This window comes from Xenopus laevis, chromosome 3L (genome assembly GCF_017654675.1).
Source record: "Xenopus laevis strain J_2021 chromosome 3L, Xenopus_laevis_v10.1, whole genome shotgun sequence".
Lineage (NCBI taxonomy): Eukaryota > Metazoa > Chordata > Amphibia > Anura > Pipidae > Xenopus > Xenopus laevis.
The window spans coordinates 95,942,942-96,015,030 of NC_054375.1; the positions used below are offsets into that span (position 1 = coordinate 95,942,942).

Consider the following 72,089-nt stretch of genomic DNA (forward strand, 5'->3'; position numbering starts at 1 on the left):
TATACTCTATTTTTCCAACTATTTAGCCTCTTTGCTCTCATAAAAATAGGCAATGGCCATGAAATAGGTCAAATGTTTAGCAGCATGAGGGTCCACTGACACCTGGGCCCACCGGGACTTTTCCTGGTATCCCGGTGGGCCAGTCCGACACTGTGATAAAGACAATGTCATGTACTAATTGTTCCTTGAGCTTTATTAGAGTTGTGAGGATTATGTGCTAGTGTTTCCCTGGATGAGTTGAATGTGTACATGCTGTCAGGACACCTAGCAAGCCCCATACAGTGTAATCTTCAAATCACACGACTCCCTGTGCTTTCATTTAGTGTAAATCATAATAGGTACATGATTGAGGGGAAGAAGCTTTATATTTTTCTTTTTTCCATCAAGGAAGATACATGAGCACAGACTGTCATTCTCATGATAACAGGACACCTGCTTCTATGCTCTGTGGGATTATCAAATAGCTAATTATGGACAGACTTTCATTAATGTGATTATGGATTGAATATAAATCTGATTTGGGATTGATCTAGACATTTTCAGTCTGCTCCCTGCATTTAATTGGATTGAAGGTCATGCAGACAGCTTGTCCAAGCATTTAGCAGCTTAATTGTGTGATCTTAGTTCTTCTCAATCTATAAGTTAAATATCCAGGACTAATTAGATGTATATATAACAGGGGTGGTCTGCAGGCCTTTAGCTATTGTTGAACTAAAACTTCCAGACAAGTTGGTGGATGCTGGAATCTATAGTTCAGAAATTACTGGAGGGTTGTAGCATGACCTTCCTTGATGTATAAGAATTCCAGTGATCATAGCATCCTGCAATAGCAGAAAACATACAGAATTACACACAGTTTGCACTTCTGTTTGTTTTTTATTTTCCGTTTCTTACTGTACATTCACTCAGAGAGGAAAATCCAATAAACTGTATTGGATGGTTAAAGGACCACTAAAGTCAAATTCAATGAGAAGGGATAGTCACCCCGAGTGCATGAAATCTGTTATTTTTCTCCTCAGCAGAAGAAGCTTTAGGGGTTTGAGTATATATTAAAATGTAAATAAAATTCCCCCCATCCACTGTTAGACACCTAAGCGGAGCAGAGGGGGTACCCCTCCTCTACAAATAGGCATGTGCAGACTGTACTGTGCCTACTGGGGGTGTCTATCAAACAACTAATTCACTCCTTACACATTGATTAAAACTAGTTTAACATTTTGGAATGTTTACATGACAATCAACAGAAAAAGTTAGGTTGAGGAAATAAAAAAAAACAAATGTTTTAAAACGATAACAAAATATGCATTTATTAATTAACCACTGCATATTGAGGTCGCATGTTTATAACTGTAACAGTTTCCCTTTAATTGTACCTTGTACTGTTCTCTGTCTTTATTCCTCTGAAGTTTGACAATTAGCCCATGTAACAGTGCATGCCCCTCAAGCAGCTGAGTGCTTACAGAGCTTGGGGCTTGTCTGGAAGAATTGATTTACCCTGTGAATTCATTAGTTTTTTTTCCCTTTCAACAGCAAAGCAAAAAACCATCATATAAAATATTCACATGTGGAAAACATTGTAACTGTCAGAACAACATACATAATTGATACATCCATTAAGATTTTTGCTCTGTCCAATAAACACACATAACATAATTCTGCTCCAAAAGAAATAATAAAGGAATTGCTTGAGAGATTTTAAATACTGTATTCCATTGCAGGGATTATAATAATACAATGGATTTTACCCCCATATTAATAAACCGCATGCGACTACTGAAAAATGTTTTAAAAAAGCAGCAGAAACTGGGATTTGAGATAACCTGTTACAGGTGTACTGTGTTTGTCCCTTCTGTTGCTGAGTCCATGTTCATGTCAAACAGATTCTACGTTGTTGTTGGGCCTCTTTGTAGCTTTACCTTGGGGTAAAATAATTAGTTCATATTCTGGGATTATTTGCTATTTTACTTTTTTTTCACATCAAGCTGACGCTATTACACAGGTGTAATTAAAACCAGGAGAATGTTGGGGTCAAACGCCTTTGCCAGCTTGAAAACTTTTCTTGGGTTTAGGGCCATTTTTATGAATGATAAAGGTCACTGAGCAGCTTAACTGACCATTCCCAACCCCTGCCAAAAAAAATGTCGGTTTTATTCGGTCACTGGAAAACATGGCTCAAAATAGAATAACTTAAATAATTGAATTTGTATTACTCAAGATTTCTGATTGAACATTTTTGGTAGGATTTGCATCCATTCACTGGGTTCAGGCCTGGCTGCTCATTGGCACTGGTGTTAGTTGGATTCACCTGACGAAGGGGCGTGCCCCCGAAACATTGTGCAAACTATGACACAATAAACACTTAGGGGTTTACCCCATGTTGCAATTGTACCTGTGTGCCGATCTCTCCTTGTTCTGCGTTAGTTGGATTGAAGTCAAGGATCTTTGCAGGCCAGTCAAGTTCCTCAAATTCCATCTCAGCAAGCCTATTTTATACACCTATTGTGCATAGAGACATTATTGTGCTAAATCAAAACAGGACCTTTCCTAAACTGACACAGTAGAAAGAACAGAAATGTCACTGTATACTTATTCCTCCTCCACCAAATATTACTGTCTGCATTATGAATTCAGACACAGAGCGGAATATGCATTTTTTTGCTGAAATGCGATCCGTGTATCTGTATCCAGGTTGACGCTGTGCCTGTAGGTGCTGCTACATCACGGAGCAGACTTGAGCAAATCAGCTGTTTCTTGGCCTGCTTTTAGGATGGGTCCCATTGATCCCAAATAATACAAAGCTATAACTTCCGACAAAAAAAAAAAAAGCTATTAAAAGAAGAGGCGTAACGGATTCTAAACCACCGAATATGTAAAAATTGCAATGTAAAATTAAAACAAAAATTACTAAACTGTAACTATACATCTAGTTTGTTGTTGTACAAATGTAAAATGCCTAGGTCCTGACTATGACAAGTAAGTGAAGCATTGGTGGAATAAGCCTGGGAAGCATTACAGAGACCTGTTTTAGCAGAGGCTGTCAGGCAGTACATGGATTGTCTGAGTATCAAGTCTGAAAATCAGAAAGGCATAAAAATGACATAAGTCTGAAAAACAGAAGGGAATTAAAAAAAACACGCACACATGCTTATTTGGCCAGAAGATAACGCCAGTTCCACTTTGGGGGCTCTCTGAGTTTCTGGGACACTTTATAGGTTCAACACAATGGGTGTTTCACAAGTAGAAATCAGGCAGCAGTCACTTTATGCACTTTTTATCAAGGGGTGCTCATCTTCCAGGGTCCTTCCACTCCTGGATCAACTTGTACTCCAACGATTATAGGCAGCACCCCATCTTTATAAATAAAAAGTTTCACATCAAGGGCTACAGCAACATTTCAAGCCTAAAATGGTTCTTCATCAAGCTAATAATCAAGTGTATTTGACCAATTTATATCCCCTTTGGGAATAGCACCTTCTAGTGCCCAACCCATATTCAGTTCAATAACATGTGCAAAGATACATTCAGCACCAACAAAAAATCATTAGCTTCACTTAACTATATCAGAAACAAAGTCTCAATTCAAGTGATGTGTAAAGTTGTAGAAAAAACAAGCAACATAAAAACCTACTAAAATACAATCATTTATCTAAAAATAGGGGACAAATCATACTTCATGTTTAAACCATTGAGGGCAAGAATGTGAAGTTTTCTCATCCACCAGGCTTCTCTATACAGATTTTTTTTTATCCTATCTCCTCCCAGTCTCGTCATAAGGATCATATCAATAATCTGATATTTCAATTGATGTATCAAATGGCTCATCTCCACAAAATGTCTAGCTACTGGTTGATCCATTGTCTTAGGGTAGGGACACACTGGGCGATTTGGGGAGATTTAGTCGCCTGGCGACTAATCGCAGAGACTTTTCTCCCCGAATGCCTCCCCTCACTCTGCGCCTGGATAAAATGAAAAGTCGCCGGCGCTAATCACACACGGCGATTCGTTTTCCGAAATCGCCCGAAGTTGCCTCACGAGGAAACTTCGGGCGACTTCGGAAAACGAATCGCCGCGTGTGATTAGCACAGGCGATTTTTCATTTTAGCCAGGCGCAGAGCGAGGGGAGGCATTCGGGGAAGATTGGTCGTGGAAAGTCGCGGCGATTAGTCCCTACCCTTACATTTAATGGACGATTTATGTTCCCTAATCCTGTCTCTGGCCATTCAGGGGGTCTGTCCTACATAAATTAAGCCACAAGGGCATTTGATTGCATAAATCACATACTTTGTAGTACATGTAAAATGGCCAGAGATAGGAAGAGGGATTCCATTCCTAGGATGAAATATCACTTCACCTTTTTGTACATTTGAGCAACAATTACATGCACAGCATTGTACAGATCCCATAAGTGCATTAAACATGTTATGGGTGGGTTAATCCATATATGAATGTGTCACAGTCTCATAACCATAGCATATATTAAACAATGTGCATGTTGACAAATGTTAAATGCTTTCCCAGCACTCTCTGCATGTCTCTTTGAACAGCCTGGGTTAGTAAAGAGGATATGAAGGAAAATAGAGATGTGCACTACACTTATTTTACTACATCATTCCACTTCTGGCATTAGTTAAAGATGGCAACCCTACATGTAACAAAACAAAAGACAACTAAAAGAATTAGATATATATTTTTTTCAGGAGCATTTCAAATCATTGGCTGCTTCTACTATAGAATTTTACATTAGCCCAATGCTTGTGTGGATCCAAAAAGGTATCAGAAGCACAATTCATAAAATAGTTAAGTTTTTCCTCAAAGATTTAGGGTAGGCTGACCATAATGTACATACACAGGCTTACTGGAATGGCATCACGTGCAGAGGGACTTGGTTGATCAAACATTGGCGAATTTGCACCCTCATTGAGCTGCCATAATGGAAAAGCACTAAGATTCCTCTCTCTACTATACTGATATACATTTGCTGGAACGCCAGCACATTATGACCACATGTTTGCCACTGCAATGTGGTTACATTCTGTGGTACCTACCAGTAAAACTGACATTCTGCATATGAATGGCACCATACAAACTATATGATAGATGAGTACTTCTATGAAGGCATTCTATGAAGGCATGCACCACAACACACAATTACAAGTGCTGGTTTAGTTAATGAATATTGGCTGTAATGTGGAATGAAAGCACTTTTGGCCAGTAGAGGGCTCTCTTCAGCTACATGTAACACGGCCTTGAAGACAGAAGGAGAAATATGAATGGGCAATTGTACATTTGTATGGGGGGAGATTCGTTGTTTTCTCAGATGCACTAAACTTATTGAGATTCATAGAGACAATAATATATGGGCCAAAAGGAGAAAGTGAGTGGGGGATTAGTAGCGCTGCGTTCCCATTTGGGCAAACAAAGTAATAGGAGAAAACTCTAGGGAGGGGATTCTTCATCTAAGGGACCCCATAATATTTAGGGTGGGGCACCCATTATAGTATAATTACCCCTATTATAGCTAATACAGATTTAAATAATGTTCATAATTCATTCCAACGCAAATTCAATTAGTGGGTCGGGACTCGGGAAGATGACTCTCAGGTTTGTTCAGGGTAAGAAATAGCAGAAAATTCAGACCATTTGTTACTGAATTGGGGGCTGTCAGACAGCGCATACACTCTATTATAAATGGTAACATTAAACATATTGAGTTGGTTATTTGCCATTGAAGCGTTTTATAGCGAAGTGTGGATGGCACTCATGGCAGCATTGGTATAACCAGTAGAACTACCCGTTGGCTTGATTGTAGCATTCCATGCAGGCCCCGGACTGGCAATCTGTGATTTCTGGCAAATGCCAGAAGGGCTGCTGTAAAATGCCATTATAGACAATTACTGTGGAGTGGACGGCTTGGGCCTCTGTATACTTGAAATGCCAGAGCCTATTTTGACTCCCAGTCCAGACGTGGTTCAGTGTGGCTGGTACAGAAGGTGCAGCGCTGCTCAGTGCACACACACACACACAGGGGAATCAGTTGGCGCCTGCGCTTGTGCCGGAATCAAAGATGTAAGTTATTAGGTGCTGCTTGCACGTTCTGCAATTAGGTGCTGTTGCACGTTCTGAGGCAAAGGAGCTGTGCAGTACCAACTAGAAAGGGCAGAGCTTTCAAACTGGCCAACTGCCACATTGAGCTAAAAGTGAGGGTAGGGGGTGCGGGTCTGAATGACAAACTGGACAAACTACTTTTAATATATTAGTAACCTGCCTGGGAAATAGTAAGGGCGTCATCCAAAATATTAGACCATAAAGGGGAACCTGTAGACCTCTTGCCACGAAGTTAGACAAGATGTAGATCACAAACATATGGATATATGTTGAGGAAGCTCAATACATAGACTGCTCCTCCACACGGGCTCTCTCTGTTGTGAAGCAGCGCCACAGCCTGGGCCCTCTCCTGACTGTCCATTTAAACTCTTGCCCAATGGGCTTGTCACGGTGTTGGCCCCGCCCTCTCCTGAGTTCCAGGGAAGCCCAAGGCTGTGCGCGGTGACATCATGCGGCGCTTGGGTTAGTGCAGTGTCCCGCCCGGGCTCCAGTGCTGGAAGTGCTCCCTGATCGGACCCCGGCATCTGACTGCAGCTCTATATGGTGGATCTCATCGTGCCCTGCTCGCTCTTGGCTGCTATGGGAGAGCATCCCAAAAGTAAGTCCTGCTGCCGCCTGCCTGGAGTTGTGCCCTACACTACCTCTACCTGCTGCTGGGGTATCTGCACTGTGCGCCTCAACTTTCTGCTACCCGCCTGTCATCTCTCTCCTGCGCTACTGCTGCTGCTAATACCGGCGCAAAGGAGAATACGGGATGTTTCATAGATCCTTTAACTGGATGATGAACTATGACTGTAGGGATGCTGAATGCTAGTCTCATAGAGATACATGATACACAGACAGATAGATGGTTAGATAGATAGTCCAATAGATTAGAGATAGATGATGATGATGATAGATAGCGAGACAGAGAGAGAGAGAGAGAGCGAGCGAGAGATGATAGATAGATGATAGATAGATGAGAGAGAGAGAGAGAGAGAGAGAGAGAGAGAGAGAGAGAGGTGTAGCCAGTTTGAATAAAAGAGCATATGTGTAATAGTGGTGCTATAACTGTACAAGGACCTGTGCCACAGACACGGGCTGGAGCTGTGCTTGTTGGTATTAACAAGAGCTGTGGGCAGAGGGGTAGTAGCTGTTGGTAGTGATAGTGGCACAGACATGGGGTCTGTAGATGTGGTTATTGGAAGTGACAGTGGCACAGGCAGAGGGACAGTATGGTGGGTATTTAGTGACAGTGCCCCAGACCGAGAAACAGTGGCACAGACAAAAGGCCAGTAGTTGTGGTACTTGGCAGTGACAGTGGTACAGAGGTGTCAGTAGCTGTTGTTACTAGTAGTGCCAGTGGCACGAGGGGGGCTTGGGTTTATGGAAGTTGCTTTAGTACTACAGATTATAGGAGAGAAATGGTTTGTGTGTGTGCCAGGGAGACGGCAGCTTCTGGTAACTGCTAATAACAGAGATTTGCCCATTGCTAACGATGTACTTGCACATTGAATGTGCTGTGTCTGACTGTGCCAAACAAATTCATCCTGTGCCACTGCCACAGAGTCTAAGCAATGTGACAACTTGGAATGGCTTTGCTGAGGGTATGAGAGGCACTGATTGGTAGTAATTAGTGTGTCAGATCACAATAGTATAGCATGGTTATGGTTATGTTGTTACAGACAAGATATCAGTTTGACACGCGGTTCCACTTGTAGTGGCTCAGCCATTCTTGGCTCCCTAAAGGTTAGTAAGTCACACTGGGCTCTATCTACAATAGGCTCTGAAGATGTACTCGTGATGTACTTATGCTAGTGCTACAGGCCGACTATTCCAATAAAAAAAGCCCTAGATGCATGTGCCACTGTCTGTGGGAGCTTCTAACGTAAGTACAGACCGCCTAACGGTGTGCTCCTCTCCCCGCCAGAGAAGGCAGGTGTGGCCGTGTGTGTGGGCTGTGGGAGCCACATCCTCGATCAGTACATCCTCAGAGTGGCCCCCGACCTGGAGTGGCACGCGGCCTGTCTCAAGTGCGCAGAGTGCAGTCAGTACCTGGATGAGAACTGCACGTGCTTCGTGCGAGACGGCAAGACTTACTGCAAGAGGGACTATATCAGGTGAGACTGCCCACAGATACATTTTATATCTGCTCATCACTTGTCATCTCATTATTTATTCTGTTTATCACTGCTGTGCACTGTAATACATCTACCTACTGTGCAGGCTGTATTCGTGTTACTATAGGCTGTCGTTAGAAACATCCATTAGAATTCAGAAAAAAACCAGTGTGAGACAGAACACAAGAGAAAATCCGTTTAGCTCTGTTTGCATATTCAGAGCCCAACAAGGACCCAGAAATAGCGCAATAAATGGGCGCAGCGCCGAAGCAGCAAAGCGCGAATGAGATTTCGTTTGGCTAAAGGCACTGATCACATTGCGTCTGAAATGCACAAGTCTTCGTCTTGCTTTTGTACCGTATATACAACTGTACATGATTCAGTGCTATGAGCTGCAATAATGCCAAACCATGATATGAGATATGATATGATACAGAATGAGAAGTAGAATTCCCAAAGATCTGCTCCTGGGCTTGTTCTGCTCTTGTCAGGCGCTGCCAATCTCTGCAACGGAGAAAGACAATATTTAGTAAGGAAATAATAATCCCCTATACTTGTGATTAGCGCTCCAACTGGAGACTTGATCATAAATCACATATGGCCGAACAACTGCGCTACTGATTTGTCACATTTTAAATTCACGGGCAATTCGATTAGCCCCCACAGTGCTACTTTATAACCTAAAGCCGGGTCTGGGTACAAAATCGCTCCTAGTGTTTGAGTTGCGCTTTTTGTAGCTCGTAGCTATTCAGACATTTGGGAATATTAATTATACGAGTTACTGGTCACTATCCTTGTATTTAAATGGAATTGTTTTTAATTGTAATTGCAGTCCCCCCGTGTTCGTTCTCCTTCTGTGTTATCTCTGTGTCTGAGAATCAAAATAGGCCCTGGCATTTCAGGCACACAGAGGCCTAAACAGCCCCATCAGCCCAATAAATCCCTAGCCAAGGCCGACCAAAAGGCAACTGCCAGTCTGCCACCTATCCCGCTAAATGGCAACTGGAGGAGAAATAAAGCAGTGTCTATTATCTGCCCTATAAACTGCTATTATTGGATAGTAAGACAATTCTGTTATATTTTTCCGATTGGTTTTCTGTGTTTTAATAAATATATACATAGCTAGGTAATATTGTGTTCTTTTTATCAGCTGCTGTAGTATGTACATAGGCAACTGCATCAAACTATGGGAAATAATGGGAAAGCGACACAGACCCATTTGCCTATTTTTAGGCAATTTGGTTATACGTTGTGGGCATACGTACCATCTTTTTCTTTTCTAATAATCGGACGCGTGCAGTGATTTGGCATATGATTGTCACGATTTATATAAATCGATTAGCAGCCCAGTTAACCGTAACCTTGTCCCATATCCGGATGCCCCGAACAGTTTGTTTTCCTTCTCTGGAGCCCAAAGTTCGTTTCATTGCTGCTCTGAGCCTCCACTCAAGCAATCACTGTGTCCCATTAGAATCTCTGTCTAGGCTTTATTATCTAAGCTCATACTATCCTGCTGTATGGGGAGCTGCTATATACAGTCACGTGCTGCTCAGAGTTTCTGGATTATATTATTCGTTTTTGTAAAGAACACACTAGACATCTGTCTGTGCCCATGATATTGCGGGCGGCTGTAATTATGATAAGAAGAGGTGCAAGACAGGGAAGGGGTAACGAGAACTGGAATGTAGGGAACGGAAAGCTAACGAAAATGTGACCTGCCACTGCTCCAAATAATAGTTCTACCACGTTCTTGTGTTCTGTTAATCCGTGGCCAAGGCTGTTACCCAGTATAAAATAAATAAATATATATATGCTATGCCTTACATATGAGCTTATCAGCTATACTATATATATATATATATATATATATATATATATATATATATATATATATATATATATATATATATATATATTCAAACACATGTACAGTTTGTGCGACCGGGTTTTGTTTATGAGCTTCCATTTGTAACTATTTGATGCACAGAATTATTCCTTCTGTTATTATCGCAGCCCTGGCTGCTACTTCGTCTGTGCTTTCTCACTACTCTGCCTCCAGTTGTGTAGGCTGATTTTGGGACCGACATTTTTACCATAACTGTTTTCTTTTCTTTTTAATTAAATTTAATATTTTTAAAACAATCATCATTTTACGTTTTTCTTGGGATAGCCGGGTAATTATATCGTTGGTCGTTAAATAATAACGGAATGGTTGTATGTTTCTGATTTCTGAAGTCATTGGAGGAAGAGTCCTGCTTCCTTTTTGTATTCTAATCAAATGATGCGTTTCTTGCTCTTTGGGATACGCAATTAAGCGTTTTTACTATTATATCAGCTTCTGCTTACTGTTACAGGGCATAAGAAGTGCTATAAAGGTGACTGTTATTATCAGCTAGTATTAGTGCTAGTGCTGGTCAATACTATTTTACGAAAAACGTGATAACAGTTCACACACACACTGGTACAGACTGAATTGTGAGCTGCTCCTTATCTCAGTTGTACAGTAGCCGTATTTTAGTGAACGTTCATTGTTACCAGTCTGTGCTGAATGAAGGCCACGTGTATAATCACAAATATAAATATTCTGCATTTGTAAAATACTGTAGGAAGCGTTCTGCTGGATTTGACTGCAATAATCAGTGCAACACATTCGCAAACCTGTGTATACAAACTGGATTCCCCTTTCCTACAGTGTCTCCCGTTTGTATACACTAACAATCACAGCTCTGCTCAATTACTTTTGCCAATCACGGTTTCGTTAGCTGCGCTGTAACTTCTGACCTTATTGTTCAGTCTCACAAGCAAACGAAATATTTTTTAGTGCTGAAAAAAACGCACATTGCAACATATCTGTGTGTCGGTGTTTTACATTGTAACACTGTAACACGAACGCACCACAATGACAGAGTGTGTCAGGAAGAACATAGAAATCTATTTACATTTCAGTCCAAGTCACTTGGGCCCAATATGAGAGGCACCCACAAAAGAGAAGTCCTTTTATTGTCTCCTACAATCTGTAGCTAGTATGTCTGACACATATGGGCTATCAGCATTGCGCAGATATATACATTGCACCTATAATGTCCAAGCAGCACAATCACAGGTTACATCGAGAGAGTTAAACATGCAGACCCACAATATGTGCTGAATTTAACACGTGTCCAATAGCAGAGATGTGACAGCATAATTGCAAAAGACATGTACCTCCATTTATACTGTGTGTGTAATGATGAGCCCTGTATTCAACTGTGTGCTGGGAGTGCAGCATAATGTGCCACGAGTTTAGCCTGCCCATGGTACCGACCCTAACTCTAACTGCAGCCCTACATAGTCCTATAAATCTAAACAAATATATATTACATGTATGTGCAGAGAATATACAAGGCATCTGTATATTTGTAAACTGCAGCATGAAAAAGGTCGTTTATATTTGCTGGTAATTACACGAATTATCTATATATCATCTATTATATATCTCTATCTATTTATCTGTCTCTATTTATCTCTCTCTCTCTCTCTCTCTCTCTCTCTCTTTCTATCTATCATATATCTCTCTCTCTATCATCTATCTCTCTCTCTCTCTCTCATATCTCTCTCTCTATTCATCTTTTTCTATCATATATTTCTTTATCTATCTATCTATCTATCTATCTATCTATCTATCTATCTATCTATCTATCTATCTATCTATCTATCATATCTCTCTCTGTCTATATTCATCTCTCTCTCTCTCTCTCTCTCTCTCTCTCTCTCTATTTATCTCTCTCTCTCTCTCTATTTATTTGTCTCTCTCTCTGTCATATCTCTCTATCTATAATATCTATGTATCTATCTATGTATCTATCTATCTATCATCTATCTATCTATCTATCTATCTATCTATCTATCTATCTATCTATCATCTATCTATCCACCTATCTCTCTCTATTAATCTCTTTCTATCTATCATATAATTCTCTCTCTATCAATCATTTCTCTCTCTCTATCATATCTCTTATTTCTCTCTCTCTCTCTCTCTCTCTCTTTCTCTCTCTCTCTATCATATCTCTCTATCTATATCTCTCTCTATCTCTCTATCGATCTATCGATCTATCTATCTATCTATCGATCTATCGATCTATCTATCTATCGATCTATCTATCTATCATCTATCATATCTCTTTCTGTCTATATTCATCTATCTCTCTCTATCTATTTATCTCTCTCTCTCTATTTATCTCTCTCTATTTCTCTCTCTCTCTCTCTCTCTCTCTCTCTCTCTCTCTCTCTCTCTCTATATCATATCTCTCTCTCTCTCTCTCTCTCTCTCTCTCTCTCTTATCTATCATCTATCTTTGTAACGTCCCAGAACTACGTGGTGATAGTCATACCCTTATATTATTTATTTATTATTTATTTATTATTATTTGCACACACACACACACACATATTTCTCTCTGCGATCAGGCCATGATAATAAGCGATATCACATCATTTTGCTCTAGTCACAAGACACTCTTGCTCTATATGATTACACATACTGCTCAGCTTTAAATGACTTAGCTCAGTGTGTACATTCCGCCCTCAGGTTATTCAGTACCCGGTGCCCCCGATGTCAGGGGACTGTGCCTCGCTCGGAGCTGGTGATGAGAGTGGGGGAGAGGGTGTATCACACAGATTGTTTCAGATGCTCAGTCTGCAGCCGCCGCCTCCTGCCGGGGGAAGAGATCAGCCTGAGGGACCAAGATCTCTTGTGTGGGGCAGAGCACAACCTCCCAGGTAGGTACCTACTCTAGCATAATACTATAGAAAGATTCGCTGAATATAATGGCAGCAGCCAAACAAGCGCAAGATCGCACCAGTGCTGCTACTTGTAGCAATCGATTAGGATACGTTCCTTAAATTCATGGGCTGAGTGTATTTGTTTAGGAAGGGTTGACATTGATGGATTATTTACTGCATAATTCAATAAAATGCCACTGTGAAATGTGCCTTACCTTCTCTAGGTTACTGCTTTCACATGGTTGCTCCTGATTTTAGCTAATGCCCAAGCCCTACATCTTATTCTAATCAGCTTTTTATAATAATAGCACAGTAAAGGCTATAACTGAAGTTTAATACATATTACATGGTTATACCATAAAGCCAATTGTAATTTTAGTGTTTAAGGGGAGCTCCAATCAAAAACGTATTTTTTGTCTAATGAAGCTAAAGTTAAACATTACACCCATTATAAATGGGTGTATACAATGAACATACAGATGACATACAGCAGCAAAAAAACAAAAAACAAAACCAGATACAATTACATTTCAGTGGTTTTATTTATTTCTAAATGTAACTGCTACTAAAAGCACTACTTCTTGCACGTTTCTGGTTCATGCTCTTGAAACTATGTAGCATAAGCTGGCTCTCCTTCATGTCTGTTAATTAGCTGGCTTTTGCTATATTGTTTCAGGAGTCAAAACCAACAGTGTAGAGAAAGTAAACAACCAGAGAGATACTGCTGCCAGTTCTAATTGTATAATTTGTCAGGTATAATTTACATGCAACATAAACACCATTTCAGTGCATTCTGTAAAGTTGCATAGTAGAAGTATTTTCGAATACTATGTAAAAACATGGTTTCAATGAAATATAATCAAATCATGCTCTCAGTAATGAATACATTTACCAATCACTGCAACCTTTTTATTATGGGTGGTATTGGCCCTGACCACTGAATTATATTATACATTTCACATGGAACATCAAAACATGTGAAAGTTTGTCGTCTAAATGAAACTAGATGCAATGGTTTTATTTTCTAGAACATATTGTGTATTTATTAATTGTCTATTTAAAATAAAAATGCTCTTTCAGTTCATATCATATCTATTTTGCTTGTCCCTTGCTTAGTCACAGTGCTGTTACCTCTCTGCCAGGTTCAGCCAATTAAGTGCTGTAAAAGATTAGAGGACAATTGATTCCAAATGAGTGCGTGTCATATCTAGGGGACAGGTAAAAGTATGTTGACTCTCTGGAAAAACTTTTTCCTTTGGCCAGGCTGTGATAAATTGTTTTGGGGTTTGATCACCAATTGCCAAGACAGATGCTATTTTAGCTTTACCTGGAATTGACCTTGTAAAAAAAACATTTAAAAACATCTGCACCTATGGCTGATTTTGGGGGTTTTGTTCACTGGGATTTCCATCTACAAAGGCTGTAAGCTTCTTACATTCAGTTTGACACACAGCAAACTCCCTGGTCTGTATTTAAAAATTGCCTGAATTATAGTCCTTTATAGTTGTTTGGAAGGATCAGAATCTGATGCACTGGCACATCTGTTTGGCACTGTTAGGAGGAAAACTTGAAAGCACCTGAATTAAAAATCTTTAATCTTTGGTATTGAAATGCAGAAGAAAGCAATGTATATGATTAAAATGGTCACGATGAAGCAGCCATAGAACACCAGTAATATTAGAGATGTCAACTAACCACATGTCAACAGTGTTATGATAATCCAGTCCTGGAGGTTTTTTTAAACCTAATTCCTCTTCACACTAAATTCAGGTTACCAGGTCAGAAATCAGGTACTTGTCTAACACATGCATGTTACAGGGCTAAACTGATTGGATTTAAATTAAATTGCAATCAGTGCATTCGCATTCATAGCTGAATTTTCTAGACATGTCCCTAAATAATAGGGTGAGCTGGTAATCCTACGCTAAATTATATCAGGAAATAAGGTCTCACTTATGCCTGGATCATTATCATTCTAATTACACAGAGAAATTGCTTGACATGAAAATGGAGAGTATCATAAACTAATTTCCTATAGTAAATGGTAACTGGTACAAGTGCCATATTTGCATCTTTAAACAGCTGTTTCCACTATAATAAGTAAATGTGTGAACGTTTACACCCTACTTTGCACCATCTAAAGATAACATTCCTTCCCCTTCATTTCATACTATCCACATCACTTGATTACTGGGTATATTCTGCTCCACTCTATCCTGTGATATACACGTTTTTAGGGACATAATCAAATGCTGTTAGCTATAAAACATTTTAGCCATCCATTTTGTCTTCTCCCTACTGTGTGCCTTCTTCTCACCATATTATGTTAATGTATATATCCTTATTCAAGCCTTTAGTTCTTGTAACCCTGATACTAGCCTTATTATTTTAGACTCTGGCAGGCCCTCATCCCTCAGGTCTCACATCCACAAACAATCAGAAAAGACTACCAGGGTTCGGACAGTACTGAATGAAAAGCAACTACATACACTGCGCACGTGCTATGCGGCCAATCCTCGTCCAGACGCCCTGATGAAGGAACAGCTGGTTGAAATGACCGGACTCAGTCCGCGGGTTATAAGAGTTTGGTTTCAGAACAAGCGATGTAAAGACAAGAAGAGATCCATTCTCATGAAACAGATCCAGCAGCAGCAACTGAATGACAAAACAGTGAGTAATGTAGCAAATGAGCACTGCTTGCTAAATCCTACTGACAGAGAAATGGATGAATGGTCAACAGCTTTTTTATTCACCTTTGCTCAAATCTTTTCCTCTAAAAACATTAAAGGACAGATTTTGTTTGGGATGATCAGGTGAATTGTGCTCTCATGATTGGTATTGCAATTCTACTTGCAAGTAGCATGTTATATAGTCAGATAATCCCTCTAACATTGTACAGGTATGGGACCTGTTATCCAGAATACTTGGAACCTAGGGTTTTCTTGTTCCCCCATACCTTAAGTCTGCTAAACAATAATTGAAAAATGCATGAAACCCGACAGGATTTTTTGCCTCCAAAAGTATTATATTATATCTTAGTTGGGATCAAGTATGAGTTTGTTTTTTTTACACAGGAAAAGGAAATCATTTTTAAAAGTATGAATTATTTGATTAAAATGGAGTCTTTGGGAAACAACCTTCCCGGAAAATTCAGAGCTTTCTGGATAATGGGTTTCTGGATAATGGATCCCATACTACATATGGTTTTGTACAAACATTACTATAAAAGTTTATGAGGCTTGTATGATGTTTGTTTAGGAAGAAAATTGACTTCAAAAGGAACTGGTCAACACTGGTGGTACAAGAAGTTTTAGGCTTAGCGGAGTATTTTCAAACCAAAATAACCTGTACTAGAGGTGTGAGTGAGGAAGTTCCCTTTCAAGTCAAGAGGAGAAAACAGCAGCTGTTTCAGACCCTTCTCCATTGGCTGAAATAAGCTTCTGTGTGTCTCATTAACTATTATGTAAATTGTCTTTGGAAACCAGTTAATTATCTAATTTGGCTTTCTAAATAGGAAGAAACACGTCGAAAAACCCCTAATTACCTAAATGTGGGTCACTTTTATTTTTTTGTCCAGTAGTGTCCAATTAGTAGTAGGATTCTGAAGGATACGAATTTAAATATGTTAGTCATTCCCCCAGCACAAAAGAAGTACTTGCCCAGGGAAATAATACTAACATACAAGCACCTAACAAATTGCCACCCTAGTAAATCAATTTTATTGCTGTATTGCTTTGGTAATTTGAATCTGAAATAGCAAATAGGTTGATTTGCTCGTATGTTTATATTAGGTTTTTTTCAGGCAGCTACAGGAACAACAAAAGCAAAAATCTGATTTCTTTCCATAGGTTACTGCCCAGGCACACATTTGCCCAGTCTTGATAAATAATCCCTGTGGCTCATTTACTGAAAGATTGCAATGTCTGAAATGAAACAAGATTAAAAATCAGTACAAAACTACACAAAAGAGTTACTGCGCCTGTTGCAATCATGTTGTTACATTTTTGCACCAGATAGCAGAGGTTTCAAAGTAAAACTTGAAATTGTACTGACCAAAGCAGTTGTAGTTGTAGCTAAGGTAGGACAATACCACTGCTTACAGCCAGCCAGTAAAATACGACTTCATGGCAGGGTGCTGCCTTATGTGACACAGACAGAAATCCCCATAACAGACGCACTTCTGGACTTTATAATGCAGTAAAGAAAAAATTTAATTTATTGTAAACGTTTCGGTCCCAATTGGAACCTTTTTCAAGACATAACAGAAGAGCATTTACAGTATGTTCCACTGATCTATATAGATGACAGTTCTCAGTGTACTGTGTGCCACTGACATTGATTTTCATATTCACAGAGCCTGCAGGGTTTGACGGGAACACCAATGGTAGCAGGGAGTCCAATCCGGCATGACAGCGCTCTACAGGGAAGTGCCGTTGAGGTACAGACATATCAGCCACCCTGGAAAGCACTCAGTGATTTTGCATTACAAAGTGACCTGGATCAGCCTTCGTTCCAACAACTGGTGAGAGAAAGCACAAAACCATGGATAGAGGAAGGGGTTGGGGACAAACCATGCACTGATATGTTGTACAAAAAAGTGGAACACAATACAGTTTTTTTTAAAGGGGAACTATCACGATAATTAAAATTAAATATAAGCTTCAGCATACTGAAATAAGAAACTTTTAGGCACAATCAATTAAATATTCTGCATCGTTTCTGAAATAATCAAGTTTATTTTCACTATCCCTCTCTCAGCATCTGTTCTTCTGTCTTCATGCAGCAATTAGGTGTCAGATATTCATTGTCAATAGTTATTGACAGGTGGCCATAGACGCACAGATATTCGGTGCGTGTATGGTGGCAAAAGAGCTGACCGATTTCGGCAGAAGACTTGGATATGGGCTGGCTCGTCGATTGGGCTGGATGGAAAATTTTGATCGGGTGCCTTTGAAGGCACCTGAACATCGGCTATTGTTAACGATGAATCGTCAGATACAGGTAGAATTCTATTGTTTCTAGCTGTATATCTGACGATTCAGCTCTACACGTGTGTATTGAAACAAACGATCTTTCTTGGAAAGTTCTTTTCCAAGAAAGATCGCAAGTTACGTCTATGGCCAACAGATACAATATATCTTATAGGAGGGCTCCTTTTGCCTAGATGTATTAGAGCTCACTCTATTAAAATCACCAATAATCATGTCTCTCTACCTGTAGGATTTGTACAAAATACAGTTATTTTGTTAGATTTTGTTTGTATGGAATCAGTTATTTTAGTGACCTCTAATACATCTGCTAGGAAAGGAAGCCCCCCAATAAGATATATTGGATCTAACTGTCAATGAATATCTGACACCCAACTGTTGCATGAAGAGAGAATGAAGAGAAACAGATGCTGAGAGAGGGATAGTGAATATAAACTTAATTATTTCAGAAACAATACAGAATATTTAATTGATTATATTTAGAAATTTTCTTATTTCAGTATGATGAAGCTTATATAAAATATTCATTTTCGCAGTAGTTCCCCTTTAAATTGGCGCACACGTCTCACAGGTTTGGGAATGAAAGCATGGAGTTTTACTGAATATTGGGGAAACTTTGCAAAAATCAAAGAAAATGTAATTTTAAGCAACTTTTTTTCAGTATACATGAATTCAACATGTTGCAATGCTTTTTACATTATGTGTATTTAGATAAAGATATTTGTTTGCTGCTGAATGTTATATTTGTTTGGTTGTTTATATTCTCCTTACCTCTGGTTCTGTCTCCTGAAACAATGTAGCAGAAGCGGGCTGATTAACAGATGTGGAGGGAAACTGACTTCTGTTACATTACTTCAAGAATCAGAAGCAAGAGTGAGCGCAGAGAACAGAATGGGATAAATAAGTACTTCTTTCAACTGCAATAACATTAACAAATAACTTTAAAACCTTTGAACACCTTCAACACTTTTCAGAAGCAGAACTGAGCCCCCACGACAAACCTCATCCAAATGCTTTTCTAATGGCGATATATTGAATCACCAGTTGTACAACATAGGCGGTTCTTCAGTTTTTCGAAGTCACCTGAAGTTGCCTACAGAGGAAACTTTGGCTACTTTGGGAAAACGAATTAACGCCTATGTTTTACAACCAGTGATTCACTTTATCGCCAATGGGAAAGCATTTGGAGGAGATTATACGTGCCGTGCAGGTTTTCCCAATAGCTATTCGCATGTTAACGGCTGTGAAAGCATTTGGAGAAGATTAGTCACCCGCAGGGGGCAACTAATCTCCTCATGTGTCATCGACCTGACATGGGGTCTGCTGCCTCTATTACATCACTGCTGTTTGCTTTTTCTGTCTTGATAAAATCTTTCTTCTTCTTCTTTTTAAAATATTTTCTTATTCTTCTGTCCATCCTGCTTTATTATCATTTTTCATGTAGTTCTCTTTTCTTTCTGTGCACGACCTGTGCCAGGAACATATGAAGCAGCTGCACTCCTTTTTCCATGACAAGTATTCACTTTAGTGATCTACAGAATAAGCCTTTAGGCATTGTTATGCAAAGGAAGCAATTGGAAAATGCGAGTCAGTCAGCTGAATGAACTATGAAGCTGTAAGCATGGGTATCTGTCACTTTAACACATGTAGGCAAGGCCTTGCATTTTCCAGAAACATGACACAACTGGTTCTAGTGAAATGTAACTTGTGCCTTAGAAATCCCTTCTGCTTTGAAGTCAAAATTTAGGACATTCTCTTATACTCTAGAAAGATAAAGGAAAATACTGCTACAGGCATGTAACTCATTTGCACCCATTCTGCACCATATTACATTTTATAGTTATACTTCTTTGCATACACACACAGCAACAATATATATTTACAGGTATGGGACCTGTTATCCAGAATGATCGGGACCTGGGATTTTCTGGATAACGGATCATTCAATAATTTTTATCTTCACACCTTAAAGGAAAGGGAAAGGCTAAAAATAAGTAAGCTTTATCAGAAAAGTCTATATAAATACACCAGTAAATCCTCAAAGTAATGCTGCTCTGTCAAAAGAAACACAGCATTTCTTTCCTTCTATTGTGTACACATGTGCTTCTGTATCAGACTTCCTGTTTTCAGCTTAAACCTCCAGGGCTAGGGCTTGAGCATGCTCAATTTGCTCCTTTGCCCCTCCCTCCTCCCCTCCCTGCTGTAATCTGAATCCAGAGCTATGAGTGAGCAGGGAGAGACTCAGGCAGGAAGTGATGTCACACCAAGCGATTATGGCAGAGAGCTTCTAGAGCTGTTTACTCAGGCATGGTAAAGCATTCTGCAGAATAAATATAGCTTTACAGATTGCACTATCGTGGCTAATATATTGCAATAAACTTCTTCAGTAGCTTTCCTTCTCCTTTAAGTCTATTAGAAAATCATGTAGACAGTAAATAAACCCAATAGGCTGGTTTTGCTTCCAATAAGGATTTATTATATCTTAGTTTGGACCAATATACATAAATAATTTGTATAGTGCTTCAAGCTCCAAATTGTATGGGGTAAATTTATCAAAGTGTGAAGTTCCGCCACTAGAGTGAAATTCCGCAGCTCTCAATTCATTTCTATGGGATTTTGAAAGGCGTATTTATCAATGGGTGAAGTGAAAATTCACCCTTTGATAAATACGCCTATAAAAATCCCATAGAAATAAATGGAGAGTGGCGGAATTTCACTCTAGTGGCAGAACTTCACTATTAACTTCACTCTTTGATAAATATACCCCTAAATCTTTTGAGGGTTTAACTTACCCAATGCATTGGGGGATCCAGGTGCTCACACCTTAAGCCTTCAGCTCAGGAAGGCACTGTGACAGAATATCAAATGAAAAAGGTTGGCGCAAACTGGATCACTCTCCACGATGTAGTTAAAAAATGTATTTATTTAGAACAGAAACATCCCAAATGCCTTACGCGTTTCGTGCCTTTTGGACACTTAATCATAGGCTAGGGTTTGTTTGGACCAAGTACTGTTTTATTAATACAGAGTTCCGTAATTTGGAACTCTCTGGATTACGGGTTTCCGGATAATGGATCCCATACCTGTACAAAGAAGTTCTATGCAACATTTATATGCAAATTATATGCAGATTCAGCCACCACAACATCACCCGGCAGTGCATTCCACAACCTCACTGTCCTGACTGTAAAGAACCCCCTACGTTGCTTCAAATGAAAGTTCTTTTCTTCTAGTCTAAAGGGGTGGCCTCTGGTACGGTGATCCACTTTATGGGTAAAAAGGTCCCCTGCTATTTGTCTATAATGTCCTCTAATGTACTTGTATAGTGTATTCATGTCCCCTCGCAAGCACCTTTTTTCCAGAGAAAACAACCCCAACCATGACAGTCTACCCTCATAATTTAAGTCTTCCATCCCTCTAACCAATTTAGTTGCACGTCTCTGCACTCTCTCCAGCTCATTTATATCCCTCTTAAGGACTGGAGTCCAAAACTGCACTGCATACTCCAGATGAGGCCTCACCAGGGACCTATAAAGAGGCATAATTATGTTTTCATCCCTTGAGTTAATGCCCTTTTTTATGCAAGACAGAACTTTATTTGCTTTAGTAGCCACAGAATGACACTGCCCAGAATTAGACAACTTGTTATTTACAAAAACCCCAAGATCCTTCTCATTTAAGGAAACTCCAAACACACTGCCATTTAGCGTATAACTTGCATTTATATTATTTTTGCCAAAGTGCATAACCTTGCATTTATCAATATTGAACCTCACTTTCCAGTGGCAGCATCCTGCATGGAACCTATAGTTCTGCACAATTTAGTATCATCTGCAAAAATAGAAACAGTACTTTCAATGCCCACCTCCAGGTCATTAATAAACAAGTTGAAAAGCAAGGGACCTAGTACAGAGCCCTGCGGTACTCCACTAACAACACTGGTCCAATTAGAAAATGTTCCATTTACCACCACTCTTTGTAGTCTATCTTTTAGCCAGTTCTCTATCCAGGTACAAATACTATGTTACACTGTGTTGGGCTAGAAATTATAATAAAAATGGACAGAGTTATGCTAAATTTTATAACAACTCATTCATATGAAAAGGTCCAGACTGATTTGGGTCTGCATTTCTATTACATAGAGATCCAAACAGCCTAGTATTTAGGTTAAAGTGGTGGTTCACCTTTAATATGTTATAGAATGGCCAATTCTGAGCAACCTTTTAATTCGTCTTCATTATTTAGTTTTGTCTTCTGCCTCTTTCCTCCTTTCAATGTGGGCCACTGACCCCATCTAAAAAACAAATGCTCCGTAAGGCTACAGATTTATTGTTATTGCTACTTTTTATTACTCGTCTTTCTACTCAGGCCCCCTCCTATTCATATTCCAGTCTATTATTCAAATCAAACCACAAATAAAAAATTAAAACCAATCATAAATTGCCTCAGAATATCACTCTCTACGTCATACTAAGAGACACACAGTCAGATTCGGGGCTTTTAGTTGCCCGGCGACAAATCTCCTCTTCTTCGGGGCCACTAATCTCCATGAACTGCCTTCTCGCAGAGGAACTTCGGGCGACTTCAGAAAACCAAGTGATCTGAGTGCCATTCCGCCTGCGATTTAGATTCTAACAGGTGGGAAGCCAGCTCTGGTAGATGCTGCCCGAAGAAGAAGAGGCGATTTGTCACTGGGCGACTAATCTCCCCATGTGTCTCTGCCCTAAACCATGCAGGTACACTGCCCTTTAACCACTAGGAGTTCCAATAACAGTAAATGCCACAGCCCTGACAGCATTGTGCCTAATCCTATTATACCTCAGGTGCAGCCTAATCCCCAAACCCAGAAAATAGACGGGGCCCTAGGGGGGCTTCTTCCCTTTCTCACTCCAAACAAACTCATAAAATGATTGCCCCCCCCCTGGTTGGTTAACTTTCCAACACAGCTCACCATGATACTTTCCCTTGGGTTGCAGGTGTCTTTTTCGGAGTCTGGCTCCCTGGGGAACTCCTCTGGCAGTGACATAGCCTCTCTGTCCTCTCAGCTTCCAGACACCCCAAACAGCATGGTGCCTAGCCCGGTGGAGACGTGAGGTCCGACGCTTGGAAATGAGCCGCATGGACCCTGCATGAAACCCAACTGCGCCCTACAGAGAACCCAGCCCTGGCACCCAGCTCAGCAAACTCCTGCGCCCGCCAAAACTTCCACTGGGACTCGGAGCCAAACGGGGATTTATGGTTCTTTTTGGAACTACTTGCCTCGTTTATTCTCATGGGACTTTGGGACTTGGGTTGGACGCTACCAAAGACACCGGACTGGGGGTTTCTTCCAACTGCTTGAGGATCTGCCTTCTTTGCCGGTATGGCGGCGGGATACAGAGATATTTCTATACATATATATCTATCAAATGCGCAGTCATTTGGTGGAAATTCTAATTTATCTTGTGGATCGAGGACTTTATTACCAAACAAAAGTAAGTTATTCATATTTATTGTCAAATCTGCAGTTACATTGGATTAAATAAAAAAAATGAGACAAAAAGGTTTGTTATTTTAGCGTTGGAAAGTCCATGACCTGTTTTATCCTGTCTTTTTATATTATCCCAATGTATACTGACGTACAGACGCTGATCTATAGATACGTTAGACACACATTACATCGCATGAGGTGAATTTGGCACATTTCCACCATGACTTTTTGTAGAAATAGAACAGTACATTTAACTTTTAATTCATTTTTTTTCTTGCGTGTTGATTTACTATTTTTCCTGTCAGTGACAAAACTCAGAAAGGTCCTTGCATTTCTGTTGTTTTAATCATTTCTTAAATTCATAGTGGTAAAAGTAAGTTGTGGTTCGTGTGAAGTGGAACCTTTAATACAGAGTACAATTAGGACATATTTCCCTATGTATTCACACATAACATATACCCCCTGGGGGAGGGAGGGAATAAATCTTACTGAAAACATTTTTCAAACTAATTATAGAACCTCTGCTTCTGTGCATTTTATGTTTGCCTGAGCTGCAAAAACATTCATATAAATATGAATGAAAAAGGACTAGATACATAATAATAACTCCAGATAGGGGCTGCTGTCTGCAGATGTCTGCTTGAGTTGGGCATTAAAAAAGTCTATAGGTTTATTGATGAAAAAAACAAACAAATATATATAATAAATAAATATATATGTATTCACACATTTGAAATTGTATATGAATTAAGGCCTCCAACAGGTTCCTCTGTATTAATGCCTCTGCCGCTACCCCCCCTTTGACCTGAGCTTGTAAATTTGGTTGACATTAATATGAATATATATATCTAGAAAAAGGAAAATTAGCTGCACTCACTTACTGGAAAAAGCCTGGGTGCACACTGCAGAAAAGTCATATAGAATATCATGTAAAGCAAGGCACTCACAGGTCTTAAAATATGGTGAAAAAGAAATAAAAGTTTATTTGTTATTCCAACGTTTCGGTCTTCCTTGAGACCTTGACAAAAGTCTCAAAATATATATATATATATATATATATATAGAGATATAGAGATATAGAGATATAGAGATATAGAGATATAGAGATATAGAGATATAGAGATATAGAGATATAGAGATATAGAGATATAGAGATATAGAGATATATATATATATATCTAGAGATATATATATATATATATATATATATATATATATATATATATATATATATATATATATATATATATATATATATATATATATATATAGATAGTTTTTAATTAACAAATGGAAATCTTTTTACTCCCAACAAACCAGTTTCCGACATCCCTAAGGCTAGGGGCACACGGCGCGATTTCGCCGCGATTCTGCGCTGGGCGAGTTGTCGCTGCGTTTTTTAAGCCGAAATAGCTTTGCTAACTTTGGCGCTGGCGTCAATGCAAATCGCGGCGAAATCGCTGCGCTAATTCACACGCGGCGATTCTTTTTCTACTGTCGCCCGGAAACGCCCAGCGAGGCAACTTCGGACGACAATAGAAAACGAATCGCCGCGTGTGAATTAGCGCAGCGATTTCGCCGCGATTTGCATTGACGCCAGCGCCAAAGTTAGCAAAGCTATTTCGGCTTAAAAAACGCAGCGACAACTCGCTTAGCGCAGAATCGCGGCGAAATCGCGCCGTGTGCCCCTACCCTTAGGCTCATAACCCCTGCCTCATCTCATAATGTTGAAGTGATGGATGCTTTCCATAATGAGTGGTCAACAGCTTATGTGTAAAGCAGAGGGACTTCAAATCCCAGAATCCTTCACTTCACAACAGGACACAGTGACGGAGGGGTTGCACACTTTGTCCGGAGGGCAGGAGGGGCTGATTCCTACCTAGATGTGAAGTTGATACAGTGGAAAGGTGAAGGTGCCCAGTTGAAGCTGTTTGTATATGAAGGACAAAGATCCCCTCCATTAGGGTTTCCACCTTTTTTGGGAAATTATACTGACCTTCCCATGTCTGCTAAGTTATTAGCATGGTCATCACATATAATTTTTACCAGTTAGGCCACTAAAACACCTACTAGTTATGTTAAGTACTTTTTGAAAATAACTAATAAAGAGATATAAAAAAAAAAACACCTAGCAGGTGGCAACCAATGATCATTGGCTGTACCCAATGTTTCCTCTAGGCTTGTGGGTGTGCATACAAATTTTGAGGCCAGACGAGTACACAACCAATTTTGTTGCTCACAAAAATGTTTTTTTCACACATAGCACAGAAGGTATTAGAGGAAACATTGGCTGTACCTCAGATTGTCGCTGCTATTGTAATAGAATTCAGGCCCCAATCAGCAGAGAGACTGAAGCAAGGAAAGTTGAGTGAAGCAAAAAAAAAAAAAAACAGTCCCACAGAAATTAGAAAGTATGTATTTTTTTGAATTTTGTAAGGAACAGTGCATATGAAACTGAAATATCAAATATAAAAATGTGGGGATGATAGAATGCTGGCAAGTTTATTAGTAAGTAGCGCGGAAGTAATGTGTGACGTGTAATTGACATATTGACATATCATGTTTGTGTGTATTGCTTATGGGAAGGCAGGAGGGGTTAGTGATTATTAGAAATGTATTTCCCTCTGACAGACTCAGGAAAATGATCTTACAGGGAACCTTTCCAAAACATTTTCTCTTTTTCCCGTTCATAATTAGTTCATTGCTAATTCATTTAGCCAAAGCCTGTTCATATTTCAGAATTTTGATTTTTACAAACAAATGTGATTTTGAGAATGTGATCCAAATGGGATGTTTTTTATCTGATCTGGGGATATGGACAAAAATATCCCTTTTGCAATCATGGCAATTGGCCCTTATGTGAATAGGGCCACTCAACTGATTTATGTATAAATTGTCCATCCTTTACCAACGGTTATCCTGCTGGTGTTCAGTGTATTTAATCTGCAGTGCAAGAGGGCTGTCCTATGTGAACTGCTCTTCTCTGTAAGGACAAGTTGAGTGTTTGTAGCTGAAGGGAATGGCTGGCTGCCTAATGTTGCTTATTGTTACTGTATGATTAGTGATTGTATGAAACAGGAAAAAGTAACTTTGTTAGCCCCAGCACCTACTCCTTCCCCTCATATTATTTTGTTCTGGGGCCTCTATAAACCCTATGTCCTGTTTCTAAATGTAATTTCTAAATGTAATAGCTATTGGCTGTGTAGGAATAAAAAAGCTAGAAATTGTACTATGGGAGAAATAAGAAAGAAAAGTGGTATTTTGCAGGAGACTGTAAAGGGACATTAATATGCTCTGTACATTGTCTTTATTTTCCCATTGTAATAGTACTTATGCATATTGGATTGTGTATAGCTGTGTGAGCTGCCATAGTCCATGCCTCAAATAAATTGTTTTCCATAGACAGCACCACTGGATGGCCATAAGATATGGTGCTACCAAAGTATTGGCCTATAGATGATGCCTGTAGATCAGGGTTCCCCAACCTTTTTTTACTCGTGAGTCACATTTAAATGTAAAAAAAAGTTGTGGGAGCAACACAAGCATGAAAAAGTCCATGGTGATGTCAAATAAGGGCTGTTATTGGCTGTTTGGTAGCCCCTATATGGACAGGAAGCCTACAGGAGGTTCTGTTTGGCAGTGCACCTGATTTTTATGCAACCAAAACTTGCCACCAAGCTGGGAATTCAAAAATAAGCACCTGCTTTTAGGCCACTGGGAGCAACATGCAAGGGGTTGGTGAGCAACATGTTGATCATGAACTACTGGTTGGGGACCACTGCTCTAGATGTTCCACAACAAGGGTAAGAAGAATTTCACCGGCACACAGGAGTTGCAGTAGCAGGGTAAGCCCTTGCAATTTTATTATGCAGTAGTGCAACGTTTCGGGGTTTGTCAAGCCCCTTTGTCAAGCATGCTTGACAAAGGGGCGTGACCCCGAAACGTTGCACTACTGCATAATGAAATTGCAAGGGCTTGCCCTGCTACTGCAACTCCTGTGTGCCGGTGAAATTCTTCTTACCCTTGTTGTGAGGCGGCCAATTCCTCTATCACTGGGCACCAGGATAAGAACCTTTGGGAGTGTGTGGTGTGCGGCTTCTCCAAAGTTCACCTAGATGTTCCACACTCATATCTGTATGCAAATAACTAGAGAATAAACGGTGAGTACATGCTGTTCCCTCTGTGGGAAGGCCCAGGCGTAGGGAGGCAGGATTTTGGGATATCACCCAGCTGCATCTGAAGCACTGGGGAAATGCAGGCAATTTGATATTTTTTTTAAAATTTCCCACCAATCTTCAGTGTTCTGGACACGAAGAAGGAAATTTGCTCATGTGACGTGTCAAGGAAAGGGCGGTGGTGACGACGAGCAGTGGCGCCCGATGAGTAAATCTGGCCCTGGTGGTAGATTTATATTTATGAATGCTGTTAATTTAGGATTATTGACAAATGCCCTTCTTTAGTGTAGTACAATGCAGGTGTGCTCTCTACCCTAGTGATCTGTACCTTCCCAAGATGTGAGCACAGGGGTTTAAAGGACATTGGTTCCGCCACTTTATTTGAAAAAAGTAGCAAGAAGCTCTTCTGCAGGTAATGATTATCTTCCAATTGTAAGTGGCTTGAAATGAGTTATGTTGTCTCTAGTAGCTGTGTGTGAGTTGAACTTAAACCTGAGAATTTGGCCAGTCATTGCAGGTTATGTTCTGGTCAGACTGTGTTAGTACATTTTTTCTCTGCTACCAAAGATTCCCTGTCACGGTACCAGAGGCGCACACAGAAGAGTCGTACAGAGAGAGAGAGAAGGCAGGCAGGTTAGGGTTGGGTGCGAGTTAAAGAAGTTGTTCACTTTCCTAAAACTTTTTTCAGTTCAGTTGTTTTCAGATTGTTCACCAGAAATAAAGACTGCTTTCAATTGCTTTCCATCTTTTCTTTTTTACAGTTTTTCCAAAATAGAAGTTTAATGTTCGTGTTGTGTGGCAGCTCAGTGATCCTGGTGCAGATTCTGAACTGTTACAAGTTGATACATTTCTCAGCCACATTTGTGAAGTATTAGCAACTATTGTAGCAATTCTAACAGCTGCCTTTAATAAAACTCGGATTCTGCTCAGCAGAGACAAAGAAAAGAAATGTATCAATTTAGAACAGTTTACAAAGTCAGCCACACCCCTCCCAGAACTGCTTCAGAAAGACATAAAAAGGTGAAAAATAAAATTTAAACTTCAATATTTAAATAACTGTCATATATAGAAAATAGAAAGTATTGGAAAAGGCATTTATTTCTGGTGAACTATCTGAAACTAACTGAACTGAAAAAAGTGTTGTATGGTGAAAAGGTTAGAGTTGGGTGCAGGTTGAGGTTTTTTCTGACTCACACATTGCTGCTCTCTAGGCCCAAAATAGACTACTTGGCCCAATGTCTTTTATCAGCAAGCAGATACCAATCTACCGGTGTAAGCTGGCTATACATGGTGCCCAAATTCATTCAGGCAGTTTGGCTGATTTGGATCATATTGCCTGACCATCTGTAGGGCTGTTTTGCTAGACTATCCAGTTGGATAAACTGTTATGTTTGGCCACTGTTGGGGCCACTGAGTGTGGTCCGGGTGCACCAGCACCAGACCCCCAGGTTTAGGGAATGGTACGTCAAGGAATTTGAATAAGAAGCAGGGCCAACCAGCACTCAAACAGATCCACAGGACCAGAGAAAATTAGTTTAAAAAATATTTTTATTTATACAAAGATAAAAAATTTATATTTGCATCTCCATCTGCCCTACGGGTTTCGTACACACTTAGGGCACAAAGCCCACAACTAAGTGCCCTAAGTGGGTACGAAACGCGTAGGGCGGATGGAGATGCAAATATACATTTTTTATCTTTGTATAAATAAAAATATTTTTAAACTAATTTTCTCTGGTCCTGTGGATCTGTTTTGAGTGCTGGTTGGCCCTGCTTCTTCTTCTTCACATTCCTCACTGTTGGGGAATAACATGCAAATATGAATGATTTGTATAAATAAGTAGCATTATTAAATATATCAGTAACATACTGTAATAAAAGAAGGCAAGCTCTCTTCCAGTTTGTCCTGTCACTTATCTGCTTGAAGACTCTAAAGTGACCCAAGGCATAGTGGAAATGGGTTACAGTACTTGTGGCTACCTCTCCTGCTGGGAAACCGTTCCATTTTGAGTAATCAATACTAACTTGCTAAACTTAATCATTATTATTATATATAGCATAGAACAGTGAAGTCATGGAAAGAGGGTTGTGGGAATCTGTATAGAAATCATTTCTCCGTTTAGCACATGTATCTATGCTGCTTTTTGCTTCCAGAATGAAAATTGTTCAGCAGCATCATTTATTGGGTCCTTGAGATTGCCCCAGATGGTCAGGGAATAGAAGGACTGATGATGATTTTGGCCTGCAACCCATCTCCAGGGAACACTTGGTTAGCCTGAACCTTCAGGTCCCACACTCACACCCACACATTATTATCACACAGTGTTGTACATTCCTGTACTCACTCATATTGTTAACATGAAGTTGTAGAGGCACCCGTATGTAACAAACATGCAAAAAACAAGTGCACACAGAAGTTACTTTGGTCATTAGACATAATAGGTCACCTTTAGATCTGCGATGCGCTGAGGACAGGCTGCTAAATGCAGTCAATGATATGGAGCATACTAGCTAGAACAGTGATAAAACCCCATTGCTTTGGCTTGTATTTTTCATTAGTATAGGCAGTTTCTTATGCAATAAAACTGGAGCCAACCTGAACTATGATATATATTTAAGTATAAGTGTATGTTAATTAAAATTGGCATTCTCACCAAGTGTTTAATTAGAAGTACAGTCAAAAATTAGCCTCTTCATTATTATAACGAATTATATTTACAGCGACACATTTTCTGTAATAAGAACATAAAATGCACATTACTGAACACTTAAGAGAGTGAATGCACATACACACACACACGCACACACACGCTGGTGCAGCTTTATAATTAGCTTGTGCTAAGGCCAGTGACACATGGAAGAGCTTGCCCTACAATAATCAGACATTTTCCTCTTTGCTGGCACTACTATGCCAATACAATATGGAATACTTATTTAAAATGCACTCACCAGTATCTGCTTTAGGGCATTGCAGTGGAATGCATCTGTTTTAGATCAGAAATGACAAGTGGAGGGGTAATGAAGGTTGGAAGATATCTGTATGTCAGTCACAAAAATGTCAGGTTTGTTTGTAGTTGGAACAAATTTAGCTACAGGAGAAACCGGTTACCTTTAAATGGGATTTTTACTCCAAGTTAATTGGAACCCATATATTTCTCATTCCCAGGGGCAACCATTTGCCTTGATCTTGTCTTCTGTAAAATACGATGGTTTGTATGGTATTTGTGTGTGTGTGTGTGTGTGTGTGCGTGCATTTCTTTTTATAGCAACAAAATGTATAGCGGGAAATAGGAACATTCATGTGTGAACGTATAATAAAGATTAACAACCTAGAAGTGCATCATAATTCATCTATGCAGAGCTGTGTGATATACGAGTATGTGTATTTGTGTGGCTGTTGGGGTGCTTTCATTGGTTGTTTCACTGTATATAATTTGTTCCCATTGAGTCACTGCACTGACTGATTCATGATTGTGCATGGAGAGGGTTTGCAACTGTTCCAGGCACAAACCACTGTCAGCCCATTCTGGGTTTATATAACATTTATGAGTGTTGTTCCCTTTACAGAGCTGTAACTGTTGATTGGGAAGGAAAGCTGTGCTTTCTCTTATGTTTGTTGAGAGAAAATGCTTTGGTTGAGGAGGGATAGGCCAAGCTGCCTTCTCCATCCCTGAGCTCTGCTTCTATTACTTGTCAGGTTAAAAGTCTAGACAACCGGCAACTTCTTATCTTCCTTTGGCATCACCTGGAAATGATACACTGCGTGTCCCCTGTATGGCCAGCTCTGGGGTCCAGCCCATCTCCCAAAACCAGTCAGGCATGTCCTAGTTTATTTTCATTTCCCAGGAGGAATAGCTGTGCTGTGGGAGGGAGAGGATGGCGGCCCCAGGTTATATAATGCCACATCAGCTGCTGGGACATTTCTAGCTCTCCAAGTGACTAAGATCTCCGGAAATAAGGAGAGATAATGAATGGAGAAAAGCCGGAGGCAGCTTATGAAACCGAAGCCTCAGACACAATCATTCCTTATCCCTTTCCCCAAACCTTCTGTTCACATCCTCCTCTTGCACTAAAGTTCATGTTTCAGTTCTACTCGTATTGGGAGCTCTTTATTCCAATCCAGGCTGCTTGTTTACATTCCTCCTGCAGTTGCAAAAGAACCAATTTATCATGGAGAGGAGAAGCCAGTACATGGAACAGACACCCAGTTGAAACCTGCTAGAGAGCTTTGCATGAGCCCTTTTGCTGCTGCCTCAAAGCTCCATTTGTATTTTCCCATATTCTAATAATTGCTCTGTATAGTTGTTACCTTCAAAATACTGCCTTTACTGTCTTGCTTCCACATTATTAACATTGGTATATCGAGTGTACCAGTCGGGTCGGTAAACCAGATGGCAAACTTTATGTTCAGTAAAACTTAATGGAAGATATTATTCTGCTCAGTGAGTGTTATTTATGTGTGTGTTTTTTTCATTTGTGTAATTGGGAGCTGCCATACTGTTGAAACTAGTCCATTCATAGATTCCAGTATAACAGAGGTCAATAAAAATGTAAGAATGTTGGCTAGGCTTGGGTTTTGTTTTAAATATATCCCCTGTGACACAGGCATCCCTATGTGGTGCAGAATAATCCTGTCAGGGAATAGTTCTGTGCCCGTTGTAGGTCTCTGTTCCAAAGTCCCTATTCTTAGTCCTGTTTCTGAACCATCTCAGCTTTATATGCTCCGTTCTTGTTCAGTCCTGTTCTTACCCAGTGGAGTAGCCCTTGTCTTTCCTGGTGACTGACCTTCTGGTGAGCAGCACTGGCTTGGTCCCTAACTTGAGTCTTCTTCACTTGCTCACCTATGTATTTCCATTTTGTTTATTTGGGAAGCAGATTCAGGCACGGAAGGTTTTTTTTTACCACCACAATGGTCTAACTGCCATCCACGCCATCTGTCAATTGCTTCCTCATTTCTCTTCCCACCAGACTAGAGTGAATATTGTGTGTATTTTTGCTGTAATGTGGTATCACTTGCATCTTGCATGTTACAGAAGGTAGTTTTTAATGGACACTTTCCTATAAGAAAGCAACTTTGTAGTTGTGTATTTGTGTATTTGTTTTCTCTCTGCCCCTTTTCAGACTAAAATTGTAATCATTTTTGTCCTCTGGGGTTAGTGATCAAAGCAACCAGAAAATCTGTCACTCTGGATTTTTATTAGGGAAGCACCAAATTGATGATTTGGTTTGGGATTTAGATGAAGCCTAGCACTTGTTGCAAGAGTTCTTGGGGTTCAGCTTTAAAAATTGGATTTTAATGGTCTGAAAAATGTAATGCTGCAATTTTGTTGATGGAATTGTATTGTTCAAATTTGGTTCAGTATTTGGCCTCCTACTGTTAAAGATTCTGTATTAAGCCTAATCCAATTATGATGGATTTGGTAAAAACCCTCATTTTTATCATTACTATTTTATATTAATTTCCTTCAGCAATAATGTTCCTGACCCCCAAGAGGGTTCTCATATTTTTTCACCAAGGCCACAACTTTCTGAAACATTACTTCCATAGGGTATAGTGTATGAATGCCTTTTTCTTGGTCAGTGTCCCTGAATTCATCACTATTTTCAAATAAAGCTCAAGGCCATTTTGGGTAAATCCTGAATCACCCACTTTGTCCAAGTCCATTAAACCTGACTCTTTGCACAACGCACTTGCTGGGACTGTCCTGCTGAATTCCAGGATATTGCAAGTGATTCTGTTATGGTGATGTTTCTTTATGGCAAGGAAGACTTACTAAAAGCTAATATCCCACCATTACCCATATGTATCTGTTATTTAAGCATCATCATATGTTAGGGACACGCTGCATTATACCTAGGAAGGAAGCCTCGTCATATTTTTAAAGTGCAACACAATTGTATAAAGGTGTGTTTTTTTATTACATATATGGCATCTGTTATCCTGAAACCCATTATCTAGAATTACAGGATGCCCATCTGCCATAGACTCCATTTCAATAATCAAATTTTTTAACATTATTGCGTTTTCTCTGTAATAATAAAACAGAACATTGTACTTGGTCCCAGCTAAAATATAAGTAATCCTTATTGAAGGCAAAACAATTTTATTGGGATCTTTGCTTTTGCTTTCTAACTTGTAGGGGGCTGTTCAAATCTAATTGCTGATTGGTTGCTATGGGCAACATCACTGGTGATGTCTGTTTCCAGTGTTTTAAATTTGCCCCTTAAGGTACAGAAATCTAAATTACGGAAAGACCCCTTATCCGGAAAACTCCAGGTCAGAAGCATTCTGGATAACCGATTCCATACCTGCATTTACATTTGAAAAATAATAAGAGAGATTTTTTTAAGTTAAATATAAAATTTAAGTTGATGGATAATGAACTGTGACATATTTTTAGTACAATTAAATGAAATACACACTGGTTGTATGACCTGCATACAGGTAAGATTCAGACATTTTCATGAAATCCTGTAATTTTGGCGTGAAGTTGCACATGGAAAAAAAGGGTCCAGCAGGTAAGAACATACACATTCCCCAGGTATATTTACATATAAGGATGATTATAATTAGATTATAGTCATGGTCCCCTGGGCAACCTTTTAACAAGGTAAGAATAAAACAAAATAACCCCCCACTTCTATGCTAAAAAATAGATTTTATTAAAGGGATACTGTCATGGGAAAAAACATTTTTTTTTCAAAATGAATCAGATTATAGTGCTGCTCCAGCAGAATTCTGCACTGAAATCCATTTCTCAAAAGAGCAAACAGATTTTTTTTATATTCAATTTTGAAATCTGAAATGGGGCTAGACATATTGTCAATTTCCCAGCTGCTCCAAGTAATGTTACTTGTGCTCTGATAAACTTCAATCACTCTTTACTGCAAGTTGGAGTGATATCACCCCCTCCCTCCCCCCCCCCCAGCAGCCAAACAAAAGAACAATGGGAAGGTAACCAGATAGCAGTTCCCTAACACAAGATAACAGCTGCCTGGTAGATCTAAGAACAGCACTCAATAGTAAAAACCCATGTCCCACTGAGACACATTCAGTTACATTGAGAAGGAAAAACAGCAGCCTGCCAGAAAGCATTTCTCTCCTAAAGTGCAGGCACAAGTCACATGACCTGGGGCAGCTGGGAAATTGACAAAATGTCTAGCCCCATGTCAGATTTCAAAATTGAATATAAAAAAAACTGTTTGCTCTTTTGAGAAATGGATTTCAGTGCAGAATTCTGCTGGAGCAGCGCTATGAACTGATTCATTTTGAAAAAATTTTTTTTTCCCATGACAGTATCCCTTTAAGGTAAAACTCCAGTTATGCCTGAGTATTTTATGCTGCCCCAGTATCACTATTATTTCTCAGTCTCCAAACAATATTCTTCTTTCCCCAGTGCTGATCTGAACCCTGTACCCACAAAAGCAGTACATTTGCTACAGGAATATCAGGATGGAGTAACTGTCACAATTTGGCTGCTTTTGTTGGTCATTTATTGAAATGAACATCAAACTCCATGCAAAGGGCTGATTAACACCAGAGGGGAAGTGATGTCTCTGTACTGGTCTTGAATCCATCTTCAAAGGTGAAGTATGTCAATGTTCCCTGCAGCTAAGCCAGTCTTGGGAATTAAAGGACATTCAATTAATTAACATGGTTCTCTGTCACCTATATATGTTTGTAATACATTCTTTTGGTTTGAAATATTTTATTTGGTTTTCTCAATAAACCATAAAAATCAATATGATAACAAATAGTATGCAGAATAAGAAGATTAATACAATGACATAACTTAACTAGCCATCATTACCAGAAACATATCCACATGCATACAATTCTTCATTGGAGGTTACCATAAGCTTCACCACGTTCACCTGTTATTCTTTATCAGAATTTGCAGCATTTGGGCTTCAGGCTCAATAAGACTTTTTGCATGGTTTTCCTGATGAAACTGACCCCTGTATAATAAATATATCCCTATATAAATAGCAGGTAACACCCCAACAAATTGTTAACTGTATAATTAAATTCTGAAAGGCTTTAGCTTATGTCTGATCCAAAGTTTTCTCTTTCAAACACTACACTTGCTGATCCTATAAATGCCAGATTCCTCGTATGAGATGAAACTTGATACTTGAATGAATTTGTCAGTCACTGCTGGTCTAATCATTGTTCCATCTGTGGTCAAGCAGGGACACCATTAAGCACTTGCTGTTATGGGTCACCTAAGGGCTATAGGATAGGTTTAGAAGTGACCTACCTACTGCAAATAAACAAAGCTTGTTTTAAGTGGTGTCTGTGTCAACTACATGAATGATGTCACACACGGTCTGCACATGGGATTCTGTAGAGAAGTGCTTGTCAAACTTAGTCTGCCTTTGGCCAAGGTCCCTCCTCAAGGTCCAACCTTCTGTCAGGGCTCCCCCAAATGGTTACAGGTATAGGAAAATACTGGTGTAATTTAGCTACAGTTTCAAGATGATCTATTATAGCAAATAGTCTCAACCTAAATGACCTTCATGCTGGGCTTTCATGTGTATCTAGGAGAGCAAATGGCCATTCTCCCAAATTCTCACCTTAACTGGCCTTAAGGCTGAGCCACCCTAGCGAGGCATACTGTCATGCTAGGCACACAGTGGGGCACATACCCAATCAACCCCTTTACATAAATGCAGCACTGGGATTTCTGAGAACTGATCAGGTAGAAGCTGACTTTCAGAACTAGACCCCGAAGTCTGACAGATAATTTAGATTCCACGGCAGAGAAATGGAAAAGAGTTCATCATCTTAGCGAGTAGAGTGAGTTTTTTTCTGCTGAAAAGGGAAATAATGAAGAGTGATATAGAGTTCTAATTAATGAAAAATACACTTGAAGTGACAGACATTGTATTGCTGTAATTAATAAGATTCATAACCGAGCCGTAGGAACAAGACCTGATATTGAGAAAAGGAACAGCGTGCTCCAGGTTAAATAGTGGTCATTTGGAATCATTCACTTAAAGGGACAACATATCAACCAATAAAAAAAAAACTTATTTGAAATGTCCTAAATCTGTTGAGTAAAACAGAGTTGTTCCTTAGTGAGAGAAACTATGTAAGTATTTAACAAAGAGAACTTTTCAGGACATTGGCACAGAAGGCTGACAGTAGAACATACTGGCTGGCATTTTTCATTGTTATCCATAATCTGTGGAGATCCCTCTTTTTTATAAACCAGAGAGCACCGAGAAGATCAATAGCACTGGACCTGCACCACAGATCATACCATGAGAAGGCCTACTCTAATCACTAGATGCACTTTTATCCCAAATCTCTGTCTCCATACGGTGACATGTTTAGGGAGACATTCAGTTGTGCATCAGCAGGTTGGGACAACATTGGCAGGAAAGCCCCTGCTCACCATACAAATGATTATGGACATTTGAAATTAAATACTGAAGTTGCATTTCCTATTATTAGTCTTGTTTATCAGTCCAATGGATAAAAGTAAAAACTGGAGTGGTATGTGACCTCATTCATTTCTTACCCAATTTAACATACTTCTTACAAGAGAACAATCTCCATAAAGAACCCTGAATGCCAATGCCTGGATAGAAGGACATTTTACTGTAAGACTGTTTACCTGAAACGAATATAGTGTTAGAATACATATAAAGGCTCCCAGGTGGAACAAATATCTTGTTAGTATGACTTACAAGGTCTCCCATGTTAATAAAGATATTTGCAAAGAACTGCAGAAGTGCATTACATCATAACAGCCAATCAGTTAGAACCTGCATTTAACCAATCAACGCTAACTGCTGAGTTGCTGTGAGTGATTGCACTGGTGTAATTTAACATGTAGGTAAATCTGGCAGCTGGGCATTACATACAGTGCGAGCCGGCTTGTTGTTAGGAAAATCACAACACAAATGGGTGAGAATAATGAAATATAATATCTCAAAAACGGACAAAGTTATGGATAAAATTAATTACAATGATTATTACTGTAGAAAAACGCCAAATTACATTTTATGGAATAAAGTAAAAAAGTATGCAAATAAGAAATTTACAATAGATACAATTTAGCCTTCATTGGTTTCTAGCTGGTCTCCCAACTTGCCCAATCAGATTCAGCCTGTTGGATAGTTTTGGATCATTAGAATATGCTTACACAGTGTACTCAGTGGCTGTAATGAGATGTCACGTTAATCATACATGAAGTTAACACTGAAACCTGACTTTGTAGCAAATTGCTTCACATGGATACAGCTAAACACAAACTAGAAGGCATAGGCCTATGAACCATCCCAAGGCAATATCACTGACTGGTTTATACTCCGTCCAAGATTCCGTTTGGAGACATTTTACAAGATTTAAAGGGATACTGTCATGGGAAAACATGTTTTTTTCAAAACGCATCAGTTAATAGTGCTGCTCCAGCCGAATTCTGCACTGAAATCCATTTCTCAAAAGAGCAAGCTGATTTTTTTTATATTCAATTTTGAAATCTGACATGGGGCTAGACATATTGTCAGTTTCGCTTTTACTGTTGAGTGTTTTTTTTTTTTTTTTAGATCTACCAGGGAGCTGTTATCTTGTTACCTTCCCATTGTTCTTTTGTTTGGCTGCTGGAGGGGGAGGGGGTGATTTCACTCCAACTTGCAGTACAGCAGTAAAGAGTGACTGAAGTTTATCAGAGTGCAAGTCACATGACTGGGGGCAGCTGGGAAACTGTCTAGCCCCATGTCAGATTTCAAAATTGAATATAAAAAAATCTGTTTTCTCTTTTGAGAAATGGATTTCAGTGCAGAAGTCTGCTGGAGTAGCACTATTAACTGATTCATTTTAAAAAAAAAATGTTTTCCCATGACAGTATCCCTTTAAGTTTAGTTGATTGTTTTCTATTTAGCCAAACCCAACCTTAGTATCACGTGTTTTTAAAGTTCTGGAAAGTCAAAGATGACAAATACAAGGATTTTTTCACTGGAGAACTGAATATTGAATTAATGGGTTCAAGCTGAGATACTATAGTGAATCTTCATGTGCCTCTGACTTATTTTACTGTTGCCAACAAAATAAAGCTAGTATGGAAAATAAGTATTAGTGCTAACCTGATTATCTGCAGCATATCTGACTTCCTTGTTGAAAGAGAGAATGGGCTCTGACGGAGAGAAGAAAACAATCATTTAACTAGGAATTAGCTTATGTGCACTTGGTAGATCTGAGATAAAGACTTCAGTTTTCTCTGTAATTTTCCAACCAGCCATAATACTCTGCCCACTGCTTAGTGCTCCAGACAAAGTTAAACCACACGAACCTTTCAGAGTGTTTCCGAGAGCCAGACATTTTTATGCTTACCTGGAGTCAGGAGACCTGAGGAATGTTAAAAAGCAGTAAAAGTGAAGTTTAGGAGCCTTAAATCAAACAGCAATTTGAGACTGAACCAACGTGTTCTCTTTCTCCTGGAAGGAATCAAATGAAATAAGTCCATTTAGTGGACTTTATCTTAGAAAACATAAAAAGGAAACTCCACCGAGGGCTCCTGCCGCAGCAATGGATAGGACGGATTGTTTGGCAGTTGCGTGTAAGACTTAACTAACCCTACTTGTTGGACCATTAGATTTCCACTGTGCAGCAAAGCAGGGGCAGAAATATCAAAAACAAACATAAAAATACAACAGAGACTGGTACCTTGGGAACCAGATGAGTATTCTTGCTGCAAAAACTCCTATGCAACATAGTGGAAATTTTACTTTATCATTTGTTTTATTTTTTTCAATTTTATCATTAATCATTTTTTTGTGGTATTATTAAGTTAGTCCACAGTTCGACTTTTTTGGAGTATTTTTTTTCTTCAAAAAAAGTTTCAAGCCGACTTGCAGAGATCAATTCAAACCAATGGGGACATCAATGTGTGTTTTAAATGAACTGTTCCTGCACCTTAGTTTTTGAATTTTGTAGCCATTGAAATCAATATTATAGAGAGAAAAACGTTTTGGGTGCTTCAAACTTGAATTCAATTCAAAATGACCATATATTCATATTAAAGCTATAGGAAATTATTTGAAAGGCGAGCGCTTTAAACTTTTTAGTGCTTACCACAATTTAATATTGGTTTTGGGTGCCCATGCCCTGAACAATTCGCTTGAAATAAACCCCAACAAATCTCCAGTGTCAGACTGGCCCACATGGATACCAGGAAAACTCGTCAGTGGGACTCTTGCTTCTAACTATTTGGCCTATTTCATGGTCATTCCCTATTTCTTTATGAGAACAAAGAGGCTTAATAATGGAAGTATAGTATGTAGCGAAAAGAGAATAGGAGAATAAGGAGCTTGAGTGAGGAGAGGAGGTATAGTAGTTTGGAAAGTGGGCCCTCAGCCTAAGGTTTTCTGGTGGGCCCCTGGTATCCCAGTCCGACACTGCAATTCTCAGTAAGAAACAGGTCACTTGCCACCTCCAGTCAGTGGTCCGGGTGCACTGTCCCAAACCCGCAGCATGGGAGAATCCAATCAGCAAATACAAATAAAGCGTGCACTCTCCGAATCACAGGTAGTGGTTGACAGATGCCACAGCTTTATATCACCTTTAAAAATCTGACGTGTTTTGTGTGTAGACACGTAATCATGCCCATGATTGGGGATACGGGGGTAATTTATCAAAGGTCGAGTGTTAAAGAGTTATTTTTATCTCGAATGAACACGAAACTCGAATGGTATCTTATTTAAGAAAAAACTTGAATGGCAAAAAACCAAATATGCGAGTTTAAGTCCCACAGCCCGAAAACTCGAACTGAGCGAGTTTTCTGCAAAAAAAAAAAAACCCTCAAATCACTCAAAGCAAAACCCTAAAAAAAAACCTGAACGTCAAACAGGCTGTTAATCTCTTCAAATGGTTCAAGGGACCTCTGCCTTGACTTCTACATAACCTCGGCAGGTTTTAGGTGGTGTTTCTACAGATTCAAGCTATTTCCAGGGTCGGGGTATAGCAAATCTCAAATATTCTAGTTTAAAAAAAAAAAAAAAAAAAAACAGTTGATTTTAAGTTTTTCAACCAGAAAATGTGAGTTTTGACCAAAAAAAAGACAACTCGGAAACTCGAATTTTGATGGAAAATATAACTCGAACCTATGTGTCTATGCACACAAAACGTGTCAGACTTTCAAATATGTTAAATAATGCTGTGGCTTCTTTTAACTGCTACCTGTGATCTGGAGAGTGTGTATTTGCCATTGAAATCAATACTAAAATCAAGGAAATTAAAAAAAAAATCTTGATAAATTTGCAAGAAAATTCACAAAACAGATAAATACTTGGCACAGGGCAAAAAAAATTGCATCTACTATTGAAATAAGAAATCTGCCCCTTACAGTACTGCTTTCTGTAGAAACGTTCCCTTGCAGATGAAAAATACCAATCACAGACCCACCAGTGTCATTTATCATAGTGCAGACTCCTGACTCCGTAAAAAAAAAAAATTGTTTAGCATTTGTTATAAAATCTAGGAAGGTTATTTGGTTTGGAAGTGATTTGGAGGGGATAAAGAACATTATTTGGGCCTCAGAAATGGGAAACTGTTAATGTGCTTCTTTTTACTATATACGATATGTATGCTGCCTTTATTAGCAAACAGTAGAAACACAGAATTGGCATTTACTAAATAAAGATAAATGACTGCGCATGTAGATTTTTTATGCGTCCCTGTTTCTGAGGGTTAACTGCAATGGCTCTGTTGATATGACAGTCACGGTACAGAATCGTGGTTGGATTTGAAACAGTGACTAGGATTTTTCAATTAGATGTTTCATTGAAATACAAGCCCGCTTCTATTCGGGGTTAATGACATGCCGTCTTAATTATTTATGGGCAAGTTGGCAGCAATCCCAAAGCTGTAAATAGCTGCAGCCTGGAGGGTGGATCAGTGGGTAAGGGACACTGCTGTATTTTCTCACTCCTGATCCTTGCAGCCAGCTCTCTAAGGAGAAATACGTCTTCCTTCTTTGTCAGTGAGATCACAAATCAAAAGGAAACTGAGCAGTCATATGCTGGATAGGGCAATTCCATGAAACATACACATTTTTTCAGTGCTGGAACTTTGGTTTTTGGGATGCCAGAGCTAACCATAAGCAGGTTATATTAAATGATGCCCATACTATGCCAATAGAAATGCCACACTTTATTAAACAGCACAATTCACTCAAGAAACTCAACCAATGATACACTATGTGGCCAAAATTATGTGTCTAAAATGTCACTACAAACCAAGTTTATTATTAATATGAAATGGATGCTCTCTGTACTTTCCCCTAGATGCTGGTTGGAGTTCCAGCGACAAGATCATTAGTAGATATGGGCAATGATGTTGGGGATCAGATCTGGCTCGCAGTTAACATTCCAATTCATTGGGATTCATTGTACAGAGAGGTCTGGGCACTGTGCAGGCCAGTCAAGATCTAACTCTCTGAAATCAGCCATAATTATATATTATTGGAGTACCATTCTTTTTGAAGGGGGCACTGTTATAAAGATGCAATGTCTGTTCCACTTCTACAAACCCATAGCAACAGATTATACCTTCCACTGACAAATTGGTTTCTTGGTGTCCAAATTATATTGAAGGAAATGGAATAGAGATCACTGAGCTCATTAATACTCTTCTTAAAAGCAAGGCCTGTGCTGAGTTTCTAGGGTAAGAAGCAAATTCATACAAGAAAATGACACACTTATGAACAGAATAAGTTATTTTATTGCAAGATATATAAATATATATATGTATTTACATTTAAGAAAAGCATTCTTCTCATTAAGTCCAGTTTAGGGTATTTGCAAGGATTCTTTTATCATTTCTTTATATAGTATCCCTTAGTATGACCCAACAGCTACTGAAATGGCTGCTCGTTACTTTTGCATCTTTAAAGAAGAACAAATGTTAAAAAATGTTTTTGGAAAATGTCATGGGAAACTGGGCATTTATTTTAGATGGGGCAACATGCTAGCAAACTCCTACACCAATATGTATTAAGGGCATTTGTACACACACAGTGGAGAAAGTATAAGTAGAAATCACAGTGCTGTACATGCTGTGGGTTGGTCCCACTTTAAAATGTCTCAATATAAAATGTGCTATAATCACATTACTCATTGATCGTCCTTTTTAAGGAAGAACTGCAGAGACAGCTCCCAGAACTTCCGCGGGAAACGGCTGGAGAATTCCAGGTATTGCTGAGAATTGCCTGTAAATAGAAAGGAGAGCAACATGAAGAACTGGCAATATTAAGGCAGTGACCACATGAATGAAAGGCAGAAGTCCAACAGACAGGCTTGGTGAGGATCACTCATCTACTACCCTAAGGATAGATGGTCCCCCCCATAACACCACCATCTCCATTCAGATTTAGACTTAATCCAGTTACTTAAAGGTCGACTTTATGTGCATTTTTAAAAACTCCCATAAACTCGAAATATGAATAGGGTGAATAGGATTGATTCGAATTGAATTTTAACAATTCCCTAGTCTAATTTGACAGTTTTGGCCATAAAAGAACTCGAAAATTCGAATTTTCAATTCAACCCTTGATAAATCAGCCCCTAAGTGTGTGTATGTAGGCAGATAGGTAGATATATATATATATATATATATATATATATATATATATATATATATATATTGACCACACTGTTTTTTTTGGTGTCCCTTTCCAGGCTGGGTGAGCAAACTAATGTCTTGATTTGGGGGTTATTTACTAAACTCTGAATGCAAAAATCACGAAAAATACGTGATTTTTTTCATAAAATCGGACTTTTAAAAAAAATCACGAATTTTTCGGATTTTATTAAACCTCAAGGATGGAAAAGTCAGAATCTGAAAATCCGCATCTCAGACCTGTCGAGGTTGCATACAAGTCAATGGGAGAAGTCCCAATGATTTTTTGATGTGCACAAAAAAAAAATCTGAGTTTTCTTGTGAAAAATCCGAAAAAATTGTGAAAACCGTATGAAAAATCCCCAAAAAAAAAACAACCTAAAAACTGGATGAAAAATCCCAAAAAAAATCTTGAAAATCGGATTTTTCACGATTTTCCCCCGCAAACAATATTGTCGGGAAAGTGTATTAATAAATAAGCCCAAAAAAACCTGTGTGGATTTGGTCAGAGTTTTTTCAGAAAATATTGAGATAAATTCGGACTTTGATAAATAACCCCCTTAGTGTAAGCTGCTAATAGGAGAACAAGCTGCCTCTCATGAGGCCTTTATTATGGGCTTGTTCAGTGCTCATCGTACTCAGCAGCCGTTCATTATGTTGAATGGTCAGCCAGCAGCATCTAACAGAAATTCCATGCACTTGCTTTTCCAGCTAATAGGATGGAAAGTACATTTAAAATAGTGTAATAGTTACTTTACCTTTGTATTGAGGAGTCTTGCTCTCAGGTTGGCTTGAAGCTTGCAAGCAATCCTAGGGCCATAACAATATACAGGTTAGAATATGGGCCAAATTCCGCCTACATTATCACTGTGTACAAATAAAAGCTCTATATTGCTTTTCTGTAGCAACATTTTACATTGCTATTCATTGCTGCATAGACAGGCTGCCGTGTCTGTGATAGTGATACTAAAGCACTTATCACAGGACAGTGCAATGAAAGGGTAATTAAGAATAAACAGGGTAAGCAGAGTCTTTTTAGGCCCCCTATACCCCAAACCTTCAAGAAACAAATCTGTTAAAAGCATGTTTAGCTGTATTTACCAAACTGGACTTATGAATAAATACATGCTGAGTGTGTAAAGAGGCCAGACACTAGGGAAGGGAAAAATCGCCTTTATGTGTTTGTGCAGCAGCCATGTGTATTATTATGAGTATAGAGAGTGGAGACAAGAGCAGCCAAACTGCGGCTTCCTCAGTACAATGAAAAATAAGCAAATGTGACACAGTGTTTACAGGTTAGGAGATCAGAGGGCAGAAAGTAGCTCTGCGCAACACTGAATTACACCACTCATGGGCTCCTGTCTCCACTTCTCTTAACTCATCTGCTGCCAGGAAATCCTGCATTTCCCAGCAATAGAAATGCCTCAGCCCCTACAGTACAGCTCCTGTGTGGGATACTTATAGGGCAGATGTGTGGGTGGTAGGCACTACAGACACTGAGATGCTGATGCTGATGCTGCTGGGGAAGCCACACTCACACACAGACATATAACAATATACTGGAGTCAGTGTAGGGGGAAAAAGCAAAGTGCCATAAGCCAAGCAGTTGTTGAATTGGTGACCCAAGAGATCACATACTCAGCCGTGATGTACTGTATCCAGCATGTACGTATGCAGTTCAATACTGGGCTATTTCTGTTGGGATTTGCTAGTTAGAAGAACACACTGCACTTCTCCATCCAGGAAAATGCAGAAATAATTGACATATGTGAATGGTTTCGATGGCCTTGCTACTGATTTTAATTGTTCATTACCAAAACCCAGCCCTTCTTTATTCCATTGCAGTATAGGATATTGCAGTGCTCTCTGTCACATTTCTGTCATATATCAACCTATAAAAACACACACATTTAAAAGCGTAGCTTCATACCCAATTATACTGCTTTGTGTGGTTGCCCAGGTATAGCTCCGAAGTGGGGGGAAAAAGAAGGGTGTTAATTGTATTCTCAGGGGTTAATCATATGTTCAATACCAAAAGACGAGTTCATTTTCTAAACTTCATTAGCTGCATGCCAACAGAAGGGAAAATATATGAGCATGGGATTCAATATGGTTTTTGAAGCACGCAGCAAGTCATTTGTGGTTACAGAGGAGAAGTGTTCCCCCCCCCAGTGCAAAGCAACACACAGCGTGTAATGTGGCTGAGTAGCAACATGCACACTCGTAATATATTTTAATGCTTCAAAAATGCCCAGAATGACAATATAACAACAAACAAGTAAATAGGCTGGTGTATCATGGATTATGTGATTGGGGTCTATGGCTAGGAAAAGATGAAAATGCAATATCAATGTGTTCTGACACAAAACTGATAATTATGACATCATGAAACAGTGTGAATGTGTATAATACGGTAAAGAATACTACTGGATATCACACCAGGATATATAAAAGGCACCACAGGGAGCAATCTTGGTAATGGTATCGGACCTATTATCCAGAATGCTCGGGACCTGGGGCTTTCTGGATAATATTTATTTCTGTCATATGGATCTTCATACTTTAGGTGTACTAAGAAATTATTTAAACATTAATTAAACCCAATAGGCTGGTTTTGCTTCCAATAAGGATTAATTATATCTTAGTTTGGATCAAGTACAAGCTACTGTTTTATTATTACTGAGAAAAAGGAAATCATTCAAACAATTTGGTTTATTTGGATGAAATGGAGTCTATGGGACACGGCCTTCCCGTAATCCTACTTCCCAACATTTTGGAAATAGAAAGAGGGACAAAAAGATTTGCCACACGTAGTGCACACATAGGGGCAAATTCACTAACAGGCGAAAATTTGCCAGCGATGGCTTTGCGCACATCGCAACACTTCGCCAGGCGTAAATTCGCCTGGACAACGCTAATTAACGCAGATCCGAAGTTGCGCACAGGGTACCGAACGCTGGCGAAATTACACTCAGCAGTTTGAAGTTGCGCCAGTGTTGGCTAATTAGCATACGGCGTGCAGTTAAAGTACAACGGCCGTATATGCTGCAGCAAATACATTACACTACACAAGGCCAGGGAACCTTAATAAAATTATATAAAGTTGTTATAATGCCCTACACGTGCCCACAGAATAGTTTAGGTGCCATATGTTAGCAAATGTAGGGGGGAAGGAGGATACCCGAAAAAAAAATTTACAATCTTTTTCAGTCTATCACCCTTTAAATAGGAAAAAACGCCAGCGTTTTTTGGGACTTAGAAAAATGTTAAACTTTTTTTTGAGGAACTCCTATCTATTCTATTGCACTTCGCCTGGTCTGAGGTGGCCAAGGCAAGTCTGGCGATAGAGGTAACGGTCAGTAAAATCAAAAACTTAGTGAATTTGCGTAGTAACGCTCTTTCACCAGACTGTAAATTCGCCTGGCATTAGAGTTCGAAGTTGCGCCAGAGTCTATCTCCTTGGCGAAATTACGCCAGCGAATTTACACCAGCTACCGTTAGTAAATTGGTGAAGTGCCGAAATTATATCACGCTGGCAAATTTTCGCCAGCACTAGCCACTTCGCCCTTTAGTAAATTTCCCCCATACACTTAGTAATATTTGACCACACCTACTTTTGTGACCACACCCCCTAATTACAGTGTTCATTTTACATAATTTGGCGGTTATGAAAGTTTGAACACATTTCTGTGGTTTTATGTTTTGTTACAGTTTGCTAAGTCTAAGAAGAGACCTAGTTACAATTACTTCTTTGCTTATATTATATTATAGAAACTTTGTATCTTTTTCTGGCTGTTCAGTTCAGGAGTGGAGTCAGTTTCTATTTTCTTTGGATTGTTCAGTTCAGGAGGTCAGAGAAATTTGGGACATTTCAGTAACAATCTGGGACTGTGGGTTAAACTGTCAAAATCTGGACTGTCCCACTCAAAAATTGGACACTTGGGAAGTATGCGGTAATTCAAAGCTTTCTGGATAACGGATTCCATTCCTGTATTAAGATGCTTATAGGGCTGTTCTCTAGTATTTTTTGTAGAAATGGCAAAAATATAGGCTCCAATAGAAAATATGCATCACTGTCACTAACACAAATGGGGTAAAGTCATAGAAATTAGAGGTGGAAACAACATAGGCTTATTTAGTATTACTGTCACTATGTCTGACAGCAAACAAGCAAGGCCGGCATTTGCATTCATCTCAGCAACTGGCATAAAAACTATAAAAGCGGCACCATAAAGGCTGATCTACGCTCTGCACTAATATCATCATTCTGCGGCATAAACCAATCAAATCCAACTCGCCACAATATTGTATTTATTATTTCCTGACATGGATTATAATGTGCATTTATGAATTCAAATGTTATATTATTATCAGTGTAAACATAGCAGAAGTGCTTGCTATTTCTAATATTTACGAGAGATGTGATTAGAATACCAGCAAATACCAAACAATTTCTGTTCACGATTGCAGCACAGACTAATAAATAAAACACATTACTACTTTTAAATCAGTGCACCCATACTGTGGGGCCAAAACGGCCTTCATCTTCGATATGGAGGCCCAGAAATACTGTAAATTCAACTAATATTAGGATTATTTAGCATTTTGCAATATGAAACCCAATTTGGAATGACTATATTTATATATTGTGATATCGCTTTGCTGAAGATCAGAAGTCATTTGCCTGCCATGTGTTAATATTCCAAAGGTTTGTATTGTGAGCCGAGTATAAACAAACAGCAATCACATCTATACAAGGCCTGAACTAAGGCACATACACTCACCCTCATTTATAAGAGCTGGAGGGGAATGTTCCTCTCTCCATAAACTCTAATCCAACAACACTGTCAGCAGCCTACCGTTATTCTTCCATGCTGTACCGTGCCAGCGTCAGTGTGTGCGCCCGTACTGTGCCAACATCATTGTGCCAGTTAAATAATATTTAATTATACAATATTTTATTTCAGTACTGCCACCAACGTGTACTTGCATGCTCACCGTGTACTTGCATGCTCACTTTGGATACATTTATGTTATAGCATAAAATGCACTTATTAATAACAACCTGAGGGTTTTACTCTGTTGTACAAAATAATAAGAGTATATGTACTACTTACAGTCAAGTAATGGGGAACAATCTCCTGAACAGATATAGTGCCATTAGCATGGATCACTCACACTGCCCCCTATTATTACTTCTTCTAATTCCTGTACCCCTGCACCCACTGATTTGTGCTTCTCACCCCAGTGATCTGTACCTGAATGAAGGTGGCGAGTAGCTGGCAGCTTAGCTCCTGTTCCAGAATGAGTCTGTTCTGGGGGTTGTTGTAGCAAGCGGAGATGAGTGTGGGAAAAAGCAGTGGGACAAGGCGTGCGTCACTGAAGTACTGGAATGGCAGCTGGCAGAGTTTCTGCAGGACGGTGGGGTGACAGCCAGACTGGACAATGACCTGTAGGAATATTTGTGTTTAGTCTACAGATACTGCAGCCACATGTTCCTTGCTTAATAATTCAATACAAACAAGGATTTAACACAAGTAGAAACAAACTGTAGCTAAACAGAGATGTAATGTGGTTCCTGTTGGTCCATTATCTCCATATATATTTTCTTACAATTTCCTAGGTTTTTAGATAAAATAATGCACTCATGCAGTTACTGCCCTATGTCCTGTTACCAATACCTGCCCTGCACTTGCACATACTGTACTTCTCTTGCTCCACTGGCATTGGTACTGCAATAAACATCATTTGCTGCATGGTAAGGAACGGTGTCGCTACATCAAATGAACATGCAAGTGTGCAATAATGGGAGTGTTATTTCAACAGTTCAGTGAAATTGAAGTGAGTTAGTTATATGGCAGTGCAATATAATGGATATTGATTTGTTTTGTTGTCCTGGCTGCGTTACACTCTCCTCTCATGTATATTCATTTCCATATACAGGTATGGGACCTATTATCCAGAATGCACACGACCTGTGGTCTTTCCATAATTTGGATCTCTATAATTTAAGTCTACTAAAAAGTCATTAAACTTTAAATTAACCCAACAGGGTTGTTTTGCCTCCAATAAGGATTAATTATATCTTATTTGGGATCAAATACAAGGTACAGTTTTATTATTATAGAGAAAAAGGATTTTTTTTTGAAATTTCGAATTATTTGATTAAAATGGGGTTTATGGGAGACGACTGTCCCGTAATTCAAACTTTCTGGATAACGTGTTTCCGGATAATGGTTCCTATACCTGTACAAAATTTCCATTAGTGTTCATACTGTAGAATGGAGATATTAGATCACCAGCCTTCTAGCGTTTGATAACTGCATGTCCCTGCGGAATTCAAAAGAGAGGAAAGAAAGGCTGCAGGTCCAAAATCAGTATTATTAGGGGTAATTAATTCTGAGCCCCTCAAAAGCAGGGCTGGCATTAGATTCCTTCCATCTGCCATTCTAAAGCACAGTGGGCATCTAGAGAGTAACTGACAGCGAGACTGCAGACTGGCTGTCATTTCTTTGTCTGCAACAGCGAGTCACATTCCAGCGGTTGGAGACTTATTCAGTGCTGAAATGGAAACAACATATCAAACACACACTCTCTCTCTATATAAACAGATGCATACAGATGTAAGAATTGTAAACCTGAAATATACACCCTATAGATGTACAGATAGGCTAAAATAAATACTGCCGTGCAGCGGTAACAGAATCCCTTTTCATGAAGCTCGCGTTTTCACTGTAATTAATAAACCATTTATAAATAGATGAAATCTGTTTGTGTTTAATCAGGTCAGTGGTTAGCATTGCTTGCAGGGGGGTCCTGAGTTCAGTTTCTACCTGAGCACTATCTTTACTGAGTTTGTACTTCCTCTCCCTTGTCTACATGGGTTCCAACCATGCTTCAAATCCATTCATGCAGGTCAGTGAGCTCCTGATGAAACTGATCCCCTGTATGCGTGTGAGAGATAGGGACCTTAGATTGTAAGCTCCACTGGGGCAGGGACTGATATAAATCTGTCTGCACATAATGAATAAGATAAAAACAGCAATACTGCAAAGAAATAATGGTGATTTTAAGGAATATAATGTATTACTTTTAAAAAAAAAAAAAATTACCAAGTTGAGAAACGTTTCATGTTTTTATTTTCTTATAAATATATGTATAAAAATATCTTTGATAAAAACAATCACATTTGTTTTCCCACACTAGAACAATTCAATATAGTGTAGGAAACATTTGCTAGGATCACTGAGCCCCACTTGTGATTGGTATATGTTGTGATTAATGATTCACAGGGTTGTTAGTGCTGATAGATGCTCCACACCTCAAAGCAGTAGCTTGACGTTGGCTCAGGTATCTGCACAGATAAATGTGTCCGTTTGCTAAAATACTTTCCCAACTGACAGACAGAAATATGTATTGTATTGTAGTGTATTGAGGAAAAAATCATTGCCCAAATAGAAACCAATGAATGGAAGCAGTAAAGCTGAATAAGAGCAGATACATTCCAGAGTATGCAGACGACACAGGTTGCTTTATATATTAGTACAAGTTAACAAGGAATCCTTTGATTAGAAATGCTCAGTGTAGCCCCATGATGTGCTTCTGGGGATAAAACAATGGTGTGTGACAGCACGCAGAGGCCACACATATATATCCTATTACATTAGAAACAGTGGTTACAATCTAGGACACTTGCAGTGTAGGGAAAGAACCGATCCAATCCTAAAATCCAGCAGGAATGTACCAGGCAGTTTGTACCATTAAAGGAAGTTGATTTGCTGTTAAAACAGTGTAGACAGACTCCTATGCAAGGGTTAAACTAATACATGGGAATGGCTTTCTGCGCTCGGCATTAATGAACAGTTCTCCCAAAACTTTCAACATTTCCTAGCCACTATCAAGCCTTTGTGAAAAGCTTTTCATCAACTCCTGATAAACATCTCCCATTAACCTCTGAGAGAAGAAGGGGGCAGGCTTTTAGGTGTAAGCTCTGTGACATGAGGTGGGACACCCACATTTTAATGCTGGCGCCAGATCAGCTTCTTAGCTCCTATTAACCCTATCTCTGCTGTGCTGCCCTGGCCACTGATTCTGCCTTGTAGCATGGCATACCATAGTGTGGTGGTGGTTGCGCCTACGGTTTCTAAATTGTTCTTTTAAAGATATTTACACAAAACATATTTTAAAAAACAAATTTCTTTATAACCACACAAATCTATGGGGGGTAATGTGGAGAATAAAGAAGGTTATTAGTGGAAAGGGTGGGGTTAAACACAGGCCAGAAACATTACAGAGGACATGTGATCAAGTATACATGTGATACACAGTCTATGTGACAGTGGCAGTCATGCTACGTGTATGTTGGTGTTGGCATACGTTCATTGCAGAGCCCACTTATGTGTTTCCAGGCACATTCAAAGGCCCTATAATTATAAATAAAATATAATGAATGCATCTGAGCTGGAAACACAATATTGGGTATGTGATACCTACCGTTACAGATCATTTCTTCCCTCTGGCACGTAACAAAGGCCAAGTAATAAGGATTAAATTGTTAACACCTCAAGGTAATTCTGCACAGCATACAGTGCCATTGCAGAAGGTAATTGAGGAAGACAATAAGTCGTGACATGATCCATTACTTCTTAGGTAAGGAGTTAACCACTTACTTGACCAGGCTGCTTGTGCCGAGGAACAACTTCAAAAACAGAAATAACATTATAATAATAATAATAATAATAATAATAATAACAATACATTATTATTATTTGTAAGTTAATGTCTGCTGGCAGGCCTGGTTATATGCTGGATGGCGGGGTAGGCAATATAATAACTGTTATTAGACTGTAACAAGTCTGAAGAACAAATAGATGAAGCTAAACCAGGTTTGCAGGTACCATGTGCAGTAAGTTTCTCCCCTGGTTTCTACTCCTGAGTGCCTCACACTTCACTATACCATTGCTGCTTTATTTGATTTAGGACTGATCCAAGCCTCTTTCTGATACTGCTGAATTCTGTTCCCCACTGACTTCTCACTGTATCAACCCAAGTCTCGTATTCATCCAAGCCCTGCCTTTAGGCATCCCGCAGCCTAACGAACATGGGAAATATGTCCACAGTTGGTGGTTGAGAAACAAAATTCCCATGATTTTTTTAGGATTAGAATGACTGATTTTATGGCTTGGATATATATATATATATATATATATATATATATATATATATATATATATATATATATATATATATATATATATATATATATAGGCAATCCTACTTCTATAAATGTCATTAGCTGTGGGTGGCATTACTAGACTGTAGTAATGAGCTAGATGTTGCCCCAAGGAAAGGAGGTGGGGTACTTTAAGAAAGGTTGAGATTATGTATTTATTATGGCCCAAGACTTTTGTTGTAAGTGGATGGGACTGGAAAGGTAGAAGTGATGTTCACTGATTGAAACCCCCTACACCCTGCACAAAGTGGGGGTCTCCCAAGACCGAATGACTTTCATTAACATCTGACACCATCCTGAAAGTATTATTTTTACTAATACCCTCAGCCAGCACAGGGTTTGATAATAGGGGTTTGAAAGGGTTCTGACATATCCCATCAAGAAGGAACTGGTGTTTTTGACATTGGCTTTATATTGATAATGAGCACTATGCCCAGATTTACTGTCCCTTGTTACTATTTTACAGTACCTGCATGTGAGTCTTTGAAGTGAATACAAACACAGTATAAATACTTTTCTGCTATTCTAGTTTATTCCTTCTTTCAGAGGATAAAGACTAACAGTTTAATATGGCATAGAATCAAACAAAGCCCTTTGTAAGGTCAGCACAGATTGAAGCATTAGGTAAGGCTTTAGGATACCCTAAGCTTTGTTCATGCTATCAAACATGTCAATGATGTGTACAGGGTAGATGGTACATTTCCAGGACCAATACACAGACCTGAACCTTCATTTGAAAAGCAGCTCTGTACATGAGGCTCTGAGCTAATTCTCTAGATCCTATGAACTAGGCTGGGTGGTGCAAAGCCACAAGATCCGAGCTACATGCTGAACAGTTAATTTCCATTCATTTAATCTTCGGGTGGGGCAGAGGTTTCCCTGCATGAATATCCATATCCTGTAAGAGGCAGATGCAGGATTTAGTGTTGAATTGAGTGTAATTAGACATATCATTAGCTGCTGTTCTGCTGGGGATTTGGGCTGAAGAGCCTATAAAACAGTAGCACATTCCTTGTTAAGTGCAGCAATAAGAATCACTTTGTTGATGTATCTCTTTAGCCCTAAATCCCCAAACAAGCTCCATTTGCCATTTGCCTGGTGGGAGGTGGGGGAGAACATCAAGGTATCTGCCGCTACCAATGTTGGGCAGCTGAGCATCAGAGGAGGTGCTGATGGGGAAAATATGTGTGTGTGAGAAATGGATTAGTATAGAATTTGGCATTAAAATACTACAAAAACCTTTCATGTACAATATATCCATTGCAAATATTTTTAGGTGATGGTTTTTTTTTTGAGTGGGAAAGGGTCATTTTTCAGGATCTCTTTTTAAAGAATAGTTTTTTGGTTGTTCAGGGTACATTGTGAATAGCAAACGTAAGCGGGGCATGTAGAAACTAGCATAAGGAGTAGAGAAAATATTCATACACAGGGAGGCTGTATATAAGATAAAAGAATGAAAGTGCATGCGTTTTGCTACATGGGATAAAGCTCACGTCAGTGGAATTGTGAGCAAACTGTTTTGGTATGTTACTCGCCTGGTCCTGGGGGGAAATCACTATATTTTTGCTATTGCCCCTAGAGGATGTCTGTACAAGAAACTCATTCATTCAGTCAGTCAGTGTGAATTTGCCATCGTTATCTAGCAGAGAAAACTGTGAAGTGCAACAATGTAGCTTGTGGATCACAAATGATATAAAGCGTATCAGGCAAGCCCCAAGCCAGAAAAATGATATATTGATGATTTAAAACTGTTCTCTACTGGTACTCCACCTGGTGAAGAAGACCTAGCTATGCAAGTTTACAACTATAAATGGCATTAATACTGCTTTTATTAAAATGTCCTCTGGGGTGAAAAGAAAAACCTTATTTGCTCCTTACTCCTAATATTTTTTTAGTTGCAACTCTCTAATTTGGGTACAGTTTGAATTCAAAGTTGCCATTGGTCTCATGGCCACACAACTGTGGGACTCTATATTATTCCCGTGTTCTCATTGGCTGTGCAGTGACCCATGTTTGAAAGCTGAAAAGGGTCAGAAAAAAAACAGGCAAATAATATAAAAACTATAAAAAAAAAAAATAATGAAGACCAATTCAAAAGTTGCTTAGAAATGACTATATTATAACATAATAAAAGTTAACGTAAAGGCGACCCACCCTTTTAATAATGGGCAAAAGAAGCAGTGCAAATGATTTTTTTTTTTTTTTTTTTTTTTAGAGCCCAGTGCAGTGTTGGACTGGGACACCAGGGACCCACCCAAAAATCTTAGACCAGGGGCCCACCAAAAGACCATAGATTAGGGGCCCACTCTCAGTACTATTATAATTCCTTTCCTCCCGCAACCTCTATTCTGCTAGTCTCTATTCTTTACATGCTATAATCTATTATTCAATCTATTTAGTCTCTTTGTTCTCATAGAATAGGGAATGACCATGAAATAGGCCAACTGTTTTGAAGCAGGAGGGCCCACTGACAGCTGGGCCCATCGTGAGTTTTCCTGGTATCCAGGTGGGCCAGTCCAACACTGGCCCAGCGTCCAGTGGCAATTAAGAGTATGAATAATTAAAATCCCATTTTGTCAGTTCCAAGACAAAGCAGCAAGTTTGCCCTAAACAACGGCTGCACAGCACAAGGCAAAAGCCACTTCCTACCATTATTACAACAATATAGAAAACTGATGGAGAACCTAAGGTGGTGAATGACTAAGCTAGGCAGATGAGGAACTGGGACACACACACACACTTTTTTTTTTAACTGGCTTGGCTGGTAAAATAATAGCCAGGTAGCAAGCCTATTAATGAACTCTTGTAGAACAGTTGACTGTTAAATGTGGTGCAATGGGATCAAGTACACTAATTTAAGCCAATATGCTTACTTAGTGAATAAGTTTTAAGATTTTTCTGCTGTAGGCACACTATTATTCATTATGCACATTAGCTTGCAGGCTGAACAGAGGACATCTGACAAGTCTCCATCTAGTGGCACTGATACACTCTTACATATACCCAATGCCAAAGAAAGGGAAACATCCATCAGACTCTTTTGGTAAACTGCTGTTAATATATTAGCTGCATATATCTATACATTCTTTAGAGAGACACATTGAAGGTTCAGTCCTATTTACTATATCAGTATATTTCTCAGATACTGAATAGGACTGTCATTTTTGTTTATCAGTAGGCACTAGGGTTGCCACCTTTTTTAAAATGTATTACCGGCTGTTGGGGGGGGGGTCACAAAGGTGGCGGGTCGTGACGTCAAAAGGGGCGGGTCGTGATGTCAAAATGGGCGGGGCCGCGCCACCGTCGCTAGAAGAAATATAAGATAAGGTAAATTCCAGGGGATTGGGGGCGATTGGGGGCAGGCCGAGGGCTCCTTTTAATGGTATTACAAATTTACCGGCAGCTACATTGCCGGTAAATTTGTAATACTGGCCTTGGCAGGTATTTTACCGGCTAGGCCGGTAAAATACTGGCTGGGTGGCAACCCTAGTAGGCACACTAAAAAATATCACACATGGTTTGCTTTTTAACTGCCAAGCTAAATTATCTCTGTGTTATCCAGTACTACAGAGCTCTTTGTTTATTCTACACCCCTGTATTCTGCCCATATGCCCATCACCTACAATCTACCAAGACAGACACAATAGCTTTCCTCACCTTCTTACAGAAGAGAACAAGTACAAATGCAATGAAAGTCACAGCATTTGCAGAAGGTCTTGTAACACAGAGCAACAAACCAAATCAGCAGGTAGCATACTGGTCACTTGTTGAAAGATAAGATTTTATTGGTTACTATGATTTCCTAAACTTGGTAAAACTTACAGGCTAACTAAATGGTTTTATACTGTGATTATAATTGTTTATCTGATTACCAGTGATCCTGGTAGAAGAGAACTGCAATGGCCTGGGGTATTTCTGTATAGGCCCATTTGCCCTAATCTTCTTCCTTTTCAGTCTTCTGCTCTCCAGACAGGCGCATGTGCAGTAGAATACATTGTAGTAGCATAGTTACATAGTAAGTTGGGTTGAAAAAAAAAAAAGACACACGTCCATCAAATTCAACCTTAGAGGAACAGTAACACCAAAAAAATGAAAGTGTTTTATAGTAATGAAAATATCATGTAATGTTGCCCTGCACTGGTAAAACTGAAGTGTTTGCTTCAGAGACACTACTATATTTCTTATAAACAAGCTGCTGAGTAGCAATGGCGGAAATTGAAAAAGGGCTATATGGCACAAGTTAAATAGTGGATAACAGATAACACCATTATGTTCTACAGAGCTTATCTGCTGTGTAACCTGAGCCTTTTCTCCTTTGAATGGCTGCCCCCATTGCTACACAGCAGCTTATTTATATAAACAATAGTAGTGTTTCTGAAGCAAACACACACCAGTTTTACCAGTGCAGGGCAACACTGCATTATATTTGTATTACTTTAAAGGAACAGTTCAGTGTAAAAATAAAAACTGGGTAAATAGATAGGCTGTGGAAAATAAAAAATGTTTTTAATATAGTTAGTTAGGCAAAAATGTAATGTATAAATCCTGGAGTGACTGGATGTCTAACATAATAGCCAGAATGCTTTGTAGCTCTTTTGGTTTCCACTGATTGGTTACCAGGCAGTAACCAATCAGTGACTTGGGGGTGGGCCATATGGGTCATAACTGTTTGCTTTTGAATCTGAGCTGAATGCTAAGGATCAGTTGCAAACTCACTGAACAGTTACGTCACATGTGGGCCCCCCCTTCAAGTTGCTGACTAAGAGAGATAGCCAGAACACAACTTCCTGGTTTTCAGCTTTCTATTATGTTAGACATCCACTCAATCCAGCCTTTATACATTACATTACTGTTCCTTTAAAACACTTTCATTTTTTGATGTTACCGTTCCTTTAAGTCTGTATATAACCTGCCTAACTGCCAGTTGATCCAGAGGAAGGCAAAAAAACCCATCTGAAGCCTCTCCAATTTGCCTCAGAGGGGAAAAAATTCCTTCCTGACTCCAAAATGGCAATCGGACTAGTCCCTGGATCAACTTGGACTATGAGCTTTTTCCCATAACCCTGTATTCCCTCACTTGCTAAAAAGCCATCCAACCCCTTCTTAAAGCTTTCTAATCTATCAGCCTGTACAACTGATTCACAATGATAAAAGCTGGATTATTTGCATCCAAGTTTGGATTTCACTGAAAATGCACCTACCCTGCCTGGACAACGAGTAAATGAAAGAAGCTGAAGAGATGGTGAAGAGTGCTCCTGTACACTAAAAACCCAGTTTTACCTTTAGCTCTCCTTTAAGACTTTTATTACATTATGCTTATTAGTGCCACCAATTGTTTCAGTCTCTGTTCTGTAACATGTAATAAACTCACCATGAAATCATGTAATTCAGATAAAGAATTCACATTTGAATTTTGACTATGTGTGATGCTCTTATTACATGGTGTATTTCATTCATCTGTTCCTTCAGTTCATTTTTTTTTTTTTTTTTGCAGTTGCTACCAGCGCACTAATGCTGCGAGTTGCTGACAGATTTCACCTGCTCTAAAGCTGGCCATAGACGCAAAGATTTGATCGTACGAATCTCCGCTTTGTACGATTTTTGCCATCAGCCCACTGTCTGTGGCATCTCACAGCAGCCCTTCTAGCACTTGCTAGAATCTACAGATTGCTGTTCTGGGCCTGCAATGATGTGTAATGAGGGAATATCTGCCTTTATATACTGATATCAACTCTTTTACCCACAATTAATCTTGGTTCTTTTCCATTCAACCTTTCAAAGCTTTTGGAGGTGTGAGCCAGTCTTTTCAGGCAAACACCTTGGATGTTACTAATGACAAGGTGATTGAGGAGCCTAAACGAGACATTATTTTGGCTGAACTTCAGAGATGACAGACAAGTGTACCTGAGAGGAGACATACAGAGACACCTCTGAGTTAGTGTTGTAGTTGCATCTAGTTGTGTGACATGCTGCATATAGGCATGGGGCTAACCATCACAAATGGAGTAATAGTGATTTTAAGCTGCCAAGAGACATTAAGGGGAAAGTAAACTAAATCTACAATTAATACCCTAACTGAGAAAATGGCATGTAAAATTATTCTCTTTTATTCGGAAAGCTAACATTTGCCTCTTCCAGACCAGGCTATTGACATAATGTGCTGTACATAATCTGTAACCCCTGATAACAAATGGAGGCCCAATGATAGTTTTGGAGAGAAAGGCCAAGAAACCCAGTTGGCTACAGCAGGCTGATGAGGTGAAAACAACAGCAACTAGACAGAACGTCACCTTAAACCAAGCTGAGAAGTGCAACCCACACCCATTTGAATCACTACTACTGAAAATATAATTCTGATGTGATGGGATGTGCAAGTGTATATATTGTATATGCAGGTTACATTTTCTTTTCTCAATCGCTGCAACAACTTGAACAGACGTTTGCAGGGCTTTATTTGTTGTAAAATATGGATAATGGAATAAACTTTAGAGGCCTTTCTCATGATTCATTTTGTCAACTTATGTCAATCACAGTGTGGCCGCACATTTGTCATTAGAACACATTACACTGCGTTGCCATATTAATGACAAATTAACACTTACCATACAATTTGATCATGTTAGAATTGGTAAACCCTGTGTAATAGTTTTGCCTAATCAAATAAAAGCTTTAATACTATTATAAATGCAATCCTATAACTTCTTGCTGAACTATCAAATTTTCAGTACCCAAGTAAAATACGCACTCCTTCTCAAGACTAAGAATTCCCTTGCGCTGCAGACTTAGCTTCAGACTGTTTATCAGCAACATTTCTGACAGATTATTTATATAAGGCATGAAAAAAAAGTTTGAATGTTGGTGCTCCCTCTTTAAAGTCGCGTCTGCTATTTCTCTGCCTATGTATAAACAAAAGCAGCAGCATGTTCAATCAGCAGTGACACCACTAGGACTCTACAGAGGAAGGTCATGATGATTTGTTATTTTTTTAGGGTCTAATTTTTTCTGCAAACGTCTATTCACAGTCTGCACACCCACAGGTCCCCTCTGATCTTGTTTGCAACAAATATACTTTACCTACGCTACATGCTATCCATGGTCCCCAATATCTTGTTACTTATTTCCCATATTCCTCTTATCCTTCTTCCATCACTCTGTTCCTTATTTCTCTTTCCTCATTCTCCTTCTCTGTCCCTCCTGTTGCATACATTCTATTTAGGTCTCCCAGTGTCTGTTTCTTCCTCTCTTGTCTTTTCCCTTAGGATTAACTTAGCCTTCATTTGTATGCCTTTCCTCCCTCCAGCCCTATCTGTTCCCATATCATCAATGTATGCATTACTGCCCTTGGCCTTTCCGATTCCCAATAGTTTAGCTTAGGATGTATCGTTGTGCATTAAGACATGGCACCTAATGTGGTGCCTTGAACCAAAAGCTGCCAATACATTAGATATGCAATTACAATTATGTACTTGTTTCTTTGTGTTCTACAGGTACTACCATGGGGTGAGCTTCATATATTACTTAGGTAACTATACTATAATGATTTTACTCCTTAATGTTGCCTCTAAAGACCATGCCTTTATTAGCTTATGCCAATCTATTAAAACATTTTTAAAAAATTTAACACAAAAAAAACAAAAACGATTTTTGACTGAAAAATACCCTTGAAAACTCAAATTTTTTGTGGAAAACACAACGCAATCTTTAATAAATAACCCCGAGTGTATATAAGTACATGCAGAAAATAAGAAAATGATGTAGTAAACCCACAGAGACTCTCTTCTAATAAGTCCTTTTAATTATACTCACATGAGCATTCGGCCAGTAAGCAATCAGAAAAAAGCATATTTAATAATAATATGACACAATAATGTAGAAAAGGGACAGTATTCTCAGCTCTCTCAATATGATTTACTAAAGACTTTCAGGGAGGGGCAGAGATCTCTGAATAGTTGTATTCACTGGAGGGCTAATAAATAGCTTGTCCAATATACAATAAACATAGATCCATACAAAAAGCCAAAGCAGGCGACAGTGAGAGCTTAGCAGTGACTAATGAACGAGGATATTTTGAGTATAAAGTGTTCCAGAAAAGCTGTTCACAGGACGCCTGGGAGGTTTCTGCCATCAAGACAGAACTACAGCAACATAAAGCAGCTTGTGTTAAAGTGATACCGACACGTTCCTATAAAAATCATAGGAACGTGTCCTCTAAAAGCCCCCCTCAAAGCCACCCCAGCCCTGCGAACCTTCGTTAACCGGACCCTCAGACACTGTTAAATGATCTTCAGCATTTCTTCAGTGACGCTGGGCTGGGGGCAGAGCGATCCTTCCATAGGCTGGAGTTCTGTTTTAATTTGTAATCAGACTATGGAAGGATTGCGCCACCCCCAGCGCAGTATCACTGGGCTACTGCTTTGCAAACAACTAGATTAGCTTTTTTTTCTTCTACAGGTTAGTTAATGTTTTAATAATGCCATTGGTGCCATAAAGGTGGACTACCTTTATGGCACCAATGGCATTATTAAAACATGACTGCCTCTGCAAATGATCAAGCCACCCACTGATATTCATTGTTGTTCAAACCATCTGGAAAATGACCTCCAGAAAAGTGGCCCTGGAAGCTTGGGGGTATATAAGCATAACTAGCAGCACTGCAGAGATAATAAATATTCATGGAAATCGGTCACTTGATATACAAATTATAATGAATACTTCAGATTTAGGGGGTTATTTATCAAAGGTCAAATCACTAGAATTGATTGAGTTTTTGGGCAAAACTCTCCAAAAAATAAAAAAACTTGAACATCATGAAGGCAATTAACATCTTCAAATGGTTCAAGGGACCTCTACCATGGATTCCTTCATGACCTCAACAGGTTTTAGATGTTGTATTTTTTAGATTCAAGCTATTTCCAGGGTCGGGGTACAATAACATTTTTTTTTTTAAAAACCTCGAAAAATTTGAGTTTTTTTTAACCTGGAAAATTAACCAAAAAATAACCTTGAAAACTTGAATTCTCATAGAAAAAACAACTCGATCCTTAATAAATCTGCCCCTAAGACATGCTTTTTCAGTGGAAATTTTAAAAGATGAATCCCAATACAGGTCTTTGCTTACCTTCTATTAAGCAATCAGTATCTGCTTCAGATGGCACCTTTTCTTAGAGAAGAAGTTAATCCCATAATTCTAATGATCTCCTCCCATAGCCGTCCTACACACACTAAAGTAGCCTGAGGGCATGACTTACTGAGAAGCAATGCTGTTCTAAAAATTTTCTTTTTCTGGCAGTATAAACATAGTTAGTTAGGTTGAAAGACACACATCAAGTTCAACCTTTTATGTCTATATATAACCTGCCTAACTGCTAGTTGATCCAGAGGAAGGCAAAAAAAAAACATCCAAAGCCTCTCCAATTTGCCTCAGAGGGGAAAAAATTTCTTCCTGACTCCAAAATGGCAATCGGACTAGTCCCTGGATCAACTTGTACTATGAGCTATTTCCCATAACCCTGTATTCCCTCACTTGCTAAAAAGCCATCCAACCCCTTCTTAAAGCTATCTAATGTATCAGCCTGTACAACTGATTCAGGGAGAGAATTCCACATCTTCGCAGCTCTCACTGTAAAAAACCCCATTCCAAATATTTAGACGGAACCTCCTTTGAATGAGGTTGGCTGCAGAAGTTTCAACCCATGTGCCACTGTCCAAATTAACTGGATTGGTCAGCAATGTCACCTCAATACCGAATTAAATAGTCAGTATAACTGATTGGCTTTGAGCACAGATATTTAAGTCATTTGTGTACTATACAACTAAACCATTTAATAATGGGCTTCTGTGTTGTGTATTGCTATTCCACATCAACTAATGAATCTAGCACCCAATATAACTTCTTCGGAAAAAGGTGCAGTGCAAAGATATCTCTGCCATGGAACACCAGGTTATAATAGGTCTAGCTGACTAGTCTCTCACAATTACTAAAAACGTTGGAAGGCTTTTAACCTAATTAACAGAAAATGTGAGTAATTATGGTACATTTAAAAAAAAAAAATACATACCTCACTTTGTAGGGTACATTTGTTATAAGTTACAATTTTAGATTTACTTGTTGTAGTAAGGATGCAACTTTGTTGCAGATATTGCTGAAACTATAATTCCCGACATGCCTTAGGTCAGTAAAGGTGGAGTAAGTTTTAAGATGTCAGTTATCAGAAAAAGGGCTTTAGAAAGTGTTGTTGTTTTAGTTGAATAGGATAGAAACCAGCAGAGTTTGTTTGTTTTATATCTCTAGCAAAATCATCCAATTGATTAAAGGAACATTAAAGTGTTTTAAAGTATATCATGTACTGTTGCCCTGCACTGGTAAAACTGATGTGTTTGCTTCAGAAACACTACTATAGTTCATATAAACAAGCTGTTGTGTAGATGGCTGAAATTCAAAAAAGGCTATATGGCACAGGTTAAATAGTGGATAACAGATAACACCATTATGTTCTACAGAGCTTATCTGCTGTGTAACCTGAGCCTTTTCTCCTTTGAATGGCTGCCCATATTGCTACACAGCAGCTTATTTATATGAACAATAGTAGTGTTTCTGAAGCAAACACACCAGTTTTACCAGTGCAGGACAACACTGCGTTATATTTTTATTACTTTTCCTTTTTTGTTCCTTTAAGTGGCATTACAGCAAGATACTGTGGGAAGTAAATTGTTTGGCTTTCTCTCACTAATGATCAACATGGCTGGCAAGGAAGTAGGTTATTTTGTCCTCTCACCTGATTATCACCATGGTTCACTGTGAAGTATCCAACACATACAATGATTTCACAAAGAAGATTCTCACAGGTATATTGAGAACAAAACCAAAGAAGGGAACTGATGACATGTCGAAAAGCAAGAGAAAGACCTTCTGCCCCTACAACAGACTAAGAAAGCAAAAAGTTAAGAGAAATAGAAATGAAAGGTTCTCAGCATCAGCACTAATGACATAATAAACTGGGGAGATAGTGATAACAATGAAGCCATTGGAATGCACCCTGCTATCTGGTTCTATGAATCACTTAAGTTTATGGAACTTAAAAGGTGTTTTACTGATCATTTCTAACATAGGACCCTTATAAATGCATTCGCCCAAATTTTGCGAAAAAAAATTAGAGATGGGAAGGGGAAAACAGATTTTACTTCTTGGTTTTGGGACAAAAAGTCACGCGATTTCCCTCCCCGTCGCTAATTTGCATATGTATATTGGGATTCAGTTCGGCCAGGCAGAAGGATTTAGGCCGAATCCGAATCCTGCTGAAAAAGGAAGAATCCTGGCTGACTCCCGAACCGAATCCTGGATTCGGTGCATCCCTAGTATTTTACTTTTAACAGTCCTGTTCCCCTATCTCTCTGTGTAGTTACCTGGAAAGCCTGTAGATGGAGCATGGCAAAGCTGTTAAGGAATTGCAAGCTGTGAGCTGCCAGCTGGATTGTGTTCTGCTCGTAGCTTTCTTTGGTGCTGGAAAGATTTGGGTCAGAGGTTGAGTTGTGGAAAAGGGCACAATACAACATGTGCAAAACACCCACAAGATCCGTACTCTGCAGAGCCGCTGACAAACCGGTAGGATCTTGGCAACCTTCAAAAACACTCCAAGAACTGCAACCAGAAATAATAACAGCATTATGAGAGCAATTGCACTAGTTGCAAATTCATTCTAACATTATAGCCTCTTACAAACTGCACCAAAGTCTGAGGAGGGTTATATTTAGTATTAACTTCCACAAAAAAATGTCAGAGTAACTGGATGTAAAGGTTGATGTTTAGGCGCTTATGACCTTAATGTGAGAAGGCTGATTTGTGGGAACCTGTGACCTATAGATGGGCACAGACACACCGAGCATATTGTCACCCACTGTAAGGGGGTTATTTATCAAAGTCTGAATTTATCTCAATATTTTCTGCTACAAACTGCGATCAAATCCGCTTAGGTTTTTTACGCTTATTATTATTACATTTTGCCGAAAATTTGCTTGGCGTGGAAATTTTTTTTTAGATTTTCAAGATTTTTTCCGGATGTTTTCATACGATTTTCACGTTTTTTTCTGACCTTTCACCCGAAAACTTCGGGTATTGCACAAAACCCAGCGCACATCCAAAAATCATTAAGACTTCTCCCATTGACTTATATCCAACCTCGACAGGTCTGAGATGCCGGATTTTCAGATTCGGATTTTTCCATTCTCTGGGTTTAGTAAATTCTGAAAAATTCATGATTTTTCGTGACTTTTGCATTCAGAGTTTTGTAAATAACCCCCTAAAACTGCACTACCACAAGTGACAAAACATCCCTCGTTTTCTTTTCACTGGCAGTAATGTGAATCACCATTGGAAAAATGTGTTGCTTCACCTTTCCCAAATAACCTGAAGTAGCCTCTCAAGGAAACTTTGGGCTACTTTACAATGCATATGTTTTTGTATGTGAATCAGGTTACTGCTGGTGGGAAGGAAACTAGAGATGTTTTGTCACACTTGGTAATGCAGATTTAATGCAGAGAATAAAACATCCCATGTGCCATTGCTCTAATGAAACCTGCACACAGAAAGAGTGTCAGTGGTAGGGTTGCCACCTTTTCTGGAAAAAAAAATACCGGCCCTTCCTATTCATTTATCTTTTTTCCCTATTAATAACATTATATATAAATAACATGAAAAGTGCAAAGCTATCACACATGCTTCTGGTCTAGTGTAAATATCTACATATCTGTGATGATTATTATACCTATATATTAAATAGATATATATCTATTATATCGATCTATAACATACTCTTAAAATTAGACCATACCTTCCCATCACAAACATAGACAGCCTACATAGTTCTTTTAGCATGTCTGTAGCTCCTTGCAGGAACAATGATATTTTCGGACTGTCATCAAGAGGACCTTGTACCGAAAGAAAGCAGCGACACAGCTTATCAATCACTCCAATATTCACAATGTAACTGTCAGAAGAAAATGAAGCTTTAGTCCATAGGTTTCAGTTTGAAATCACTACTCAAGGGTCATGTTTTCTATAGCATGGGCAATCTATGGACCACGCCAATTAAATGTCATCCCAAGTATTAAAACATATGTAACCTTTACATTTACTTGTTCCCATGAACGCACATTAGTTGAAGATAACATACAGGTGCATATATTAATCCTGGGATTTATTAATAAGGCTCATACATAAATGCGCACACACACACGTGGTCAAACTTTTAGATACCTGATGATATCTTGAGCCCTACTGTTAAAGGCATCGGGTGCAGAAGATTTTGTCTTTGCTTCCTGTTTTGTTTTGAAGGCATCTAGCTGTACGTTTCCCGCTGAAGCACTTGATGTTAGGCATGTGAATATCTTACAGCAGAGTTGGAGAAGTCCAGTGGTCAAACCGTCAAATACCTGCTTGTTCACTGTTCTTCCGGAGATGGTCTTGCCTTCATCAGGTATAAACAACTAGTGAGCAGAATAACAGGATGACAGGTATGAATAGCTTTGTAGTGTTAAAGGAGAAACAAAAAAGTGCAAAAAAAGAGTGCATTGTACTGTTTTAAATATTGATGGGATGTGCTAAAAAAGTTGTGGTTTGGGTTGATTTATTGAAAATGTCTTCAAAAACCCTACTAGTCCCACCCATCTGAGCCACAACTCCTTCACTTCCTGAAGTTTTGATTGCAGAGGATGTTTGACAGAATAAACAGTCATCTGTTCATCCAGCAAGCTGATTGGAACGTATGAAGTGTGTAGCCACCTTCATACCTCTATCTTTCATATAGAATTATATGTAATATAATTATATATGTAATAAAAAGCACTAAGTTTGCTCATAGCAACCAATCAGCAGGTAGAATTTACTGGTCACAAACATCTTACTGGTTTCTATGGGTTAATGCTACTGGGCAAACTTAGTGCCTTTTTTACATATAGAGCAGGGCTGCCCAAAAGGCTGGTGATAAGTAGATCTCAAGAGACTGCTAACTAACAGCAGGTTTAAATCATCGTCCTACTTCATGCTTTTCATTCAGATATTTATTATTATTAAGGTTACTTTAGAAATACTGTTTGTTAAATATAGCAATAAACAAATAAATATAACAATAGAAATTCTTTCATGAATCAATCTAATATTTAATTTATATTTTCCGTGGAACAGAATGCTAACAATGCTTTTATGGATGTAGATCATAATAGGAAAACATCACTAAAAGTAGACCTCACATTAATAAAGTACGGGCACTCCTGATATTGAGCCATATTTCTTAATATGGTTTTGTATATCACAAAATATTTCAGCGCCAGTGTTGTATAGATGAAAGCTGCTCACACTTTAGCGCTGATGGGGTTACTTGGTCCCATGGGGGATAGTTACCAGCTATAGTATGTTTGCTGCTCAGTGCTTTATAGACTTGCCTCCCAGTACACAAAAATGACAGAATAAAAGTCACTTATACTCCATTTAAATGAAGCTTAAGTATTTTTGTATTTAAGTTTGCTTAATGCTAGTCATTGTATAAAGCATTTTTAAAGTAAGTAAAAAGGAAGCAAAAGAATAGCAAACAAACCAATATCAATCTGACCCTTCCTTAATGCTAGAGGCAAAACAAAAGTATCTTAATAAAGTAAATAATGGAAACTACTGCAGCCCCAAAATGCTGGCAGAACTGTGGTTGAAACCAATCATCAGTAAATGATGTAAACAAAATGGCCCATGGTGCAATACTTGCCTATGACTTTTACTAGCCTGGCGGTGGCACAAAATCACCCCCCTAATGTCACGAGAACGTCACTTAAAAGCATTTTTAAGGCACATTTTATTTAAAGGGGTGGTTCATCTTTAAGTTAACTTCTAGCATGTTATATAATGGCTAATTACAAGCAACTTTTTAATTGGCCTTCACTTTTTTTTTTTTTATTTGCCTTCTTCTTTGGACCAGCTTTCGAATAGGGTTTACTGACCCCATCTAAAAACCAATGTGCTGTAAGGCTACAAATTTATTGGTATTTTACTTTTATTGTTATTCTCTCTTTCCAGCCACATCCTCTCCTTTCATATTCCAGTCTCTTATACATATCAATGTATGATTGTAGGATAATTTGGATCCTAGCAACCTGATTGCCGACATGGCAAACTGCAGAGATGCTGAATACAAAGCTAAATAACACAAAAAACACAAATTATGAAAAAATAAAACCAATTGTCTCAGAATATCACTCTCTACATCATACTAAAAGTCAATATAAATGTGAACAGAGCCTTTAAGTTGAAAATTAGAAATACAGTATCATCTTATCATGTATGGTGAGAACAAACACAGATAAATGCAACAATTACCCACATTATATTATGGGTTGGATCAAATAAGAATTCTCTGGAACTGGAATATATCTGTAGTACATTTTTTGTATTTTCCCCAAGTCTTGAGACCAATTTGTATTTTGGGGTATGTAAAAAAGTTCTAGACTTAAGGCCCCCATACACAGGCTGATAAAAGCTGGCGACAGACCAAGATGGCAGCTTATTGGCCCGTGTGTGGGGCCATCCAACGGGCTTCCTAAAGTCAGCCTGATCTAGATCGGGCAGGTTAAAAAATCCCGTCGGATCGTGGCTGCATCGGTACTCTTATGTGGCCCCATGATCCGACCACCCTTATCGGATGCATTATGATCTGACCGTTGAGCCCTGATCTATGGCCACCTTTAGGGTAGAGAACATGGTATATTGAAGGCTAACCATGTTGGATCTGGCCATACACGCACAGATATTATTATATTAAACAAAGCTCTGTGCAATTTTCAGTGCATTTATGGCGAAAAATGAGCCAACCAATATCGGCAATATCAGTCGCATCGTTGATAGGCCAAGTCGGAGAGTTTCATTGTGCACCTTCAAATCGACCAGTGTTTACTGCTGAATTGTCAGACACAGGTACAATTCTTTAGTTTTACCTGAATATCTGACTATTCAGCTCTAAAGTTCTGTATTGAAAATGAACCAATGGTCACAGTAAAGATTGTTATTGTAACATGTACAGCAACCTTAAGAGAAAGGGATTTATGCTTGCTAGGCCCTGCATGGGGTCAACAGCATGGAGGGATGTGATTGAAAAGTCCTCTAAACAGTGGTGTAACTATAGAGGAAACAGACCCCGCCGTTGCTGGGGGGGCCTGGACTATGGGGTCTGTTTCCTCTATAGCTTATAGAAAAAACCCTCCTCCCCAGCCGTTCTTTTATACAGCGAAGTAAAATGGGCGGGAGTGAGCGGAGTCAGGGAGGAACATGGGGGGATGCAGGTGGGGAGGAGGGAGTATCGTGAAGAGGATGGGGATCCGAGGGCCCCTCTGAAGATTTTTTGCAAGGGGCCCAGCACACTATAGTAACGCCACTGTCTCTAAATGACAATATGGGAAGTAGCCTAATATCAGATGCTAAAATAAGAGCCTGGAGATAGGTGTTTGTATTGTAGGGAGGCAGCACCAATGTAAGTAGTTTAGTTCTGCACCAAATTGTATTAGTAGAGATTTGGCACTGCCGAGTCCCCACTATCACATTTTTCTGACGCCATTCTGGATTTTGGCCATCCAGCTGCCTTTGTTCAAAAATGCAAAGAAAACAAAAAACAAGTGAAAATGCAAATAGTTTTTGAGTATGGATGCCTATAACACACAAAAGCTGATGCATACAGATGGTTAAATTACAGCAGTTATTGAAGTTCTACCTCATCGTAACATACAGTTCTACAATATTGTCTCTGGCTATAGCCCCAGGGAAAGTTTAGGTAAAAACAAGAGTTTTAAAACATCCGCATGGAAGAATGAATCTATCTTCAGCTCATCAGAAACAAATCCCTGCAGTAAAGGAGTTTTAAGAACAAAACACACTGGATGTAATTTACCAGAAATATGTCTTAAACCTTCTGTGTGGGTAACACATAGGTCAGAGCTATAGCATACCATACTCAACATGTTACTACAGCACCTTATTTTAGAGGGAATGAGATACTGCTACTTCAAATATAGAAGGAAATAATAATGGACACATATCATTTTCTAAGGCCAAAACCATACATTTGCCCCATTTCTCTTGCACAGACAAACACAACGTGGATTAATCTGAAAGTGTTGTAGAATGTGCTGTGATTATTTTACGGTATGTTCCAGAAGATGTGATATTCTGTATACATGCAAAATTTGTATTAAGGGAGTGGTTCACCTTTAAGTTAACTTTTAGTATTTTATAGAGTGGCTAATTCTAAGCAACTTTTCAGTTGGTCTTCATTATATATATATGGCCCCAAATAAAAAATAAAAGCTCTGTAAGGTTACACATTTATTGTTATTGATACTTTTTATTACTCCTCTTTCTATTCAGGCCCTGAAATATATAGTGAGGAAGTATAACTTTGGGATAGTTAGTTGAGTCCAATACCCCTGGTATACTTATTTTGCTGTGCAAATGTTGTGATGAATTGATGCAGAACTGGCTATCTCTACTGTAAATACACGTTATATTAAGCTAAGTAAATCTATTTACAAAAACCATCTGCAAATGGTCTCAGACATCATACTTAAAGGGGATCTATGGTCAAAATCTATAATCTTTCCTAAGATTTGGGTAATGAGTATAATGCGATTTGTAATTGCAACACATTTTTTTTGATGCTGTAATAGCCATTACCTTGCCTGTCCATGTATTCCCCCACAATCTGCTCAGTTCACTTGTACAGAAAACCTTCAAGGCCAGCGGCTGTCTCTGCTGCCTGACCCGCCCACTCACCAATGAAAAAACAGTGGGCGGTTATTTTTACAGATGCCAAGTCAGAAACGCACAGAGCTGAGGGGGAGACTCGGGAGAGAGGAGGAAGTCTAGCGTAGTAGCACAAGCAATGAACTAACCTTGTAGTGACATAAAACAGCACATTACTCGTTTTTTATTCCAACTACACTGTTACTCACTGGAATGCTAGGACGGGCACCGTTGTAAAAAGCCGGAAGCAATTAGCTCGAAGTTCTAAGGCTTACAAGAGGGATGACCTGGCATCTGTAGAAATAACTGCCTTCTGTTTTTTTCATTGGTGAGTGGGCGGGTCAGGCAGAAGAGACGGCCGCTGGCCATGAAGGTTTTCTGTACAAGTGAACTGAGCAGATTGTGTGGAAATACACAGACAGGCAAGGTATCCGTTAAAAAAAAAAAAAAAGCGTTTCAATTACAAATAGCATTATAATCATTCCCCAAAGCCTAGCAAAGATTATAGATTTCAACCATAGATCCCCTTTAAAGTGAATTTAAAGGTGAACAACCCCTTTAAGAGATGTCAGATGGTATAAGCACATTGCTAAGCAGTGCTGCCGCTTAAGAAGGAGTGGGGCAAGAAAGAGGTACTGTTCTGACACTGTGGGTTAAGCATGCTACTACAAACCTACAGACTGGATAGGTGTTGCCTTCGGGTCAGGCCACACAGAGCGTTTTGTGGAGATTTGGTCGCCTGGCGACTAATCACCTTGTTTTTGCGGTGACCAATCTCCCCAAACGCCGTCCCTGACGTGCCGGCTAAAATGAAAAAACGGAAACTTCGGAAAATGAATCGCCACGTGTGATTAGATCAGATTCAGGAAAGATTCACAAAAACAAGGCAATTAGTCACCAGTCGACCAAATCTCCCCAAAACGCCCTGTGTGGACTTACCCTTAGTAGGCTAATCTCCTTAAAGGAAACTAATCCTGCTGCTGGGCACTGAGACAGTTATCTAAGGCAATGGTTGGAGTATTGTGGATCTTCAGCTTTGGGCTGCACTTTGCTGCAGGGTTGGAGAGTGGCGGTTAGCGGAGAGGGAGAATGTGTCAAAAGTGTTGTTAGTTTCTCTGCAGGGAAATTTACCCATGCTCAATAGCTGCCTGCACTAGGGGCGTTAGTGGAGCAGAGGTTCGTAATTTGTGTTGCTGCTAAAATATGAAATGCAAAAAAAATCTAATAAAATACTACTGGAGAGGAGATGGTGAAGCTTCCCTGTGATTGGCTGCCTCTCTAACTGAATGAAAATCAATCACACAGAAGTTAAACTGTGTGCATATAAGATCTATAAAGCTTTACATTCTTCATAAACTGCTGGAAAGTATGTCTGTTATTTAGCTTGGGCCAAATGGCCAGTGTTCCTTATATGCAAGCAATTCCTATCTACCAAGAAACTTTAGAATATTTACTTTGCTAACAAAAAAGCCACACAAAAAATCTAACTGCACTGAACTGCAGTATGCCTTCCCTATCTCAGGGTTGGCCAAATAGCCCAGTTCCACTTGCTGCACTCTTGGCCTCTGGCACTGTTTTACAGATTACTTCAAAACAAGCAAAGCCATTAAAGGTCCCCAAACAATTCAATTTCTGCCTTACTCAAACAGCTTTATGTAAATTATTCAGGCCACAACATGACTTTTCAATTAACAATAAACTTGGCTCAGGGACTGGTTTACACACCAGTTTTTTGGATGAATGTGGCTAGTGAAAGATTATGGGCTCGTAATAAATTAGCAATGAAAAATGCAATGAAATATTCAGAGGGATGTGGAAATAACAGCAGCTTCAGAAGAAGTTCTTGAAAGGAAGTGCTTTTCAA

The 72,089-nt window shown here is 39.1% G+C and overlaps 1 protein-coding gene across 3 annotated transcripts; it reads left to right on the top strand.

The window, feature by feature from the left end:
* Positions 1 to 6,511: 6,511 nt before the first annotated feature.
* LOC108711275 (insulin gene enhancer protein ISL-2) lies at positions 6,512 to 58,008 on the top strand. Of its 3 annotated transcripts, XR_005966323.1 has the most exons (7): positions 6,520 to 6,703; positions 8,015 to 8,204; positions 12,772 to 12,962; positions 15,358 to 15,635; positions 17,320 to 17,487; positions 22,930 to 23,427; positions 57,950 to 58,008. XR_005966323.1 is itself a non-coding variant. In XM_018252859.2 (6 exons), the coding sequence occupies exons 1-6, from the start codon at positions 6,646 to 6,648 to the stop codon at positions 23,044 to 23,046; spliced, it is 933 nt and encodes a 310-aa protein (XP_018108348.1). In that variant the 5' UTR covers positions 6,512 to 6,645; the 3' UTR covers positions 23,047 to 24,326. The 3 variants fall into 3 exon arrangements, 2 of the variants coding, with proteins under 2 accessions (XP_018108348.1, XP_018108347.1); XM_018252859.2 differs by lacking the exon at positions 57,950 to 58,008 and having other exon boundaries at positions 6,512 to 6,703; positions 22,999 to 24,326; XM_018252858.2 differs by lacking the exon at positions 57,950 to 58,008 and having other exon boundaries at positions 22,930 to 24,323.
* Positions 58,009 to 72,089: the final 14,081 nt, after the last annotated feature.

Bases quoted from the DNA above. Each gene is read 5' to 3' on its own strand.
- LOC108711275 (XM_018252858.2), top strand. From the start codon at position 6,646: ATGGTGGATCTCATCGTGCCCTGCTCGCTCTTGGCTGCTATGGGAGAG. The intron at 6,704-8,014 runs GTAAGTCCTGCT...TCTCCCCGCCAG, and splicing joins TATGGGAGAGCATCCCAAAA to AGAAGGCAGGTGTGGCCGTG. The intron at 17,488-22,929 runs GTGAGAGAAAGC...CTTGGGTTGCAG, and splicing joins AGCCTTCGTTCCAACAACTG to GTGTCTTTTTCGGAGTCTGG.